The following is a 72,089-nucleotide window of genomic DNA, read 5'->3' on the forward strand; positions in this document are numbered from 1 at the left end:
TCTTCTGGCATTGGTTTGGGCAACCTTAGTTTTTTTTTTTTTTTTTGCCAAGGTGGCAATGGGGTTTTAGAATTTGCAGGCCTTATACACAAAAGGCAGGTGAGGTAGGCAAAGAGCCCTTGCCAATGTCCAGCTCAGGGTGTCCAGCATGTCATGTCATCTGAAACAGCGTGACACCAGCATCTTTGATATCATCCAAACCCGAATGAATTCTGGATCCCCTTTGAATGATCTCTGTGTTGTGGCCAATTATTAAAACTGATCATTCATGCTCTGTATTCAGGCATCATTCTTGAGGTGAAGGTAGGATGCTACAATGACTCAGGAGTCCTTGTACCTCAGTTCAAGGACATATCAAGCTGCTCCTCTCCTGCATTCAAATGAAGGAGTTATGGAAATGACCCCCCCTGGCCAACCAAAACTACAGCTCAAGTCAGTAACCACCTCTCCGGGGCAGGGAAGCTCTCAATGTTAGTCACTCCCACTGATAAACACAGACACTTTCCTTCAGCCCAAGCAAAATGGCCTCACAGAAACTTCAAAAACAGTCAAGGACAGGCAACCTGTAATTGAACCTTTTTAACTCAGTCTTGCTCTTTCTTTACATTTTATTGTTCCCTTGTTGTGACTCATGTGCTGATTCAGGTGTATGAGTTTCTTAGTTTATTGGAAACCACTAGTATCCTGAATATTAAACCATCAGCACATTGTATTTATTTGTGGAAAGCATTTCTTTGTTAATCATGATTTTTTGTGAGGTTGTCATCGGGTCAAAAGGTTGTGAAAATGTTCTAAAATGCACCACATGGATGTAGAACCTCATGGCTTCTGGGGGCTGGGAACTGAGACTCTCTGCATAATTCACTTATTTCTCCCAGTTAGTAGAGTAAGCCTTAGTCACACCCACTTTGATATCATACAGCTAGTCACAGCCCCTGTTTCCCACTTTGGACATCTGAAAAGGGGGCAACTTCAGTGCCATCAAAAGGAAGGAAATGTGTCATAAAGGTTCAAAACATTCACGTCGTAACCATTCCTCCCCTTCTAGTTGCAGAAACACGGGCACATGCATGCCAAAGACAATATATCACTCATCTTAGCACTGTATTTTCCCATCTACTTAACAGTTCACTTTTCATATGTTATTGATTTAGGAGGGAATAGCTTGATTAAGGTAATGATTTGCTGCATGTATTTTCATTTGCTTTCTTCTGGTTTTATCTTTATAGTGAGAAGAAAGCAAGTAATGGAATGTGACATTTTATAGTGTAGACCAAAACTGGAATAATACATCACATGTATTTAGTCCAATCTCTGCTCCCGTTCAGAAATACATGGTGTACTAACAACTTTGATGCTGTATATATGAATTATCTAAAATAACTCTGCATCCCGTCACCAACTGAAGTGCAATATCCATGCACAATAAGTAACCTACTGTATTCATTAAATGGTCCAGCAAAAGGATTTACTCAGCACATGGACTACAGTGATTACGTTCAGAAGTCAGCAGGAAGGAACTTGTTATGCACATTTCTGACATTTGAAACCAGAAAATGGCATAACAACCTTGTAGTGAGTGGAGTGTGGTGATTACACTCCAATATTTGGAAAAAGACAAACTATTTAAGTGCCAGAGTGGTGCGCAACTGGAACTTAACAATTGTTAAGCATTCCCCCTGAGAAAGTTGTTAAGGTCAGGTCTAGCATCAGGCAGGAAAATCCAGCAGTACTGTCCAGCAAATAACAGAGGCAAAAGAAAAGATTTGTTTCTGCCTGCTGTCTGTACTGGTAATGTGTTCCCAACTTCCTCAAGCAAATGTAGTTGCTAGAATAACAGCATTTATTAGTATCCATTTTCTGAAGAATGTGAACTCAGAAACTCAAATGGATGCCATTTTTAATTACTTCAGTCCTCAGTGGTTTGTCCTAAAAACATAGATTTTATGAGGAACAGACCAAAATGTGATGCAGTAATCTGGACATTCTGCAAAAATCAGGACATCTGAGAGGTATGAAAGGTAAGTGTAAACTTAAAGGACTGTGTTACACTGCCTTTCTGACAACATCCACTAGGTGTATTATGGCTTTAAAAGCCCGTAAAACACTTAATGATTTTTTTGCCTATAACTAGTAGTACATGGAGCAGATAAGGCTCCATGTACTACAAAGAATTATGATTGTGTTAGTGATCATAACCTTAAATTATGTGTTTTCATCATGGATGCTAAGATTCACCTGTCAAGCTTCATTCTCAAGGTGAATTTGTTGACATCCATGTCTCAAACACATAATAAACTAGTTATGGTTGGTGACCTGATCATAGTCCTCTATATTATTATCTAGACCCATGCTACAGTACACAGTCATCACAGAACAGTTTTTAAAACTGTTGGTTGATCAAGAGGTACAGTTCATGTCTGTCCACTGTCTGTGTGGCAGGTTTGGTATGGCAGTGTCAAGTGTTACAACTTTCAGATATATAAAACAAATAGTTTTTGCACCTGCATTTTTCCTGTATAAAAGTACTACAAAAAATAAAAAAATATATATAATTAAGTTCATGTGATCATAAACAACATGTTATGCGTTCTTGAAATGGATGCCAAGACTCACCTCTTGGGCTTCACTTTACTGTGCTCCACTGCTGAGGTGAATTTCTTACTGTCCATTTCTTGAAGACATAAATTAGCTGTGATCAGAGATCATAAACCTGTATGTTCTACAGTTCACAAAATGAAAAGGTATATGTAATTCATCAAACTAAACTGCCCAGATGTTGGTAATATACATACATTAATTTGTGCTCTGATTCCATTTTTATGCAGTTCAGATTCACAAAGAGTTGAAACCTATACTAGGAGTCACAGTGCACAAGACAAACAGTATTATTCTGGATAGGATTCCAGTCCATTATATAATGTGTAGAAAAAAGTCATTCACATACCACACATACATCTGCAGATATAAAAGATGACCAATTCACCTATGTTTGTATGTTCCACTGCATTATATTGACATGCCACAGTGTTGATGACTACTACAAAACGTTGACATGTGGAGATAGTCAACAGGTGTGATCAATCGTCAATCCCTGAGTGGAGGAATATTTCCTTTCCTTGGGGATTGTGTGATGTCAGAGTTAGTATAAGTATAATTAGCAGGGTATATGAAGGAGCACCCCCCACATGAAGATGTAGGTTTTTTTGGGGTTGCACTTGATGAGGATTTTACTCATACATGCAGTGTTGACTGTTGACGTTCCCATTATCGACTTTTTGTGGTCTATGTATTTGCCATCAGCATTGGGTGTGTCAACATAATTTAGTAATTCCATTTGTATACAAATTATTCTATTTTTCTTACCAAAATGTAATGTCAAAAAAAAACTTTAATCTGTGAGTGCTTTCATCTTTAACAACATACAAAGACTTCATCAGACTAATTAAATATGGAACAATGTCTCCATTTTATACTGTAGTAAAAACAGTCACATGACAGTGATAAAAAGTAGTTAAAGTAATCAAAACAGGCCTATACCTTAACAAGTCTGATACATCCCATTTACAACAGGAAATCAATTGAAATTACAAAATTACTTCACTGGTTGGTTTTGCAGCCAATTGGCTTGAGCAGCTGCCAGTATCCTTGTTTAATGAATTCACAGCCATTTCCCAGAAATATTTTAAGAATCTTGAAATTAACTTAACAAAGACGTAGGTTTCTCATGTATAAAACCTATGGCTGATTTTAATGAATGTGAGTTACAACCTTTGCACAAAAAAGTGGCTATTACTGTGGACAAGCTGAAATTAACATTATTTGGCAGTAGTTGGTTGCAGACTAAATACAGAACTGGTAAGTATTAATGAGAAAGTAAAAAAAATAAGATAGTTTCCTCAAAAACTGGGAATATAGGAAGTTTGAGTAAGATATGAATGAGTACTATGACTATAGATTCTTTTAAGGCTGAATATTCACAGATGGGATCGGCTGAAGTCATTAGTACTAGCAAACAAGAGTGGACAACAGACATGCCTTTAGTGTACAGTGCTGACATTGAGACTGTCAAAAAAGCTATCACTATTTGTTAGAGAACTGTAGCTGCTAAAAATGAAGTTTATGAGACATAAATGCAAAGGAAAAAAATTAAATTAAAATCGAGAAAAACAAACAACACATGGGAATTCAAGGTTAGGTACTTTTAAATTTTATGCACGTCATTTTCTCGGGTATGTTAATGGTGCTCCTAACTTTTATTGTGCCAGTTCCAGCAAAATGTATAACTCAACAGAGACTTCTGTAGTGGCTCAGAAATTGTGGTATATGAGGCTTCTTGCATTTTATGTTTCTCTTGCTTTGGGAAGATTATTAAAGTAAAGAAATCATATGTATGAGCACATGTATGCTATTAGCAATAGGAATGAAAGAAATGCTCTTTTCAGATGTACCAAACAGTATAGTAATTGCAACAGATTTTTTTTTTTGCTACATCACACACAAGAAGATATGGGTGTGGTGCTGAGAAGAAGCTCTGGAATATATTGAATATAAGTGTCAGATTATTTTTGAGGCCTACAGATTTCCTGGCCTCAATTGAAGTGTGAATTTTAAAAGCTGTTTAAAAAGAAGACCCTATAAGATACATTTTCAAAAAGAAAATGATGACCCTATAAGATAGCTTTTCAAAAGAAAATGATCTATAAGATAATGGCATTTGTTTGCCTTTACTAAACATGAGCTTTAAGGATGTCCTTCCTTTTCACTGATGCAGCATTCTTTACACATAGGGTATCCTGCAGAGGACAGCTGAACATCTAGTCTGCATTCCAAAGCCTTAGTTCCTTCAAAGCGCTGTTTGTCAGACATATGTCCTACATCTAAGTTGTAGGGTACACAAGTGATGTACAAGCACCTAATCCTTAAAATGTCTTTGCTACCAGTCTGAATGTTACTTTTGTCTCATTGTTACAGCTACAGAAACTTCAACAGGTATCTGCCCTGTTGGGGTCACTTTCCTTTGGTTATATTTCTTTTTACTTTTTATTCAAGAAGGAAAATGTGAGTGAGGGAAGCAGATTTCCCATAAGGACAGACACAGAAATCATTTTATTTTTTTTTTTTATCTAAGTGCTGCCCATGACCATATTAAGTGTGAGATTTGTCAAGAGTTTGCATCATAGACCTTACACAGCCATCTGTCTTCCCTTTCTATTTATTTGGAAAAACAGCAATTGAAATTTCTGGATTAGGCAACCTTGGTTTTGTGTTCCTTTGGGAAAAAAAAAACACAGAAGGCCAGACATGTGGCTCCTGTAGCTAAGGATCCACAGAAAACATGGCAGGACTTTAATCACGGTCTTTTTAAAGTCTGCATGGCTTTGATGCCCCCTCAGGGTTGTCTGCTCCTTTCTCTGTTCCCTGGTCCTCTACTTTTTCTATGTGTCCTCGAGACTCTTGAGTCCTCTGAGGAGGATGTGGACTTAGATTCTGTGGAGGAGTCCTTGACCTTCTACTCTGAAATCCATTCCCCTCTTGCTCTTGTGTCTGAAGAAATGGATTCCCTTTCTCCTGCTTCCCCACAGAAGAATCATCCTTTGGGGACACTACTGTCTACATGATGGAACATTTTAAATGTAATTGTTTCCAGATTTCTGATATCCAGAAGAGGTACTATGATTCTTTTGTAGATTGAGTCACCCCAGCCTTCCAGTCTTAGATGCTCTCTTGGACACCTTTTCTTCTGCTTTACAGGCTCCTGACTCCGAGCATCCTGCTCCAAAGAAACCTGACAGGTTCTATAAAATTCCTGACACTAAGATGGTTTTACATAAAAAGCCTTGTTCTGACCCTGCACTGATTTCCCTGGCTGCTGATAAGCCTCCTGAATTACTGTGCTCTTCCAAGTTTTTATTTTCTGACCAGGACAGTCATGCTATGGATAGGTTTGGTAAAAATGTGTATTCTTCTGCCACCTTAGCTTTCAGGGCCATAAACTGCCAGACTCATATGACAAGATGTGTCATGGCTGCTCTTTCTTCTTGTCTATGGGTTGTTCTGTCAGATTTGCCATTTCCCTTTTGGGTTCTGCTACTTAAATAGCTCCTCACTCTATAAAATGTAGGTACGATGATGCTGCTGCTGATGCTTCCTCTAGGACAGTTGCCTCAGGGTCAGTTATGAGGAGGTATTCCTAGGTACAGCTACAGTCCCTTCCTCAAGATATTAAGACTAAATTGCTGGACTCTCCTTTAAAGAACCAGAATATTTTTGGCTCTCCTGCAGCTGAGCTTTTCAAAACATTGCAGGATAAGGGGAAGGTCATGCGGGATCTGAAGCAGATTTTCATTTCTCCTATTCAAAAGTTTCAGAGAAATTACCCCTCCAAATCTTCCTTTCTGTGGTGGCAGTAGAGACAGCTTTCTAGGACTAAGAGGTCTTCCAAAAGTTTTTTTCCTAATAAGCCTTGTTACGGCTCTAAGGATCAAAAGCTTTCTTTTCCTGATAAATGTGCCTCCATTTGATATTCAACCTCTTCTGTCCCTTGGCCAGTTTCCTCTTTTCCTCAGATTAACTCTGTCTTTTCCATTATGGCAGTGCATACCCACTGGCCATTTCAGGTTTGGAGGTCCCTTACTCCTTTTTCAGCCATTCTCTTAATTCCCCATTACCAGCTACTTTCCTTTCCTTCAATTCTTCAAAACCTTTTGGTTCAGGGAAATGTTAAGCCAGTTCTGCCCTATCAGCAGGGCAAAGGATTTTATTTCAGGATATTCCTGGTTCCCAGAAGGAGTTTCTTGGAGGCCCATTCTGGATATTTCTTTTCTTAACACATTTTTGAAAGTTCCCTCTTTCAAAATGTTGTCTCTCCAGTCTCTCTTTCCACTGTTACTTCATCAGGAATTTGGATACAGCCAATTTGATCATACTTTAAGAGCGCTATAATTTTGAGCGAAAGCTATTGTCTCCCTGACATTTATTTCATGATCTAAGATGGGTGGGGAGGAAAATATTTGATGTTTCAGTATAAATGATGGATAGTAGGGTAATTAATGGAGACATGATACCTCTGCTCTAGACTGTTTTGGTGTAATTTCTATAGGGCCTGGGGTGCCACACTCCTGTGACCAATATGTAAGCTAGCAATAACTTGTGTGTGAAACATAATCTAAGAGAGCAAAACATGATAGGAATTAACTTCCTAACTCATCTGAGAAATTTGTGTGCAATAGTAGTCTTTACATATTATATCCCATCTATTAGTCTGTTTAGTTGCAGGCTAATTTTACGTAGGTTCCTTCTCAGAAAATATAAAAAATGAATTCTCCATACACTTCCAGGGGGAAGCTGGACATTCCAGCATCTCAAGAAGCAGTCCCTTAATAATAACAGAAAATGGGTGCCCTGTGATATCCTTCTGTGATACTCTTCTAAACATTAAAAAAGTGAAAAAATGGAAGATGCCAGAGGTGAGATACTTTAGCTCATAAGAGGCATGGTTCCAAAACTTAAAAGTTCTAAATGACCTTGAATGTATTCTAACTGTTTGACTAAGGACTGTAGCCTCTTATTACCTTCTGAGCAATATCAGAGTCCTACCAGCTCCAGCACAGCCACATTCATACCTCTTAACTGTCCAGATTTTTTCTCATATTTTTGATGTGTTCCTCATAAAATGTGTGGTTTTCTGGAAATTAATTAAGGACTGAAGTCACTAAATAATGACATTCAAGATTCAGTCTTCACAGCCTTCAGAAAATGCATGACAATACAAAACATATTATTCTAGCAACTTTCTAAGTTTATAAGAGCAATATTTAAAATCTGTTCTTGTTTGTGGACCTTTGCTCTCCCCATAATTTTTACCTTTGTTCAGATTTCTTGTGCTAAGATGTTGAGAGGTATGGCCATATTCTTAAGATATCAGAGCCCTGCCTACTCCACCACAGCCACATTCTTACAATATCAGAGCCCTGCTTGCTCCATCACAGCCGCATTCTTACAATATCAGACTCCTGCCTGCTCCACCACAGCCACATTCTTACAACATCAGACTCCTGTCTGCTCCATCATAGCCACATTCTTACAATATCAGTGCCATGTCTGCTCCACAACAGCCAAATTCTTACAATATCAGAGCCCAGTGCCATGTCTGCTCCACTACAGCCACATTCTTACAATATCAGAGCCCTGCCTGCTCCATTACAGCAATTTTCTTACAATATCAGACTCCTGTCTGCTCCACCACAGCCACATTCCTGTAATATCAGTCCCCTGCCTGCTCTACCACAACTGCATTCTTACAATATCAGAACCCCGCCTACTCCACGAAAACCACATTCTTACAATATCAGTACCCTGCCTGCTCCACTACAGCCACATTCTTACAATGTCTGAGCTCTGCCTACACCATTAAAGCCCCATTCTCCACCCCAGCCATATTGTTAAAATATCAGAGCCCTGCCTACTCCACCAGTCACATTGTTACAGAACCCTACCTGTTCCACCACAGCCACATTCTTAGAGTGACAGAGCCCTGCCTGCTCCACCACAGCCACATTCTTAGAATGACAGAACCCTGCCTGTTTCACTATAGCCACATTCTTAATATACCAGAGCCCTGTCCGCCCCATAGGTCCATAGGTTCATAGGTTCATACTAGGCTATCTGCCCTGGGGCATTTATAAGCCTAGCCAGAATGTGTTTGGCTTTTGCCACCCATTTTAAATTTATTTTGCTATGCCCTTTTTCGATGTTAGTATACTGTGCCTCTGTCTAACAGTGACACAGAAGCCATCCCAGCCATGTCCTTACAATATCAGAGCCCTACCTTCTCCACCACAACCACATTCTTACAATATCAGAGCCCTGTCTGCTGCACCACAGACACATTCTTACAATATCAGACTCCTGCCTGCTCCATCACAGCCACATTCTTACAATATAAGAACCCTGCCTGCTCCACCACAGCCACATTCTTGCACTATCAGAGCCCTTGCCTGTTCTAACCCAGCCACATTGTTACAATATCAGAGCCCTGCCTGCTGCAAAATAGCCACAGTCTTATAATCTAAAATTTGCTGAGCCATAAGTTTCCAACTTAATGTAAATTTTATTCCTCTCCATCTGTTGCTTCTGTTCTAGATTAGGCAAAAAAAGATGCTGCACCCTTATACTCTTCAGACCAACCTTTCCACAAAAAAGACTTCCATAACTTCAGACAATACTCAATAAATACCTTAAAGAAAACTCTCCCCTAGAACTAAAAAAAAAACTGTCTTTTTCACTCTATTTTTTGACCAATTTTAACACATCAACATCACTCTAAGTGCTTTATTTGTAATTTTAGCCTGTTTTCCACAACATGGCTATGAATGGGGCTTGATGTATCAACATGATCTTGTTCTCCCTCAGCCCTTTCTGTTTCCCATAATGCTTTGTAGGACTCATGCCACACATAAGGAAGTAACTGTGAATTCCCATGCCATTGACATATAATAGTATTTGTGTGAGTCACTGTTATCTTTTTTACCTTCTGTAAAATAATTGCTTCTTCTCTGTCTCTAGTCACCCTCATTTATGTTTGGCTCAGACCTTGTTTTACACTATACTTAGAAGTTATCCAGCTACAGCCAGAAAAGTAACTAAATTGCAGGCCTTTGTTCAGGGTTTTCTTTTGTAGTCCAAGAGGAATTGATTTTGCAAGGTTCTGTCAGTGCAGTGACAGTTTTAACACCTCTGCAGTAGTGTGGGGGAGGGGACTGTCAATTCCTCTTGAACTACAAAAGAATACCCAGAACAAAGGCCTGCAATTTAGCTAAGTGATGAATGATATTCAATCATCAGGAACTGAACATTCATTAACAATCCCCTACTTCATCAAGAGCAGAAATATGACAGTGAAACTTGGGCCTCAAGCTAACCATATCCCACTTAACTATAATGTAAAGGAGAATACCTAATATCCCTCTAATCAGGCAGGCCACACATTGATGTCTGACACAAGGCAGCACTATGCTGCCAACAGATAGTGCTATGCCCTCAGTTTCCTCCAACATATATCTGTGCAGTGGTTCCATATTCACTATATTCAATCTTTCATATAATATTCAGATTTATACAAACATCAACCATCTGCAAACAAATGTGTCCACCACAGTTATACATATCTGGTTCCAAAACAGTCACACTTGACCTACCACTCAAGCACAATAACGTGGGAGCTCAGGCAAATGGAAATGGTGCTAAAAGAATGAAGAGTAAGAAGAATGCAATACGTAGTATCAGTTTTCCCACTCACCAGTACACTAAGGTTAAGGTTTTCCACCCAGCACAAATCCTGAAATTATAAATCAGAAAAATAACACCACATGCCTTCATCCACAGTCCTAAGACTGCTCAGCATAACTGACACACCTAACAAATACCCCTGTGATTAGTTAGTTATAGAAATCTCTACATCATACTACAACGTTGAACCTCCAAAACAATGTCATAGGAGTTATTACAATGCTAGAATTTGATGACAGTATAAACATGCAATCAATCTCATGTTCATTGCTCAAGTCTCCAAACACTGGGAACATCTTAGCAACTAATACCATACTTTTATGGCCCACACTGTTGTTGCTGAGTTAGTGTTAACCTACAAACTAGTCACAGGAGCGAGACAACCCAGCCCCTATGGAAATGACAAAAAAACAGCCTAGGGCAAGAGGTATCACACCTCCATTAATTACCCAACTATCCAACATTTATACTGGAATGTCACATGTTTTCCTCCCCACTTATCTCAGATCATGAAATAAAAGTCAGAGAGCAGTTACTTTAACTCATGATTATAATGCTTCTAAAGTGTGATCAAATTGGCTGTATGTACCCAGTTACTTCCCTCATTGAATGCATGTGATACATGACAGTTTCAAAGTAGGAAGTCTTTCACCACTTATCTGTACAGATAAGCAATAACAGCCTAGTTTTCTGCACTCACAACTCACCACTAAATTCACCACTATGGGTCAAACATTAGAGTAATGAGACATAAGAACATTTGCCCAATTTAGTGTGTGCTCTCATTCTGTGGTTAACCCTGTGTTATTTTTGTTCCCCGCAGCCTACACTCGGGTGCAGTCATGGCTATGTGGCTACAAACATGGGATGTTGACATAAGGCTGGTATAGGGAAACAGCTATAAACAAAGAGGAAGAGGAGACTGAAAATTAACTGTCAAGGAAAGGACATTGGGAGTAGGATGCAAAGCCATTAATGACAAGCTCTCACTCCTACAGGGTGATCTATATTTTGTCATTTTGGTCCTCCTGTTGCTTCTGCAATACAAGCACTTGTCTCTTGGACATTTGTTTTCCCTTGATGTTGGTGTTTATTCCTGGCTGTTGGCAGCATTGGAACATTTTGATTACAATTTTTGGTAGGCACTCAGTTTTTTCACTTGTGTTACTGAGTGGCATCCCAAACTGGGAGAAGTTATATTATTTGGTATGCAAAATTCATACTAATTAGATGTTCAGACTTTTGGCTGGATGTGCCTTCTTTTCAAGAGCCTTTGCCCAAATTTTCACTTCATATATATGGATAGAACTGATCATATTAAGTGAGTGTCCTTTAACAAGATGCTGATTCCACATGGTGTAAATCAGTAATTAGTTGCTTCATCATGTAAGGTGTTCATGTTCTCTCCAAATAAATTGTTTTTATCCCAAACATTTCTTGTTAAGGTAGAAAGTATAATGTCTTCCACACATTTAGATAAGCTACTACACAGACAGGGACTAAAGGTGGAGGTGTCGCTATTTACATAAAAAATAAATATACCTCAAGGCTGGTCAAACAGGACAATGCACTTGAGCTGCTCCATGTTCAAATCACAAAAGGCTGGGAATCCTATGACACCAAATGTAGAAGCACCAAGATTCCTGGATTTTGTAAACACAAACTCCCTGAACCAGATAGTCAATACACCAACCAGGGGTGCAACCATACTGGATTTGGTCCTCACTAATATGGGTGCTGCTCACCCCATACTGTAATGTCTTCCCTGGTGAGGTAAGACCACAAAAATGGTTTATTTTTCAATAAAACCTGGAGCCCCAGCTAAACCTGCAATTAAGTGATAACCTGGTAAAATTTCAAAGCCCCCATAAACCCTGGGGACACTGCTGCCTATGTAGAACATTGTAAAAACAACAAATGCAACACCAAAAAAAGTTTTTATTACAACAAACAAAGCTTTTGGGTAAACCACCCTTCTTCAGTGCTAATAATTCACAACAAAAATATTGACTTTAAATAGGAGCAGATAAAATCACATGATCACAGTCAGCCTACCCCAACCCCCCCCCCCAATTTATAAAATACTTAAAACCATATTACAGCAATAATAAAATTCTAAGGTTTTGCATTTGTCTTTTAATTAATACAGGTTTAATACTAACTGAATTGTTCAGACTAGGTTTTAAATCTGCCTGCAGCCTAACTATCCATTCATATTCTTTGTTCTCCAATACATTATTTATGTGTTTGCTTAACGCATTGGTCTGGATATTTCTCCATAGAGCAAACACATTATGGATAATGGTCCTGAGCACTATTTTAGAGTTAGGACCATGGCTGTAGTAATGAAAGAGGCCAGAGGTGGTGACATAAATAATATATTGGAGAACAAAGAATATGAATGGAAAGGCTTACTGTGATCAATTGATTTTATCTGCTCCTATTTTAAGTCAGTATTTTTATTGTGAATTATTAGAACTGAAGAAGGGTGGTTTACCCGAAAGCTGTGCTTGTTGTGATAAAACCATTTTTTGGCATTGGATTTGTTGTTTTTATGTTAGTCTTTTGTGTCTCCAGTCACCACAGTATCGACTTTGTATTCTACCGCCTCTACAGAACATTCACAGAAACCCTGTACAAGCATGTTAATAGCTGCATAGAGGCAGCTGTACCCCCTATGAAGAAGTACAGAACTAACTCAAAAAACAAGCCACCCTGGTGAAATCACAAAATGAATAGGCTGTATAAGACAAGGAAGAAAATCATGGCAAAAATCAGGAGGTGCAGCACCCAGAAGGATAAAAGCACTCTCATCAAACTAAGCAAACATCTCAGAGGACAAATAAAGTCTACCAAAGCCAAATTTGAGGTGAATTCGACCTCCTAGGCCAAGGACAACCACAAGACATTCTTTAGCTATATCCGAAACCTCAACAGCAATACACAATTGTGTGCAGAGCTCATTGTAACTGGAGCCACCTATACTGAGCTAGAAGATATAGCAAACCTAATAGCTGATAAATTCAGCTCCAATTTTACCCCTCTCTCCCTCTCAACCTTCCTTCAGGAAATCCTCTCAAATATAACTCCCCCTGCTATCACTAGGGAACAGGTCCTTAATGCTCTCTGTCTCAGGCCAAGAACACTGCATCATTGGGCCCAGACAATATCACAGGATGCCTTCTAAATAGCATGAAACATGACCTATCAAGGCCTCTGGAATTGCTATTTAACTATAGTCTCCAAACAGGCTTCATGCCTCTTGAATGGAGAACAGCAACAGTCATCCCTCTGCACAAAAGTGGGCCATCTACAGACCTTGGAAACTACAGACCCATAAGTCTCACTAGTCTTATATTTAAAGCCATGGAAAGAATTATCATGAAAATGATCAATAGTGATATAGTAAACCTCCAGACACTGGACCCAACCCTGTTTGGTTTTGTCAAGGGCAGATCATGCTTACTCAACCACCAGAGGTTCCTCAATAAAAGAATACAGGGCTTAAGTAAAATGTTCTATGAAGACCACCTCAAGGCTGTATCCCTGTATTCTGCCTCCTGCAGACTTTGAGGGGAGATCAATGCCTGACATACAGGGCATTGTCAGACCCTTTTCTAATGGACAGCCTGCATATCTGCAAAAAAAAAAAAAAAAACAGCACCAGAAATATCTGTTCTAAAGACTTAAACCTTGCCTTTGATATAAATAGGACCTGCTGGAGAGACAGGTATGTATCCCAGAGATTACCCTGTCTCTAGAATAGGCTCCCTATCCATGTAAAGTATAGTTCCTCCCTAACCTAATTTAAGTGCAACCTGGATAATTGCATGGGGAACAGAAAATTCATCCCTGGTTGGCACCTATGTCTCTAATGGACACAGATAACCTGTAAATGTTTCATCTCCCAGGCCCCTGCTTACATTTATCAAGGGTATCAGAACTTGTCAGAGATTTGGGATGCATGGCTAGCCTTTAAAAAGCCTTTATGGTCGTTAACCTAGTAAACACCTATGAACCTTGCAAAAATCATTAAAACACATATATAACACTGTGTAAACTGGTTGTCATCCTGTATTCTATATTTTTCAAAAAAAATTTGGTAAATTATTTTATACACTAATGCTTTCCATAAACTGCCATATTGAACTTTTTGCTAGTTAGTCTTTTTGCAGAAAAAAGTCCTACACGATTGTTTGTACATGACGATAATCACGCATTGATTGATTCTCCATACAGTTGCTGATTTGTCCCTTAGTTATGTAACAGCACGTCTTTAAGTGCACTCACACAACTGCCTTCTCTCTTTTTTTTTATTTATTCATTTTTTTTGTTTGTTTCCCATCTGCCTGGCTTTTCTGAAAATTTGCCTACTTACAAGGGCTGATGACAACAGCCGGATGTTATGCCTGACTAAAATATTGTCCTACACAGCCGTATAAATAATGCACACTAACTAAGAGAGACAGAGAGGGAGATAAAAAAGAATAAGATATGACTTTACTGTAGTCTGAACATTGGAAGAGGAGCACTCATGCCGTAGCTTCTGTTATAATACTGCAGACTACATCTTGCAGAAAAATAGCAGGAGTTTTACACACCAGTGAGTGTGTGTGTGTGTGGTGTGTGTGTGTGTGTGTGTGTGTGTGTGTGTGTGTGTGTGTGTGTGTGTGTGTGTGTGTGTGTGTGTGTGTGTGAGACAGAGAGAGGGAGGTGTGTTTCTCTGAATTAGAGACAACAGCACACAGAATCAGTGAATGTTACTATTATGATGGTTCTGTTTTTGGATGGAAAGTTCCTACAGACTGGGAATGGGAACGCTTTTTTTTTCTTCTAATGCTGACATCTCTAAAAATGCCATCATGGTGATTAGATGTAGTGGCAAATGATATTTGTTGCTTGATACTGTATACATGTAAGGTCTACTTGATGATATACCAATTTTATAGTTAATGTCCCAGGCAAAGAGATGCCCACAGATGCCCTAGGTTAATTTAATGAGATAGGTAATGGAACAGCCCACTGGAAAGGGGTGGAAAAAATGGCAAGTCCTAGATCGCCCATCTCTTGAATCCTATTCTTTTTCGTAAAAAGAATGAAAAAAAGCCCCTGAATTTATACAAGTGGCTTGAAAGATGAGAAGCCTTGATTACTTTTTTTGTGAATGCACTAATCAATAATGAAAAAAAAGACTAAATGATGAATGTTTACCCTCTTACCATCGTTGACTTTTCAGAGTTAGAGGCAAGTATAAAAAAGAGGAGGAGATTTCAGACTTTGCACCAGTCAGTCAACAAAGAACCAGAAAGAAAATATGAGGCTGGAGATTGTATTATAAAACACTACAAACAAACAGTGGTACAATCACTACCTTGAGGGTTAACAAATAATCAGTGTTACATAAATTTTTTCCCAAACATTTTGTATTAATGATTTATATATAGATATATATATATATATATATATATATATATATATATATATATGTAGTTTTACTATGAAAATGCCGATGTGCATTTGCACGGCTATGAAGTATTCGAACATATGATGTTCGAGGTTATGTGAGTGAACGTTATCATTGCGAATGGACTGTGCAGTCACAATAATAACGTTCACTCATGTAAGGGGATCGTGGTACAGTGCGGTTAGGGAAATACATCCCTTTCCTCACTGTAGTGCAATCTCAGAGTTGGAATATTAAGTTGGGGGGGTGTGGGGGTGCAGGGGGGCTTACCCCTCTGCATAGATGTGAGTGTAGGCTAGTTAGGTAGGGAGTTAAGGGAAGGGTGGGAGTGCTGTTTATTGCAACATTTTCGACAATTAACAGTTGTTTTCGACATTAGGTGCATACGGAAATGTTCATTTCCGATGTTTAAATTCGAAGTTCCGTACACTTTTTTTTTTATTTTCGAATTTTTGATAGTAAACCATATATATATATATATATATATATATATATATATATATATATATATATATATATATATATATATATATATATAAATATTATATTTATATATATTTATATGGAATCCTATTATAAGACCAAATGACCAAATGCATGAGACACCAACACAGAACACATTGACCCAAAAAGGTCAATTCACAAAATTAAAAACATGCTGTACCATACGCCTACAAATTCTATATACCAACTCCAAGATGACACCACAGTGGGGAAATGGCAAAAAAAGTTTTCCCTGATCTACTACAATCTCTGGGAACTGACATGAAAGCTGTTCAATAAATGTGCGGACCTAACTTTTTGGGTTAATGTTTTCTATTTCAGTGTTTTACACACACACACACACACACACATATATATATATATATATATATATATATATATATATATATATATATATATATATATATATCTTACACACACACACACACACACGCACACACGTTTAGGAAAGGGATTTTTTTCTCAGAAGCAGTAATATTACAAAAATATTTTAGGTCTGCATATAAGAAATGCAATTTAAAACTTTTATTTAGTGATTAAAACAGTAATCAAGAATTTAGAATAATATCTGATTTTACGACTGCTGATAATCGTAAAGACTTACTGTTTGTAAACTTCTGAGCCCCCCCCCAGTCTTTCTGTATTGGAGGGAAGCCTTCTAGCTTATCAGTGGGAGTGGTAAGTACTAGGTACCTATCTACTACATAAGGAGTGGTTTCTGGCCTAGAAATTGTAGCTATTGGCTATTTGGGCAGTTTTTCCATCTCTCTCAACTTTCTGATTTAAAAGCCCGCATTTGCACTTGTTTCCCCCCTTTCCTGTAACTAGTCTAGTCCAGATATAGATTTGCTGTATCTGGGACTGTTTGTAAGCTTCTGAGCCCCCCAAGCCATTCTGTGATGGAGGGAAGCCTTTTAGCTTTTCAGTGGGATTGGTAAGCACTAGGTAGCCTACCTACCACAAGAGGAGTGGTTTCTGGCCCAGAAATTGTAGTTTATTGGCAGTTTAGACAGTTTTCCATCTCTCTCAACTTTCTGGTTTAAAAGCCCACATTTGCGCTTGTTTCCCACCTTTCCTGTAACTAGTCTAGTCCAGATACAGACTTGCTGTATCCAGGACTGTTTGTAAGCTTCTGAGTGGTGCCAGAGTCTGCTGTTCAATTTTTCTCTTAGATCTACTTGTTCTCTCTTCTCCTGCACTTATGCTAGCTTATTAGTCTAGCACTTTACCAGACCTCTTGTAGCAATTATTGTAGCACACAAAAGTGCTACCAGCACTAAACATTCTACAAGGAAACAGATCCAGTAATTATTATCAATGCCCACCCCTCCAGGCATGTCTAAAGATCAGTTCCCTGTGCTTTCTCCTATTAACCTGGTGAACTTGGACATCCTGAGGCAATGTAGCAACTGCCTCATGTATATTGACAACCTTCTCCTGTTACCTTCCAACACTCAGCCTTGCGAGAGATGCACTTATATATCCAAACTGGAAGCAAGCACTCTCCAGCCAAGACCGGTTTTGCTGGTCAAGAGGACAAGGTCAACACTTGCAGTACACCACATGGAACACATAGCCCTTCAGAACACACACCAGCATTGCCTTCACATAAAAACACAAATCACACACCCACCTATGCAGAGGCTCTCAGTAAAAATCTACCCAAGCAGCAGAGACCTCCAAGGCAGACATGCACTCGACCACCACAATACAACACTAATCACAAGACACATAACTCTCCTAAACAGTGTGCCACTCAAACAAACCCCCTAAGGCAAAACAGATTTTCCAACACACTGGTCATAGGTGACTCAATAGTGAGGCACACTGATGCCCCACTCACTAAGTTGAATAAGGAGAAAGTAACAATCAGCTGCCTGTCAGGTGCCAGGATCTACCACGTAATGCACTCACTCAAGTCCCTCAACAACAGGTACAAATATGACTCTGTCATTGTACATGTGGGTGTGAATGACCTGAGACATATCTTCCTGGACTACATGAAAAGAGACATGGAGGAGCTCTCAGATTATGTAGCTCAGGCGGATATGACCCTAGCCATGAGCAGCATCCTACCATCACCCAGAATGATACCACAGTAAAAGCAGAAAATGATTGATTTCAACAATTGGCTAAGTTTCTGGTATCATTCTAAGGGAATCTAGTATCTGTTGCCTGGGATGAGATGACTGACAGACCTCAATGCTTTGCCAGAGATGGCCTGCATGTGTCACCCCTGGGCTTCCGGATACTGGCCAAGGCTCTTGCCACCCCTGTAGTGCCTTTTTTAGGTGGTGTTCCAAAGACCAAATTACCACCATAACAGCTACAAACAAATGCAATCTGAGGGTCATGCTGCTCAGTGCTAGAAGTCTAAATCTCAAAATGCACTCGCTTGAAGCACTCCTTAAAATGGAGAACATCGACATTTGTGCTGTAACAGAGACCTGGTTCAAGGCAGAAGAAAGCACCCCTGCACTACCAGGCTATAACTCATTCCACACCTTTCCACCCCAGAACTAGGACCAAAGCTCCAAAGGCGGTGGTGTTTCCATATTCATAAAGGATGCTCACATCTCCAGACTGGTAGCCCAGCATAACGCATCAGAGATACTTCAGGTGCAGCTAACATTGGGTAGGACAGCAATTCAGGTTGTAGCCTGCTATACATCCCCAACTATGTTCCAAGACTCGCACTCCACGTTCCTAAGCACTCTGGAGAATATTAGGGTCCAACCTAACACTTTCTTACCAGGCAACTTCAACTACCCCTCCATTAACTGGGTAAACTACCCATGTACCAATACACTTGCCCAACATTTCCTGGAGTTCATTAATTACAGTGCCCTGGATCAGCTCATTCTTGCCCCCACTAGTGGTAGTAACATCCTTGACCTGGTCATTACTAACATAGGCGACCATTGCTCTACACCAATAGTCAGTTCCTCCCTGGTTAGATCCAACCACAAACTAATCACCGTGGAAATCCGCATCCCTCTCACCCCCCACCCCACCCCACCCCACCCCCGCAAAGGTAACCACCATGAAAAACTTCTCCAAAGCTAACTTTGGGATCCTAAAAACAGAAGTGGCTAACTTCACGGCAGCCATGCAAATGGAGAATAGTTGCGTGACCGCAGAATCATACACCAATGCACTGTACGAACACGTACACAAATGCATGGATCTCACCATACCCACTCGAACCAAGACACTCTTCTCCAAAAAAAGGAAGCCAATCTGGTGGTCCCCTGCCATAAACAAACTCTACAACAGAAGTAGGAAACTGACCCGGAATAAGGTGAAGTCCCAAGTCTGGAAAAACTCCCTTATCAGCTTCAACAAAAAGTTGAGATCCCTCATCAAATCCTCTAAAGCTAGCTATGAAAACAGAATTGCAACAGGTAGTAAAGACAAACAGAGGACCTTCCATAGTTATGTACAGAATCTCCACGGCAATACCCAGATTTGCTCTGAGCTATTGCACAATGGTACCTCCTATACCAAGCCAGCAGATATTGCCAATATACTGGCCAACAGATTTAGTGCCAACTGTACCCCCCCTCCCCAAAGGACCAATCACAATACCAGTAGATTGCCAGGCACCCAGTATTACTGCTGCACATGTTAAAACAGGACTGTCCATGGCCAGAAACACAGCTTCTATGGGACCTGACAATATCCCTGGTTGTGTTCCACATGAACTACAGAGTGAACTGGCACTTCACCTTTCTGCCCTTTTGAATCACAGCCTCACCTCAGGCTTTGTCCCTACCAAATGGTGCACTGCTACAGTCATCCACCTCCACAAAGGAGGAGCAACTACAGACCCTGGGAACTATCGCCCCATTAGACTGACAAGTCTGATATGCAAAGCTATGGAACGCATCATCATGGACCTAATAAACAAGGATATAGGGACTCTCCAAACTCTGGATCCCACACAGTTTAGTTTTGCAAAGGGTGGATCAGGCCTGCTCAGCTTGGTCAACTTCTTTGAGTCAGTCACCAGAGTTGTGGATGAAGGCAAGGTGGTTCATACAGCCTACCTTGATCTGGCCAAGGCTTTTGATACCATTCCCCACTCAGGAATCATAGAAAAACTCACTAAGCTTGGCATCAACCCCTATATCACTAGGTGGGTTACAAACTGACTCACAGATAGAACACACAGTGTGAACGTAGCTGACTCCAAGTCAGACTGCCAATTAGTCATGAGAGTGGAGTCCCACAGGGTTCAGTCCTGGGTCCTCTCCTCATTGGTATCTACTTCTCTGAAGTCCAGGCCAAGTGGAGTCCCACAGGGTTTGGTCCTGGGTCCTCTCCTCATTGGTATCTACTTCTCTGAAGTCCAGGCCAAGTGGAGTCCCACAGGGTTTGGTCCTGGGTCCTCTCCTCATTGGTATCTACTTCTCTGAAGTCCAGGCCAAGTGGAGTCCCACAGGGTTTGGTCCTGGGTCCTCTCCTCATTGGTATCTACTTCTCTGGCTGACAAAGTTCACAGATGATTGCAAGTTAGGATCTATTAATAACTCCCCAAGCTGACATCCTACAGAATGGCTTCACTGAGACCAACGGCTGGTGTCAGAACCATGGCCAAGCTCAATGCCAAAAAATGTGTCGTCATCCCCTTTGGGTAAAACCCAGTTCCCATGAATTACCACATTGATGGTAGTCCACTAAACACCGAAGGTGTTATAAGAGATCTGAGAACACAGGTTGACAGCAACCTCTGTTCTGATCACCACATTGCCACTGTAGTCAGAGAGTCCTTCTATGTGGCACATCTCATTACTAAGGGTTTTGCATCCAGGAAGAAAGAGGTCATTGTCTCCCTCTACTCTTCCTTCATTAGGCCAGTCATTGAGTACAATGCCCTATTTGACATGTACCTCACTAGACACCTGAAACAACTAGAGAGGCCACATAAGTACCTCACAAAGAGGATCTTAGGCCTTAAACACTTGTCCTATATGGACAGACTCAAAAAACTCCAACTATTCTGTCTCATATCACCCACATAGAGGTGATCTCTGCTTGACTTTTAAAGCCATGTCTGACCCAGCTCTGTTAGAAATGCTACATCTAAAGAAATCCCAATCCCTCCACACCACACGCTTCAGAGACCTCATTACCACAATTAACAGAACATGCTTGACGGACAGGTTCATAACCCAGAGACTGCCCATGCTATGGAACCGACTACCCATACATGTCAAGCAGAGCACCTTGCTGACCCTCTTCAAGAGAAATCTTGATGAATGGATGGGAAACAGAAAATTCACCCCGGGGATAATTCTAGTGGCTCTACTTGACAGAGGCACTGGGAACTAAGGATGGGTGGCACTATGCCAGGATAATTCTATGGCTAGGCTTGTAAAGGCCCCAGGGCAATTAGCCTAGTACACACCTATGAATCTATGAACCTATAAAGAGAAATTAGAACTTCAGCAAAGGGGAAAAGGTGTCTGAAATATACATAGCCATTTTACAGAAGGCACTACCTTACAAGAATTATGTAATCACATCATTGTGATTAGGACAGCTATAAAAGGTGGTCTGGTTTACATTTTAGATCGTGGTTATTATTCTTTTACTACAGATGAACTGGTAAAAGATACCGATACTTATAAAGAAACTACCGTCAGAAACAAGGATGAACAATGAAGTTTGACCCTGTAAAGATCATTGTGATTTTTCAGAGTTATACATGAGTAAAAGACTTTTCAGTGTAGAAAAGAATAGTTTGATACAAGAATATGTTTTAATTTCTTGGATCAGTAAGCAATTTCATCGTATTTAGGCGGACAGGATACTGGACACGCAGTTATGTTTGACATATTTAAATGCATAAGTATTTGTCTTATCTCCCCCATATCACTAGGTGGGTTACAAACTGGCTCACAGATCGAACCCACAGTGTGAAAGTAGCTGACTCATGTTGTTCATACACAATACAAGCTGCTTTTAATTTTGTTAGTTTTTACTTATACCTTGTTGGCGTTGCTAATTATTTACCAGATCGAAAAGATTTTTTTTGTCTATCAAATTATACCTTGACAGTATAGTATTACTGGTTGCAGTGGGCACTGAATTACTATGCACAAGTCTCCCACTTGCATTAAATACAGATGTATGCCTTATATATTAAGTAGGCATTCAGATTATTGCTATGTTTCATCAAAAGTTATGATGCATTAATATCATGTATTCTGTGGCAGATTATTTTTTGCTTTCAGTGGAAATGTTATAAACAATTGAGGAGTACAGTAATGGTGTTCTCAATGGCCAATAATTATTCTGATTTGATTGTGGATTATTCAGAAGATTAATGTTTTCTAGCAGAATACATTTTGCTAAGTTATTATGTTATGAAATGTGCACTTATGATTGCCTTATTATCAGTTTGGTGTGAATAGTTAATGGGCTTTTAACAGTTTATAGAAAAGAAAAACATTTTATGGCATTAACTGTCAAATGTTATATAAATGAGGACAGACTGCGGAATATTTTTCAGTACATGCATTTATAACAGGTCTGATATGCTGTGTTCTGAAATCATTAACAGGCCTATACTGTGTTATAATTTATTGTATATTTTTCTGAAATTGTCTTATCTATCACATTAAGAAAATATCCCAAACTAGGTCAAAATACTACACATAATATGCAATGCCAGATAATTGGATAAAATTAACAGTGAAATGCTAATAGAAAGAAAAAGACACATTACAACAAAGGTGGCATATAGAATTTATTTTAGATAAACCCGTAGAAGAAGTAAACTTATTAAGTAAAGTTGATGCGATTCTGCTGTATTTCAGTCAGAATAGAAAGAGCACGAAACTCGTTGTATTGATTATAACCATTTGACTTTAAATATCAGTGTTCTGCATATTTACCTAAATTATGAAACAGAAAAATAAAATAACTGGAAAATATTGATGATGGCTGTCAAATCAGCTATAATTCTGGGTCACTCACTGCGTTCAGCTACAGGAGAAATGTGTATATTGATGAACAGATAGGTGTTTCAGTACAACATTATTAGAAAATAAAAGGATATAAATAATAAAAATGTTACGAATGTTCTCTGTAAATGTCAACTGTATGATGATCTTAAGGCTGCCATTTCATTTTGCTGTTACAGAAGCTTAAAAGGAATATATTAAGGGTAATGTCCAGAACCTTTTGTTATACAAAGAATCACTGTGGCAGTGTGAATTAGATCCATACAAAAATGGAATTAAATAAGAGATTTTTACATTAAACCCAAATTATATCTGAGAAAGAGTAATATGCATAGGAAGCATGTCCTACTTTATATGCAATATGATTTACATAAACTAGTGAATTGTATTTTGGTTTCTTTTGGAATCTTATTTTTATCTATTACTTTGGAGTGTTTTCCAGAGATATTTAAATATCTGACGAGTGTCCAGTTTAGCTCAAAGCCTTCCTTTTGTTTTATATTTAATACATTTTTTTCACTCTAACTTTACTCTTGCTATACTTTTGGTTTTGTATTACTACAGCATGCATAGTTTATTTGCACATAAAAGGTATATAAATGTGATAGAGTTTGCAGCCCATGTACTTCTTTATTTATCTCTAACTCTTGCCATCTCTTTCTCCTGAACTACTTCAAATACAACTGCCGAACTTCTGTACAATACCTGCTTTTTATTGCTAAAAGTCTCACTACATTTTTTCTCATGTACCCCTCAGAATTCCTATCAGCCTCCTATTTTCTCTGTTAATAGCTATCCACATTTACTTCCTTCCTTCAGTTCCTCACCTTTGAAAATCTCTTACTTCTGCTACTATCTTTATATAATCATTTCTTCTCCCATGTCTTACTCTCATCTTAACTTATGTCTTACTGTCATCATTACATAACTTGTCTTACTCTCATCTTTACTTATGTCTTACTCTCATCTTTACATAACTTATGTCTTACTCTCATCATTACATAACTTGTGCCTTACTCTAATCTTTATTTAACTTGTACCCTTATACATGCAAAGCAAACTAACATATTTTATTGTTTTTACAAAACTACATCTACTCTGTCAGTTATGCTCATCTCAAAACTAAAATTTTAGACTAAACTTTTATAATATGCTGCAAATGTTATCTATCCTTATGACAAACTGTATTATGTCTAGAAATACTTGTATACTTATGTTAACTGTAAAAACTAATAATGTATGAATCTATACTAGTAACCTATATAACATTTAGCTGTGACTGTTAAATCCTTTATGTTTGTATTATTTTTGGAGCTTTTCTCCCTAGGCCTCCACTGAAAATGGGTTCCTGACTCAGTCAGACTTTCTGGTCACTAAATGTCAATAAATAAATAATAAATAAAGTGCAATCCCAGTACACTATGCTTAAGTATAAATCTGCATCCTCATCATGGCGCAGTGGTGCAGCGGTATCATCACCTCACAGCAAGAGGTTCTTCAGTTCAATTCTCGGCTGGAGTGCCTTCTGTGCAGAGTTTAAATGTCCTCCCTGCATTAATGTGGGTTTCCTCTGGGTGCTCCGGTTTCCTCCCACGTTAGAAAGACTTGCATCTGGAATGTTTCTCCCTGGGCCTCTGCTGAAAATTGGCTTTGTTCCAAGTTGGACTTTTCTGGTTAACAAATGTTAAATAAATAAATTAGTCCTGTAGTACTCCTGCTATAATAATCTCACTCACAATTGAAGTGTCATATTACTTCCTCACAAAAATTATACTGACAGAAAACTACATATTGGGTTACTGTATTTAGTAATCATGATATTATGGATAAAATGAAATGTGGGGTATTCTTGGAAGATCAGTACTATAGGCAGAATTTTAAAAGGATAGATGCAAGTCTTTTATCTGTCTGGCCATGTAGATCCTTTGCCTAGAACAGCGATTCAGACTATATCTGATTTCATTCTTAAGGCAGACTTTGTAACATTGCCCTGTTTTCACAGTATTACATTTAGCTTATGATACTGTGTGTTAAAATATCTTGATGTAGCCCATAACTAACCATAGTGAAGACTGCCAGAGTTATTCTAATGGAACAACAAGCTGGATTTCCCAGATAAAGTTTAGGATATCTTCAGGTAGAGAGAAGCTGCTTAAAATATTGGCATTTCTTGCATTTAGCCAGTAGTGCTCAAAGCAAAAACACTGGAAACTTCTTACACTTTGCATCTTGCAATGAAATGCATATTACACTGAATGAATAGCGTTTGCAAATTCCAAAACTTGAAATGCAGATGTAATCTGTGTCTGGATGAAAAATGTATTTACAAGCATGTGGCCATTGCAAATTCCTTCTTTCAAACATATTATTTGAGCAGTCTTAGTATATGTTTTGAGATAAGAAAAAGAAACAGATCACTGGGAGCAGTCATACACCAAAGAATATCTAGGCCTTCTAAAATAATACTGACGCAAGAAAAAATCCAGTGCATGATTGTTTATGTGCACCGCAGAGAAATGATTTTTCTTTCTGTTCACAGCATAGCTAAATATTTACCCTTATGACACACTCTTGAATATTAGACTTCTACTAAGGGCTGGCTACTCTGAGGATGTGAATTGATGGTTCTTCCTCACCTGCAGGTAAACATATATGTTTACCCCATTCTGACACAACTCAGCCATCATAAAGAAGGTAGAATTGGCCAGGTGATACTGTTAGGCTCCAGAATAAGTGTCAAATTGATGCCTAAGAAGAGGAAAGACATGGAAAAGGTCTGTGATAAAAGCTGCAGATGGAGTCAATAAGTATACATTTGGCAGGAAGTTGTTTAGTTTCAACTATGCCTCCTATCATTTACTGCATGGCTGAGAGGTCAGTGAGCTGCCCTACACAGTTTCAAGTGATTATGGCTAAGTTGTATAAAATTAATAGTAAAGTCATGGACTGTACCCAGAAACTGTCTACTGAAATCGCAGACATGTAGCAAGTGCTAGCAGGTTACTCTGACCATTTGCTGGAAGTCAGTACTATACTGAGGGACTTTTCCACAGATGATCATTCCACTAGAGCCAATTAAATCTGAGAGAGCATACTGGCTGGCCTATCATTTGCAGTCAAAGAAAAGGTTCTTACTTCACAACGGTAACCAGAGTAAGCAGTGAAAATCAATCACTCCAGAATATTATGTGACCATCACTTCTTTGCTTATATGCAGAATCACAGCTCAGTTCTGTCTGGCGGCAAGATCATGGAGGCAGCAGGGCCAGAGAGCTAGATGGCTCTGCCCAGACCAACTTAAATTTTTTTCCTGATCGCCCTATAACATTCTTTATACTGAAAGAAGTTAAAAGTGAAAAGAATAGCCCTGGAATCTTAATTATTTTTCCTCCTATCTCTACTTCATCAGTGTCTGTGTGAATATATTTACACATATTGCAATTCAGACACTTAAACATTCCGCATTTTTGTTTCTTATCTTTGGGTTTATTCAATTTGCCTTGAAAATATTTTTTGTAATTTTTAGCTCTTTTCTGTGTAAACTTTGGCTGATCCCCTAGCTTCTGAAGCAATTCACTATTAGCCCTAAATATACCCCAGATGTGGGGTTATTAATTGAAATGACTGACATTGTGCTGAACTATAATTATATTGCATTTTATGATAAAATTTATGTTCAAGTTAATGGGGTAGCGATGGGGGCAGTGCTAGCCCCTGGCTATGCCAATGTCTTTATGCATGGATGGGAAATGATATATGTATTATAAAGTAAATATAAAAACAACATTATAATAATGTTGAGATTTATTGATGATGTTTTTATTGTGTGGAGAGGAACAAATGAAATATTTGAAGAGTTCCTCACTTACATAAATAATATTTGCGCATATTTGAAATTTATCCACCATGTTAATAGAAAGGAGATTAGTTTCTTAGATTTAATCATGTACAAAGAAAGTAAATTAGCAACCAGGATATATAAAAAGGAAGGATAAAACAATATGCATTTACATTTTTCTAGTATGCACCCCAAAAAGACAAAAATTAATATAATCAAAGGACAGTTGTCTAGAATAAGTAGGTTAACGAAAAAAGAAGTAGATTTTGTGGAAGAAGCAAATGTGTTTTGTGATAAAATCATAAAAAGGGGTTACCCAGAAATAGAGGTAAATAAAATATTAGAAGAAGAAATTGAAGGAAGAACTAAAGGATCTATCTTAAATGAGAGACTTCCATTTATATATGGAACATCTATGGCTATACAAAACAGTGTAGACTCTCAAGCTATTAAGAAAGTAATTAATAGGAACTGGGGTCTATTTAGAGCTAATAGTGAATTGCTTCAGAAGCTAGGGGATCAGCCAAAGTTTACACAGAAAAGAGCTAAAAATTACAAAAATTATTTTCAAGGCAAATTGAATAAACCCAAAGATAAGAAACAAAAATGTGGAATGTTTAAGTTTCTGAATTGTAATATGTGTAAATATATTCACACAGACATTGATGAAGTAAAGATAGGAGGAAAAATAATTAAGATTCCAGAGTTATTCAGTTGTAAGTCTAAAAATATAGTGTACTTGAGTTTTTGTGTAGAATGTAAATCCTTCTGTGTGGGAAGAACTACTCATGAGTTATATAGAAGGATATATGAGCATAAGTATGCTGCTCAAACTGGGGATGAAAAGAATGCATAGAGTACACACTACAAGATGAATAAATGTAAAGTTGAGTTTAAATTTATAGTTTCGGAAGCACTTTCTAATAACCTTAATATAGTAAATATTAAGGAAGTGCTAGGCTGGCCAGAATATTGTTGGCAAGTCAGGTTTAATGCCTGCTTTCCACCAGGTCTCAATAACAGAGAGGAATTTGTAATGTATTTGAAAAGGAAAAGGCTTAAACATTAAGTAATTGATGTAAGTGTTTATATATGAAAAGTTTATATGTTTTTAATAAAAAAAAACTTTTAAAATTATAAAATAATCATGTGACACGTTTGATCATGTGATTTTTTAGTATATAAAGTGTTGGGTGTGCCCAGAAAAAATCAGTCTGAAGAAGTCTCAGAGTTAATAGGAGTGAGACAAAAGCACTAACTGGGATTATCTGTTTGTTTTACTGTTTTAGCTTCTAACATGTAACCGTCTGCTGTTATAAGCATGAAATATCTTACTCATAGATAATCTAAACTCTAGTTTCTCACATTAAACTGCCTGCTTTAATAAGTTAAAAAAAATTATAAAGCTACATACAAACCTGCTATTTACTGTTATATCCTAGCTGTATAAGATTACAATATACTACATGTGTTGAGTGTGTACAGAATGTATTATACTGCAAGATGAGTTTATTATCTGACAACTATTTAACTATGAGCCTGCTAACAGGCCATATTTACCTATGATTGAAACCTGTTTTTATATGTGTATTCCACCATTTGTATTAATTTGATCATATATGTTTATGTACCTTTGATGAAACTAGAGCTTTTCTCCCCGGGCCTCCAATGAAAATGGACATGTGTCCAGTCGGACTTTCCTGGTCAACAAATGTAAAATAAAATTTAAAAAAAATGCTTTTAATTCTGAATTTTAAATATCATCCTATTGTGTTTGTCCATAACAAGTTTTTTTGTTACCATAATACTTAATGCACTAAATTATATCATAGTAGCTTCTATACCTATTGTTCCAATAGATACCAACATATAAATACCTTTCATTTAATACAAATGGGTTAAATAATCCTTTAAAGAGGGATAGTTTAAATAAGTATTTAACTCTGCGTAAAGCAGCATTGTTTTTCAGTAGGAAGCTCATTTACTGACTAAAGATTTAAATTCATTTCTGTTAAAAGTTTATTCAGTTTTAATTGGCTCTCAGTTTGGTTCAAAAAGAGGAGGTGTTCTTATTCCCTGGAAAAAAAAGGTCTGCCTAGAATAATGGATTTCTATTCTAACAAGAATGATATGCTGGGATTGGTGGTAATAGAAATTGATAAAAAAATCTATATCTTATAAATACCTGTTGGAATACTGGGATTGGTCTAAAACAGTTAAGAAATATTTAGATATTATAACAGTATACTCTAAAAGAGAAATGTTGATTGTTGGTGGTTTTAACTGTATCCTATCTGACAAAGACACTGCAAATGTTAAATCAGGCTATCTTCAGTAGCAAAACATTTAAATCATTATATTAATACAATGTATATGAGAGATATATGAGATTTAGAACTAGATGGCGCTTTAAAATATACTCACTATTTTTTTAGATTTGGGACTCAAACAAATATTGATAAAGTACTGGTGTCCAATGCATTATACTCAAAATTAGAGGAGGCACTAATAGTTTCATGTTCCTTATCTGACCACAATGCTATTACATTTAAATTATCTTTAAATACAAACAATTTAATTTCTTGCCAAATATTCCCAGCATATATAACCAAAATAAAAGGCTATAATGAATGATTATTAAAAGAGAGAAATCAATTTATGGAATGTAAGACTCAGTACTGGTATCCAATGCATTATACTCAAATATAGAGGAGGCACTAATAGTTTCATGTTCCTTATCTGACCACAATGCTATTACATTTAAATTAACTTTAAATACAAACAATTTAATGTCTTGCCAAATTCTCCCAGCATATATAATTAAAATAAAAGGCTTTAATTAATGGTTATTAAAAAAGAGAATGGTTATTAAAAGAGATAAATCAATTTATGGAATTTAACAGTAATTGTGAGGTAACTGATGTCATACTATGGGAAATGTTAAAAGTTTTCTTCTATGGTAAAGTAAAGAACTGGTATATTTGTAAATGAAATGAATAGGATAAAGAGTTAAATGCTGTCCAAGCTGACATTGACAAATTAAAATTAAAACCTTAAACCAAATGATAAAGCTGCAAGCACACAGTTGAAAAATCTAAATTAGAAATACCTAAAAATCTTATATTACAAGATTTCCATTAATCTGTAATAAATTAAATTAAATTCATATTCAATAAACCCCAAGAGCCTTCATAGAATAGCTATTAGATCGATAAACATGAATAAAATAAACCATATCAAGGAGATTGTTTACAAAGCAGGGAAAAAGACTATTAAAGCTACAGATCTGAAAGATATATTAAAATGTTTTAACAAACATTATGAAGAAATTAATAAAACAAAGTCAGACCTGAGTAACATGAACTCATTGGATATGTTTTAAAAGAAAACATGCACAATAAACTATCAAAAGAATATAAAAGCAGATTGAATAGTCTTTTTCCATTAAGGAATTAAAAAAGACTATATTAGAAATCTTAAAACTAATAAAACACCAGGTATGACTGGGATAATTCCTGAGCTATATAAACTTTTACTGAATAATATTTTTAAAATTTTATTAAATGTTTTTGAAGAAGTTAAGACTACATCTAATATTCCCCCATCTCGGAGATATGTTCTTATTACACCCATTTTAAATTCAGATAAGGACCCTGCTCTGTGTTCTTCTTATTGACCTATATCACCTTAAAATGTAGACTACAAGATTTTCATGTCTTATATTAGCAAAAAAATAAATAAAATAAATAACTAAATCAAATGCTCATTGGTTTAGTAAATGAAGATCAGACTGGGTTGTTAGTTAATAGGAAAGTTCAAGATAATATAATAAGACTCTTTTCTTTGATTGATTTGGCTAACAAAAATAAAAATGATTTATCCATAATAAGCTTAGATATAGATAAAGCTTTTGACTTGGTGAAGTGGTCATACTTGCTCAGAATACTAAATGAATATAACTTTTCCACTGATGTCATAAAGTTAATTAAAAAGCTTTATGATAACTACATTTCTTTTGTCAAAATAGGGTCCTTTACATCTAGCTCATTTGATATCTTAAAATTGTGCCAAACAGGTATGTGCTTTATACCATTTCTTATTTGCACTTATTATAGAGCCATTTGCTAACTATATAAGATCTAGCATACAAAGTTAAGGTTTTAAAATAAATGAAAAATTTTCTTCTAAAATTCAACTTTTTGCTGATGACATTCTGCTCACTAATGTTAATATTGAGCTCTTGTTGGATCATATAGTTATTTCTGTGGACTATTTTGAAAAGATTTCAGGTCTGAAGTTAAATCACAATAAAACAAAAAAACTTGTTTATAAACAAAGGGATAACCACTAAGTTAAACTCTTACAAAAAATTGGCTGGGACAATTTAAAGTTAAAATACTTAAAAATTACTATTGAGACTAATAATACAAAATCAATTTTAGTTAACTACCAAAACCTAATTGATACAATAGCTAAATTAACAGACAGTTGGAATAAATTATTGTTCACATTTGAGGATAGACTTACATTGATCCAAATGATAATCTTACCAAATATCTTACTCTTTAGTCCATCATTATTTTTTCCCCTTCTAAAACAGTTACAAAACTCTATTTTACTAAAGTTATTATGGTATCCCCAAAAAGCAAGAATCTCCTTAGACTGGCACATCAAAAGTAGGGAGTAGGGAGGTATTGGTTTCCCCAGTATTGGCTTATATTCTAAATTTGTAATTATTAAAGTAATACTACAGTGGCTTGACAAATCTTATGCTTCCTGTTGTAAACCAACCAATAGCTTATACCAACTCTATAATAGAAACGTATACAAATTTTGACATTAATACCTTGTTTTGGGGTTTTAAAAGATTATATATTAAATGAAAAACATATGTTTACTCTATACCCTTTCGTAAATCAAGTTCTATTAATATTCAAAAGATTTATGGATTCAAATTATTTAAAGATTTACTAATAATATTATTTGCTATAGCTTTCACAAATGTATCCTTAATATCTTTTAATACAAGGATAATGTTTGATGTAAAGAATAGTAATTTAATTTATTGGCATCAATTTTTGAAGGGGAAGAAAATACACTCAGCTGATTATCAATGCAGTCTGCAAAATAGTAGTTGGTTAGATATACAAACATGTAAGGAATATATTCAAGAAAAAATTAAAATAACATTAAACAAAACTATTCCAAAAATCCTAGACTTCTTTTCTAATATAAATAATAATTAATCTAAAGGTAAGTCATACTTGTCAATCATAAATAAAGGTTATTAGAACTGAATTTGTTCCCCCGGAATTGTCATACTGGAATTACTTGACAAAAATAAAGAAGAATTGTCTGAGAGAAGTAAGAAACTGTCCTTAAAATTTGCAGGAAAAGCAGTGTCCTCTTTATACTGGAAGATTTATACAAGGTATTTTTTACACAGAGTTTTTTCAACACCCCAAAAAATTGCTGTTATATATAAATCAGAAAAAATAAAATGCTGGAGATGCAATGAATCCCTTGATGCAGATTGGGTTCATATGATCATAGAATGCAACATAGTGTTTTATTAGAGTTTTTAATGTTTTATACTCAATTTCTGAGTGACTTGGTTGGCTGCAATCACCTTCATTAGTAGTTGAAGGTAAGTGCAAACTTGCAGTACTGTGTTTTATTCTTCTGTTAAGTGCAAACTTGCAGTTTTAAAAGTACTGTATCTCTATTCGACCTTACCAGCCAATCAGTAAAACAGTTCACTGTACCTGTCCAGGCATGTCCAAGGGGCAGTTTCAGGTGTACTCTACAGTCCAACTGGTGAATTTGGGCATTTTGAGGCAATATTACAACTGCCTCATGTACACAGACAACCCTCTCTTCCTACCACCAAACACTAATACATGCAAGAGATGTAGTTATACAGCTAAACTGGAGGCTAAGCTCTGTCAACCCAAGACCAGATCAGACAGTTAAGAGGAGAAGGGAAATACTTGCATCACACCACCTGTCTCACATAGACCCACTAAACCAGCACCGGCAAAAAGCACACATAAATACACAAAAACATATGTGGAAGCTCTAAATAAAAATCTGCCAAAGCAACAGAGACCTGAAAAGCAGACATCCAAGCAACCTCCACCCCCCCAACACAAACCATGAAACACGTACTTCACAAAACCAGTGTGCCACGCAGTCACAGCCCTTAAGGCAAAATAACATACCCAACACACTAGTAATATGTGACTCTATAGCCAGGCACACTGACGTCCCACTCACTAGGCTGAACAAGGAGAAGGTTACTGTTAGCTGCCTGTTGGGTGCCAGGATCCACCACATAACACAAGCACTCAGGTCACTCCAGAACAAGTACAAATACGTCTCTGTCATTGTCCATGTTGGTGTGAATGACCTGAGCTGTACCGCCCTGGACTACATGAAAAGAGACATGGAAGAGCTCTCTGATCAAATAGCCCAGGCCAGTATGACCCTGATCCTGAGTAGCATCCTGCCCTCACCAAGAATGATACCACGGTATAAAGAAAAAATTATCAATTTCAACAACTGGCTAAGTTTCTAGTGTCATTCAAAGGGGATCCAGTGTCTGTCCACCTGGGATGACATGCTCGACAAGCCATGCTGCTTCGCTAGAGACTGCTTGCACTTGTCACCCTTAGGCTTTCGAATACTGGCCAAGGCTCTTGCCACCCCCATAGTGCCTTTTTTAGGCAAGGCTCAAAGGACAAACCCACCACCGTAAATAGCACAAGTAACAAAAACTGAGGGTAATGCTACTCAATGCCAGAAGTCTAAACCTCAAAATGTACGCACTCAAGGCACTTCTCAGTATGGAGAAAACTGATATATGTACAGTAACAGAAACTTGGTTTAAGGCTCCAGAGAGCACACCAGCAGTACCAGGCTACAACTCATACCATACATTTTGGCCACAGAACCCAGACCGAAATACAAAAGCTGGGGGCATATCCATATTCATCAAGGATACCCACACCTCCAGGTTAGTGGCACAGCATGGTGTTTCAGAGATCATCCACGTGCAACTAACAATGGACAAAACTGCAATTCAAATTGTAGCTTGCTACAGATCACCCACCATGTCCCAGGACCCCCATTCCACATTTCTGAAACACTCGGAAACATAAAGGTCCTACCAAACACCCTAATATTGGGTGATTTTAATTACCCAAACATTAACTGGGAGAACTACACAAGTACTAACTCCCTTGCCCAACATTTCCTAGAATTTATAAACTCAAATGCCCTGGATCAACTGGTCAACACTCCCAGAGGTGACAACATATTGGACCTGGTCATCACCAACATGGGAGACCAGTGTTCCACACCGGAGTTCAACCCCTTGCTGGTTAGATCTGACCATAAACAAGTCACTCTGGATATCCACATTCCAGCCCACCCCTGGTCAAGGAAATGACCTTGAAAAACATTTCAAAATCCAACTTCATGTTACTTAAGACCGAGGTGGAAAGTTTCAAACCCCCATGCTAAAGGATAACACTGTCCAAACTGCAAAATCCTTTGCTAATGCATTCTACGGCCACCTACAAGAATGCATGGATCGTGCTATCCCAAACAAAACCAAGACTCACCCCTCCAAGAAAGAAACCAGTCTGGTGGATCCCTGTCATAAACAAGCTATACAATAAAAGGAGGAAACTAGTACAGAAAAGAGCAAAATCCCAAGAAGGGACGACATCCCTGATCAGTATCAGCAAGAAACTATGATCCTTCATAAATTTATCTAAGGCTAGCTTTGAGAAAAAAATTGCCAAGGACTCCAAAGATAACCACAAGGCATTCTTTAGCTATGTCAAGAATCCAGGTGGAGATACTCACATCTGCTAGGAGTTAGTGCAGAATGGCACAAAATACACTGAACCGACTCATATTGCCAACATCCTGGCAGACAGGTTCAGTGCAAACTTTACCCCCCTCTCACCCCCAAAAGGGCCCATAACCATACCAGAAGAATGTAGAGCCCCTGAAATCACAGACACTCAGGTTAAAACAGCCCTCTCCAAAGCCAAAAACACAGCATCAATAGGACCGGACAGTGTCCCAGGCTGCGTCCTACATGAGCTCAAAGATGAACTAACCCCTCACTTAAACACACAGTTCAAACTCAGCCGCTTCACAGGCTATATACCCATAGAGTGGTGCACAGCAACAGTTATACCGCTCCACAAAGGTGGAGCCACAACAGACCCCGGGAACTATCACCCTATAAGCCTGACTAGCTTGGTCTGCAAGGCTATGGAGCTCATCATCATGGAACTCATTAACAGAGACATTGGGAACCTCCAAACAGTGGACCCTACCCAGTTCGACTTTGTTAAAGGGCAGATCATGCCTCCTAAACCTGGTGGACTTCTTTGAGACAGTTACCGAGGCTATAGATGAGGGGAAGGTGGTACACACAGCCACCTAGACCTCACAAAAGCCTTTGACACCATTCCCCATTCTGGTATTATAGACAAGCTCACCAGCCTGAACATAAACCCCTATGTCACAAGATGGGTTGCCAACTGGCTCACGGACAGAACCCACATGGTGAGAATTGCGGGAGAGGTCCGACTCTAAACCGGTTACAAGTGGTGTTCCCCAGGGCTCAGTCCTAGGACCCCTCCTGTTTGGCATATACTTCTCAGAGGTACAGGCAAGCACAGGAGGACTATGGCTGACCAAGTTCGCAGATGACTTTAAACTAGGGGCTATAACTGACTCTCCAGCTGACACAGACATCCTCCAAAAGGGTCTCACTGAGATGGATGGTGTCAAAATCATGGCCTCAAGCTAAATGCCAAAAAGTGCATAGTCATTCCCTTTGGAAAAAAGTACCCACAAACTATCACATAGGTGGTAGTCCCCTAAATATGGAAGACGTAAAAGGAGATCTGGAGACCCAAGTGGATAGTAATCTCTCCTTTGATAATCACATTGCCAAAGAGGTTAGAAAATCCTTCTATGTGGCCCACCTAATCACAAAAGGGTTCGTATCCAGATTAAAAGAGGTCATTGTGCCCCTCTACTCATCACTCATCAGACCCATCATAGAGTACAATGCCCCATTTGGGATGTACATTACAAGACACCTGCAACAGCTGGAAAGACCACATAAGTACCTCACCAAGAGGATCACTGTCCTCAAACAGATGCCTCTATGCAGCTCGACTGAAGAAACTCCAGCTCTACTCGGTTGCATACCGCCTACTCAGAGGTGATCTCTGCCTGACATACAAAGCCATGTCCAACCCAGAATTGATGGATATGCTCCACCTAAAGAAAACCATATCCCCTCGAGCATCACGCTCTAGGGATCTAAACCTCACCACAACAATAAATAGGATGTGCTGGAGGGATAGATTCCTGTCCCAGAGACTTCCCATGCTTTGGAACAAGATTCCAATCTACATTAGGCAGAGCTCCTCACTAACACTCTTCAAGGGAAACCTTGATGAGTGGATGGGAAACAGAAAGTTTACCCCGGGGATCACTTCAGTGGGTCTGCTGGACAGAGGCACAGGGGAACTAATCTAAGGGGGTGCTGAAAGCCAACACATTCTGGCTAGGCTTATAAATGCCTTTGGGCAGATAGCCTAGTACCTACCTATGAACCTGTCTTTCTGGACTGATTGTGGAAACTTTTGCCAAGCATTCTGATCAGATAATTGTACTGTTACAGATTCCTTGATTTTGTTCAATGCCCCAATCTCAGGCATTATTCCAGTATCACAAATATGTCTTCTTTGGTCTGTCCTAGCTATTGCTAGGAAAGTTATAAATAAAAACTGGAAATGCAAAACTACTCACTCTTTTACTAGTGAATTTATCTGTCTAGCCAGATCTGTTTGTAAAATGAATTATCTACCATAAAAATGAGAACTAGAAATGTAACTCATCAATACATAGCCTGGCAAGACATTTAATGATCTATTAGAAAAGTACTAATGGTTTTGTGTATATAATTCTTGTTATGGACTTTTGTATATAGTTTTGTTTTATTTTGTTTCAAATTGATGAATTATTGTTGGAATATGTAAAATTGAATAAAAACTTAAAAAAAAAAATAAGACAAACCTCCACACTTTCCAGTATCCTTGTCATAGATGACTTCAATGTGAGATATAACAATGCACTACTCATCGGGTTGTACAAGGAGAAAGTCATGGTCCATTGCCTATTAGGTGCCAGGATTCACCACATCATAGATGCACCGAAGTCCTTGCACCACAAGTTCACATATGACATAGTCTTAATGCACACAGGTGTACATGACTTGAGACATACCCCCCCTGAAGTGCATGAAAAGAGGCACAATGGAGCTCTTGGAATATCCATAGAAGGCAAGTATGAATCTAGCCTTGAGCAATATTCTACCATCACAAAAAATTATGCCATAATATGAACAAAAGATTAATGACTTGGCATATTTTCTGGTGACATTTTAAGGGTGTACCATATATATATATATATATATATATATATATATATATATATATATATATATCAGCCTGGTAGGAAATAATAGATATTTCTAACTGCTTTGCTAGGGATGGATTGCACATATTCCCTCAAGGTTTTTCTCAAGGTTTTTATATATGAGATAAATTCAAGCCACTCCCCCACCTTGTAGCACTTTTTAGGCATTGTCAGTCTTCTAAAGTTTTCAACATAACAAAACAAAATATGGATAACATAAAACTAGTGCTGGTCTATGTTAAGAAACTTAACAAAAAATCCACTCTCTCCAAATACTCCTTACCCTGAAAAACATCAGTATTTGCATTAAACCTACAGAAGATCAATGAGAGCATTCCATCAGTGCAGAGTTTCAATGCCTAACACATATTCAGGCCCATTGCATTAACTGAAGGCACTAAAGGTAGCACTATCCCCATATTCTTAAAAAAAGTCACTTTCAGACTCATTAGACAAGATAATGACCTTGAACTCCTACATGTCCAACTTACTATTAACAAAACCGCTTATCATATCATAGCTAAAAACAGGATCCTCTCTATGCCCCCTCAGCCCATACTTTCTACATAAACAGTATTGAATTTTGTATTCATTAAGCTAAATACCATTATCCTAGGAGACTTCAGTTACCCTTACATTAATTGGGAGACTTACACATCTTCAAACCTGTAAGCACAGAAACATCTGAATTTCAATACAAACTCTTTAGACCAGTTAATCTGCACCCCAACCAGAGTATGATAATATTCTGGACTTGTTCCTTATCAATATGGGACAGATTTCCTCCTCTCTAATTGTTACTTCCTCCCTGGTTAAAGTGAGCACAAAGCAGTCACATTCACCTTAATAACAGTGCAGGTAATGGAGGGTGCAGTGGTTAGCATTGTTGCCTCACAGACGAATGTTCTCTGGTTTGATTCTTGGCTGGGTACTTTCTGTGTGGAGTCTGCACATCCTCCATGCATTTATATGGGTTTCCTCCTAGTGTTCCGCATTCCTCCCATGTTACAAAAACATGCATCTGGAGCGTTTCTCTCCTGGCCTCTGCTGAAAATTAGCTTGTTCCAAGTCAGGCTTTCCCAGTTAACAAATGTTAGATAAATACATCGGTATTCAGAGAATATGCCAAGGCTAATCTACTAAAACATGAATGATGACCTGACTAAATTCAAAAGCCCCCTTTCATTTTCACAACACCAGTGTTTATGCAGAATCCTTTACAAACAAATTCTCCCATGCAAATAGCTATACCTGTCACCCTCAGAAGTATACATAACTCCATATTTAAAAATAAACACCTGTGGTGGAACCCTCATATAAGCAGTCTCTATACTAAAAAAAAAACTAATTGCGTGCAAACATAAATTTAACTCTCAATGCCAATAATGTTTTTGCTAAACTTAACAAGAATCACCGGACTCTGATCAAATCAACCAATCCTAGATATGAGGAATAAAAGCCACCAAGGCAAAGGATACCCACAAAGTCTTCTTTAACTATGTTAGAAATATCAGAAATGGTGTCCAGCACAGTGCAGAGTTAATAGTAAAACGTGACAAACAAGACACAGAGGATATACCCAATCTACTAGTGGACAAATTTACTTCAAACTTCACCCCCCTTTGCCTTTATATTTTCCCATAACATACCTGAATCTATACCTCCCTTTGATCACCCAAGAATAAGTCCTCAAGGTGCTATCCAGGGACAAGCATACTATGTCTACTGAACTGAATAGCATATTTGGCTGGATACTGGTCTGCTTGAAAGATGACTTGTCAAACCCCCTACAGAAGTTATTCAGTGTCAACCTCCAAACAGGCTTCACACTTGATGAATGAAGGGCAGCAGCAGTCATCCCTTTACACAAAGTTGGGGTGTCACTGAACCGGGAAATTATAGACTGATAAGCCTGGCCAGCCTCATCTATATGGCTTTGCAATTGTAAAGGATCATTGTTGAATTAATAAATAAGGACATAGGTAACCTAGAAATTCTTGACCAAAGCCAGTTTGGATTTGTCAAGGGTCAACTTCTTCAAAGAAACCAAATTAGAAACAGGCACAGGAAACGACACGGCAACTATAACTAGTGCAAACAAAAATAAATAAATAAGACACTGAGCCTTACAGGCTGAAAGGCAAACATTTTATTAACCAAAGATACAGGTAAGTGCTTTTGCGATTAACTTATCGCTTCATCAAACAAACTAGTGAAAAGACAACCTACATTTATATCCAATAACAATCAAGTATTAAAACCAGTTAAGCACCTTCTAAAACACATTAGTACATAGTATATCAAAAATACATAAACTATCGAGAAAATACCCTAAAGAATACAATCTAAATAAAAAAACAAATGAGACATGCTGAAAAATCTATAGTAAGCATAATTTAAAATCAGTAAACCATACATAAAAAGCTGGTTAAAAAATTCCTATTAAATGCATATAACAACATCCACCCTTAATGCTTCAGAGGGTGTGACTTCAAAAAGGGCTTTAATGTAAAACCCTCATTTAAGCCTGGTGGTTTCTCAGCATTAAGGAGCAAAACCCATTTCTGCTCAGCTCCTTCTATCCGATTAACTAAGTCTCCACCTCTCATGCTAATGTCTAAAACCTATAAAACCATAAACTTAAAGGTGTGTTCAGAGCCACACTGCATAGCATGTTGTGCTAAGGCATTTGTATCTTTCTTATTCTTGATATCTCTATAATGTTCTAAAGTCATGTCCTTTAGGCATCTGTTCATATTTCCTATGTAGAAGGGATGGCAAATTTGGCAAAAAGCAAAGTAGACTATGTTCATAAATCTGCAGTTTGCATAAAAGTCAAATTCTATTCTAAACCTAAGGGTGGGATGGGTATGCACCTGTGCAGTATGAATGTATCTACATGCTGTACACCTTTTGTATGCAAAAGTGCCCATTCTACTAGATTCAACCCCGGGCATGTACTGCTGAGCTTTATAACATAAATGCTTCTTGAGAGATTTGTTGTTTCTAAATGAGAAGCATGGTGTGTCACCTATAGTGCCTTTTAATTCTTTGAAGAGGTTACTTAAGCAATGGATGATGGCAAATCAGCACACATCACTTATCTAGACTTCCCAAAAGGATTTGACATCATCCCACACTTGGGTATCATAGATAAACTCTCCCAGCTAATGTAAATCCTTATGTACTTCACTGGATAACAAATTTACTCCTAAAGAGAACCCAGGTAATTAAGGTGGGTGACTCTACCTCCTCTAAAAGACCAAACACTAGTGGTCTATCTCAGATTTCAGTCCTTGGACCACTCCTCTTTGGAATTTACTTCTCAGAAGTCAAAGCAAATGATTAGGGTTTATAGCTGACCAAGTCTGCAGACAACCGTAAATGTGGTGCCATAATAAACTCCCAGGAGGACACCAGAATCCTCCAAGATGGGCTTTCCCAAACAAATAGCTGATGTGAAAACCATGGACTAAAACTAAGTGTGAAAAAATGTATAATTGTTTTCTATGGCAAGTATGAACTCCCTTGTAACTATCACATTGACAGTGCACCCTTGAAAGTTAATTCCTTGGTTAGGGATCTGGGAACCTATGCTGATAATGAATTGTCCTTTGATCACCATGTACCCACTATTGTAAAGAAAAGCTTATATCTAAAGGTATGGTATCAGGGATGTATTCATTCAAATGTATACAGTTTTCATCAGGCTGATCTTTGAAAATAATACCTCACTTGGTATACACATGTCCAAGCGCTTGCTACAACTGGAGTGACCACAATAGTTTCTCACTAAAAATAATCAAGGGCCTAAATCACAGAAATTATGAAGACTGTCTCAAAGCCTGTCCATCTTCTCTGTATCATACAGGATAAGAGGTGACCTCTGTCTGATATATAGAGCCTCAACCGAATATATCAGTGGGATAGGTATGCATCACAGAGAATACCTCTTCTGTGGAACAATTTTCCACTCCACATAAAGCAAAGTAGTTCTCTTACTCTATTCAAATATAATTTGGATGACTGGATGTCGAACCACAAACTCATCCCTAGTTTAGCACCCATGTCCATCACAGATAGAGGCATGAAGTAAGGGTCCCATCATATCCTTGTTCTGCCAACCTCATGGTTATTCATAAGCAAAATATAAAGGCTAAAACTGCCATAGGTATGTATCAATAGGCTTCTTAAAAGCTTCATGGATTAATAGCCTATTAATTTCCTAATAACCTATGACTCCTTCTCTGCATCTCCTTTCCAAACCCTTCATCATTCCGTATGGCGTCCTCCTTGTCCCAGTTCTCCTGCAACATATTCATACAAAACACATATAAATTCTCTCACAATGACCTATAGATCTTCCCCAACCTACTCTTCTCAGCTCTTAAAAGTTGCAACACCTGAATCCTCTACTAACTGTCAGCTATTCCCCTTTGCTCAATGTTGGCCTGCAAATCAAGCCATCATACCTCATCCATATCCCTTCTATGCCTCATATTCCTACTAGAACATGTCAAAACACCCCTTCCCCGCCCATATATCTCTCACCCTCAGTTGCCCTCTATTTCTCAGTGCACCACCTATCCATAGTTCCCTTTATCATAGTGTCACTGACACTCCATCCCCTTGCTCCTTCACCATTTACAAATATTCAGTGTCTTTGCTCTCCCACATACAGGCTTGAATTCCAATGTTTGCTGCTGCTACATATCTCACGAAGTCTGGAATCCTTACATCTCTCTTTTCTAGCTCTTACCCTTTCCTTCCTCACTCTCTACATATCATCTTCCACATACACCTAACACATGCTCTCTGAACATAACTAAGTACCTTTTCCATAAGGCCAGACCATTAAGTCCAAGAACAACACAAATGGGAGAATCATCATCCATGCCACTTAATTTTACCTGAATGCTATTCTGCACAACCACTCTGTTTATTCAAGCAATGCCTGACCATATTTTGAAGGTTCTGACTGTTCTTGTTTCACATCTACTCCAATCCAAGGTAGAATTTCAGCCAAAACTATTAATCCCCACTCTTCCCATTTGGAAAATGGCACAGTGGTACAGCAGTTAATGTTGTTGCCTCACAGCAAGAGGTTCTCTGGTTTGATTCTCAGCTGGGGTGCCTTCTTTGCAGAGTCTGTATGTCCTGCTTGCATTCGTATGTGTTTCTTTGTGTGCTCAGGTTTCCTTCCACGTTACAAAGACATGTATCTGGAGCATTTTTCCCTGGGCCTCCACTGAAAATTGACTCATTCCAACTTGGACTCCCCAATAAACAAATGTTAAATAAATAAAATAAAATAAAATAAATAAATAAATAAAGCTTCACAATTCCTTCTCCTTCCTTCCCAATGGAGCCACTGTATTTTTCTTATGCTGACATTCAATCCCTGACTAACTTTCAAAAAATATCATAACCTCCAGGTCTGTGACTAATAATATGAAATCATCAGAGAAAAGATTAATATTTATCACTGGTACCTTGCTGAGATCTGGAGGTTCAGACTTCCTTAAACCTTTATGTTACTGCCTCAGTAACTAACGAGTAAAGCAAAGGGAAATGGACACCCCAGCCTTATTGTCTTTCTGGTTTGGGCATTCTCATATCCTCCATAACGTGATTCAATCCACAGATCCATGTCCTTTAGCACCCTAAGCATAGCCTCCCACTCTCTACCTTATAAAACACTTTTTTGTATTAAACAGTACTGTTCCCATTCAAGTCAGCCTTTTTACATTGTCTCTCTCTCTCTCTCTCTCTATATATATATATATATATATATATATATATAAATTCACCAAGCGGTGTCTGTTGTGCCCATTGACCACTTCTTCACAAATCCCTAGGATCCTCACCTGTCAGAACCAAGGTTCTTCTTTCAACATGGTCATAGGTTCATTGGTTCATAACTATAGGGAATATAAGGATAGGCTTTTTACGATCCCCATGGATTAATACCCTATTCATTTCCTATTAAACTATGACTCAGACTCCAAATAATCTTTCTACATCTCCTTTATAAAGGCCCTACCAGGGCCTTTATACATGTAGCCTCACAGCCAACACAATTGCCTTCTGTTGTAGCATGTGCATTTTAATTGGAGAGGGATGCTTGTTAGGAGGGGTATGTTAGTTAGGAGGTTGCTGAAAAGTTATGTGGAGGATATGTTAATTAGGGAATGTTTACTTGTTGGCCTCTGTCTATAAGACACTTGTAAGCTAGCCCATGGATGAATTTAATATTTCCCATCCAATGGTCAATGTTACGTTTAAATAGGGTTAGGGGAGGACTTTGTTTCACATGGATGGGGAGCCTATTCCAGGACATGCCGTATCCTTTGATACACATATATGTCTAAGCAACATGTTCTGTTTATGTCATGAAGTTCAAATCCCTGTATGTAGTGTTTCTGGTGCTGCTCATTTTGTGGATGTGCAAAAGCTCCATCAAGGCTGCATCTAAGGATGCCTTACATGCCCAGCACAGAAAAACTCTCAACAACTTGTAGGAGGCAGAGTTTAGAGACAGAGCTCTCTAAGGTGATCTGTACAGGACAATGTGTTAATACCCTGGATTTACTTGGTGAGGAACCTCTGCGGGCATTCCAGCTGTTGCATATGCCTAGTCAGATACATGCCAGAGGTGACATTGTACTCAATGATGTCCCTGATTAGGGCTGAGTAGGTTGGTACTATAACTTTCTTGGATTTGGATACCCCTAACTTATAAACTGAGTGATATAAAACAATTTTCTTACCACCTTGACTACATGTTGGTCAAAGCCCAGATTACTGTTTGCATATGTTCCCAGCTCTCTAACTACTGGGCCAACACTTAGGAATGTTTTATCAATGGAGTAATTTGCCTTGTTGGATGTTTTCCCAAAGGGCTCTATAATGCACTTCTTGGCAGTGAGTTTTTATCGATGGCTTCAGCACCAGTCATTTGGCTGTGTTAGGCTCTCTTGCATGATGTTAGTGCTATGGGGGGAATTTATGATAGCTCCCAATTTGCAGTTGCCTTTGAACTTGATGAAGCAGAGGCATTTGACATTAGCTTTGACCTCTGAGAGGTAGATGCCAAACAGGAGTGGCCCCAGCATGGAGCCCTGAGGTACTTCACTGGTGCCCTGTCTCTTGGTGGAGGTGATCTCACCAATCCAGATTTCTTGGGTCCTATCTATGAGCCAGCTTGCAATCCATCAAGTTATGTAAATATTTATTTATTTATGCCTAGTTCAGTAAGTTGTCCACAACATCTGAGTGGGGTATTGTATCAAATACCTTAGCCAGGTCTAGGTAGGCAGTATGCACCATTTACCCTTCATCCACTGCCATGGTTATCTTCTCAAATAATTCTACTAGGTTAAGTAGATATAGCCTTCCTTTGACAAAACCAAACTGGCATGGATTCAGTGTCTGTAGGTTGCCAACATCTTTGTTGATTATCTCTATGATAATTCCTTCTATGGATTTGCATATTCCACTAGTCAGACTAATGGGTTTGTAGTTTCTGGGGTTGGTTTATGGTCTCTCACTGTGAATGGGGTATAACCAATGATGTCCTCCAGTTGCTTGGTAAGTGGCTTGTTTTGAGGATGAAGTTGAAAATTGACTCAAGTGGTCCTGATAAGTCATGTTTCAATCTATTTAGGAGGTAAACTGGGATATTGGTGGGCTCCACTGAGACTGTGTTTTTGCCTCAGTGAGCACTGCTATGACCTTCTCCCTCCTGATAGTGGGGAGAGGTTTATGCTGCTAGGAATTTCATGAAGTGTGGTGGGGGGGTGGAGGGGTGAAGTTTGAGATGAATTTTTTCAGCCAGCAGATTCGCTATGTTACTCTGCTCACTGAAGGTGGTACCAATTATTACCAGTTCTGCACACTCTTGTGTGTTACCTTTGAGGTTTTGGACATAGCTGAAGAATGCCTTGTGGTTGTCTTTAGCTTGGGAAGCTGTTTTGACCTCGTAAACTCTGAAAGACATGCGTGAATAGGCATGCCTTTGCTGAAAGTTGGGCATCGGGATGGCAACTCGGCACCATAAAAATCTACTGCCAATCATTGGCGGACCAGAGTTCTGCTGTGGTGACCCCTAACCGGTAAAAGCCGAAAAGACAAACAACAACAATTGGCCTTGTTGGATTTAATTAGTCCTCTTAGTTTCCCATTTAGTTTAATTAGTGAGCTTTTGTCATTGTGAGAGTTGTTCTTTCTGACTTTGGTCCTGACATTTTTCCTTTTATTATATACCCTGCTAAGATTATGGTTCCACCATTGTGGGGGGGGGTGCTTATTTCTAGTAGGTATAGCAGCATCTATGGAACCGTTTACATGTCTGTACAGTATTTCTTTGAGGAATTCTACATAGGCTGTTATGAACTCTGGGTTAGGCAGTGCATTGAATTTTGACAAACTGTAACTTAATAAGATATAGTTTGCTTTAGAATAATTATTAACTGTACCTTTTGCTTGGTTTTCCAAGATGATTTTTTTCAAATAAGGTAGCTTTGTGAACTGATTTAACCACTAAGGACATGATATGGGAGAGGGAGTGCAGTGCACTCCCATATTGGTGAGAACTAGGTCTAGTATGCTTGAACATCTGTTTGAAGTGCACTGCACACTAACTGAGCAAGGGCATTTGAGTTAATACAGTCCAGGAAATGTTATCCCTACAAACTGGAGGCAGTGTATGTTTCCCAGTCTATAGAGGGGTAGTTAAAGTCTCTCATAAATAAAGTGTTTAGTTGGATAGAGAGTGCCTTTAGTAGGTCTAGATAAGAGTTGTGGGATTCTTGTGACATAGATGGTGACCTATAGCTTGCTAACGGCAAGGGACTCTATCTAAGATAATGGGCATGTGGATGAACTCCAGGGAACCATCTTTTTAACCAAACTTGAGGAATACTTGTTAATGTAGAATGATACACCTGCATTTTTAGTCCCTGTCTGTACAGCTGATGGTCTAAATGTGTGAAAGGCACTGCAGGCTTGCACTGCTGGAGTATTTTCTGCAGCTTTAAACCATGTCTCACTAACAGCACACATGTCTATATTCTCCAGGGTTTGGAGTGCTTGTAGGATGTGGAGTTTCTTGTTAAGGCTTTTAGCATTAAGCAGTAACATCTTTATGTTCTTTTGGGTTTTATTTGCTATATGAGTAGGTTTGTCACTTTGGCATTGCCTAAAAAGTCTCTAGGGGGGTGCCTAATGTTTTAGCCAAAATCTGGAAGCCCATTGGTGAGAGGTGCAGGACATCTCTGTCAAAGCAGTGTGGTATGTTGCCCATATCTCTCAGGCTGACAGATATTGAATCCTCTCTGGACTGACACCAGAAACTAAGCCAGTTGTTAAAGTCAGTTATTTTTTCTTCATACTATGGCATCATCCTTGGTGAAGGTGGAATGCTGCTCAGTGCAAAGCACATACCAGTATGAGACACATATTCAGAGAGGTCTATAATTTCTGTCTTTATATAGTCCAGAGAGGTATGTCTCAGGTCATTTCTGCCCACATGGACTATGGTAGAATCATACTGGTACCTGTGGTGCAATGACTTGAGCGGGTATATAACTTGGAGGATTCTGGCTCCAGATAAGCAAATGACCATAATCTTCTCTTTGTCCAGTGTGGTGAGTGGGGCATCTGTATGTCATACAGTGGAGTACTCTATGACAAGATTCCTGGGTAAATTGTTTGCTTGCCTTATGGGCTTTGTTTTAGGAGGTCCATTGAGTGTAGGCTTATGTGTGGTATTTGGTGTTGCTTTTGATGTATGCTTTAGAGATGATGAGGATAGCCATTGCCATTTTCAGGCTTAGGAGATCTTTGAGGTTTTGGGAGAATGCTTTTTATTGCCTCAGCATAAGATGATCTGTGCATGTGGACAGTGTGCAGTGAATGTAGTATGTGTGTTCATGACAACCTTGTTTGTATGCAGAATGCCTCCAAGGCAATTGTGTATTTGCATTTCTCATATACTGTGTTGGTATCTTTAAGGATGAAAAGTTGTTATGAACATGGGACAATTGCTACATTGTCTCTGGAAGACCATATCTACCAAACTGGAAACATTTGGAAATTGCATATCCATATTGTCTGGACCTGTATAGGGGTGAGCTATTAGGGTTTGAGGACTGGGTTTTACAGAGGTCTCCTAGGGTGGTGTCCAGGGTTAGGGAATAGTGTGTTAAATAGTTCTATGGTATGGTGCTAGTGCTATTTAATGTGCAAGTTAGCTGCTCTAAGCTTAAACTGCATAATGTGCCACTAAAATGCAGGTTACAGTTCTAGTAGTAGTTTTGCAGGTAAACTTGACTGTCCAGGTGCTTGTGTCTGTACAGGACACTGCCAACTGCTACTGTGCATTAGCAGCTCCTTGCAAACATGCTTAATTTATAGAAGCAGAAATGAAGGTGAAGCCTAACTCCTGAGCCTTCTGGCCAATAAACAAATATACTTTGAGCCCCTCTGGAGTGCTCCCCAGCTCAGATAGACAAGGCAAACATCTTCTGCCACAAGATGGATGACCTATATCCTCTTAATGTAAAAGCACAACAAAAAAGGAACCTCAAGAACAATGCAACCACCGCCATCTTGTTCTCTAGCTAAATCACCCCTCTATTATGTGGCTACGAGAAAAAACAGAATACCAAAACTGTAAAGAAAAAAGATGATTTGTGCTTTATTTCAGTTTAAGACCTCATCTTTGCCTGGATAGCACTGGATTCATTGGAAACACCTCTTGAAGTACAGGTAAGATGCCAAGGTTTGCTAAGTTCTTCAGAAATGAGCTTACAGCTTTCTTTTGGGTTTTCCCACTCAGCTAGACCTGGCCACCACCTACTGCCAGTAGATGGAATATCCCAGTCCTGTTAATGTAAAAGCACAAAAAAGATTTCTTGAGGATGTATGCTGCCACAAAACAATTTCAACAAACAGCTAGGCAAGGTGATTTGAATTCAGACCAATAGTAAAACAGTCTGAGTAAATGCAGTAATTTTAGCCTTAAATACAAAATATGCACAAATAAAACAATAAATTAGTAGTTAGCTTCTGAAAGTGAAATGTTTAAATGCAAGTACTTAGCTTTTTCCTGGATAGCACATGATACAAGGAAATCACTTGAAAGACACAGACGAGGACACCAAGCATTGTTGAGCTCTGTGGGAATCAGCCAAGAGCCTCACAAACATTCTAAATGTATACAGAATCTGAAAACACATTACACTGTGTAGGATCCCTTTAGCAGGGCCAACGTTGCAGGAATAGAGTAAATAAGTACCAATAAAAATGCAAAATTGCAAATTTCACAGTAACACTGCCAGTAAAGATTCTCTAAATTTCAGTTATCAGCAATCAGCAAACAGTACAATATCAGGGTACCTGAAAATAGTTTAAAATGCAAATATCAGCAGCTAAATTAAGTGCAAATTAGTAAACTAAATCTATGTGCCACAAATGGAACAGGATTGATTCAGAACCTTCTCAGAGTGTGTCAAGGATGACAGATAGATGGGAGCCCTGTGAAAATGACTATTTGTAGCAAGGGAGGTTAACACATGAGCAATACTTGTTTCTTGAATGGGCTGTCAGTATTATCAATTTGTGTAAAACAATGGATGTGAGCAGCACTAAATTAGCATACACAACTGACAAAAATAATCCAGAGGAGAGGGTGAGACTTTGGTAGAAAGATTACCATAAGGGGTAAAAGCCACAGACACTGGCTTTTAAAACCACAACAGCAAAAGGGTGGAATAGTTGGAGAAAAATCCAAGCTGCTGTAAGAAGCCAGACAAATTGAATACTACAGCTTGTTGTCTATAGTATATCAGGTCAGGGCATGAGCCAAAATGGCCAGGAAAATGTTTTGGCCCAGTGATATATAGAGTTAATTAAAAAGACCAAGACAGAAATCCAATCACTAAAACAGATCTGTACAAACTGGTTAAAACCAAGAGCTTTTACAACAGAGGCAAACTCCCACCAAGACTGACTGCAAGTGCTTTGGCCTTTTGACAATAGTATCTCCGCTACTAAAGCACAAAAAACAGTTTACTTACAGAAAATTCAAACTGTTGTAAGACGCCGGGCAAATTGGATACTACAGCTTGTTGTCCACAATATATTTATTTATTTATTTATTTATTTTACATTTATTGACCGGGTTAGTCCAACTGAGCCAGAGGCCCATTTTCAGTGGAGACCCGAGGAGAAAAGCTCCAGAAATTTTACTGATACAAAGAAAATTTTGAACATAGTTAACAGTAAATCAAACACAGTAAAATGTTGACATAGTTAACAGTTAATCAAACACAGTACAAAGGAGTCCTAGTTCAGTTTAGAGGTAATTATATGTACAGAAAAATGAGAAATAAAATAAAAATAAAAAGCATAATAAGGTAATTGTAATATAAGCAAAAAAAATTTTGTTTTTTAACATACCCCATGCCTGTATGTCATGTACTCTTCTAGCTAATAGGAGTTTACTGTTTTGGGGGGGGTGAACAAGGTGTAGAAGATTAGGTGGAGTCCTGACAGGGACAAGACTTTATGTTAAGTAAATGTAGTCCAAGCTCTTTTTTTAAGTGCTTAGGGTGGGGGATAGTTCTTATATGTGAGGGGAGTTTATTCCAGGCTTAGGCTACCCTGCATTTGTAAAGTAGTTTTCCACAGCATTTGTTGGGTTTATATATGTCAAGGAGTTGCTGATTAGTTGTTCGGAGAGTGTGGTTTTGGGTGTAATAGGATACCAGAGAGGAGAGAGAAAGGCAAGAAGTAGGTTTATATATTTGAAATTGAGACATTTGGAGTTGTTGGGGGAATTCTAACCATGTAAGTGAGTTGAGTGCTAGGCTGTGTTGTGCTAACCATGTAAGTGAGTTGAGTGCTAGGCTGTGTTGTGTGGTATATTAGTGTTGGAAATATTTTGCATTCTCAACACCGTAGTTCTAGAGATGGTAATATAGAGTCTTATGGTGAAGCTCCGAGAAATGAAGAGAACTATATTGAGGGGATGATATAGCAAATATCGAGACCTTAGATCAGGATTTTCCAGTATCACATCGCTCGGAGAGGATACTGCAGAAATATATGAACATGGGGGGGGGGGGTACAATGGATACTACCCAGGGCCACAGAGGAAGAACAAATACAAGGGAATTAACTGGTATCAATAGAAGGTGGACAAAGGATAGTTAACACGTTAGATGGGTTCACTATATATAATTATATAGACCAGACTATTACCAATACATATTTTCAGCCTTTTTCTAAAGGAATTAAATTTGTACCCCAAACTAAAGCTTGTTTGGTAGACAACATCACAGAATTGAAGTTATACACAAGAAAATTACATTTTGACATGATATTTTCAGGCAATATTCACAATAATGGTGTAAGTGGGGATATACCCCACAAAAATAGTGTGTACATTCCCCCTCTACATCCTTTAATTGACACCTTTGAAAAGGTAGTATTGGAAGAAATATATGAGATCCATGACAGTAATAAAAATAAAAAAATAAGATGGAATTTAAGTAAGGACGAGTATAACCTTTTGATGGAACTTAGGAAGGATGGGGCTATTAGGATTATGACCCCTGACAAAGGGGGAGGTGTTGTACTATATAGAGCCATTGATTATTCAGATGAAATACAAAACTTATTATTTAATGAAGATACGTATGTTATGGTTTCAAAGAACCAGATTAACATCTCTTATTCCCGAATTAATGTATACCTAGAGGAATATTTATCAAATAGAAGAATTTAATTAGCTTTATACAACTTATTATATGTTAAGGACCCTAAAATTCCAATTTTTTTTGGAATTCCTAAAATATACAAAAATATCGAAAAGCCACCATTCAGACCAATAGTGGCAGCAGGTGGCTCCAAGACATACCCTTTAGCAGTTTTAGTAGGCTCATGGGTAAAACATGTAGTACATGAAAGAGAGCATCTAGTAAAAGATTCTTGGGAATTTCTAGGGTTATTGAAAAAGGAGAAATGGCAAGAAAACTTGATATTTCTTACCATTGATATAAATGATTTGTTTACAGTGATACCCAAAAGTGAGAGTCTGCAATTCTTTGAAGAGGCACTATTTCCCTATTCAAACTTAGGACATAATAAAGTTAATTTGGTATGTGAAATAATGAGTCTAATACTGGAAAGCAATTTCATCTTTTTTGAGGGTGAGTAATATCAACAAATTCATGGTGTAGCAATGAGGGCAGCTTGTGCCCCCGTCTATGCTAATATTGTGTTATTAGGATGGGAGGCAACTTTTGTATTTAACAGCCCTTTCTGGAACAAAATACAACTTTTTTCCAGATTTTTAGATTATATTTTTGTATTATGGAAAGATGAAATAGGAGACTTTGTGACATATCTGGGTGGAACCCCTGACTTTTTAGAATTTACTTACAATTCCAACCCACAAAGTATTAATAATTTGGATATACAAATTATAAAAGATCAAGATGGATTTAGATCTCGAATATATAGAAAAGACACATTTTGCAATGCATATTTACACTTAAAGAGCAATCACCCCATTGCACAAAAAAGAAGTAAAGTCAAAGGGCAGGCAGTGAGGGTAGCAAGAATGACATCACACCATGGGGATTTATTTGATGAGTTAAATAAAATACAAATAATGTTTGAGGAAAGAGGGTATCCCAAGGAATTTGTGAAGGAAATAATATTGGAGGTATATAAAAAGTGGGGCACAGCATATCCACCCCTATTAAGGGTGGGTTTACAAAAAAATAATGTTGTACATAATTCAGAAACAGGCAAATACAAAAAAGCTTGTATGTTGGATTTTAACAACTTAACAAATGAAGTCAAAAGGTCTTTATACAAGAATTGGAGTATTTTTTAAAACTAACAAGGAGATATATCAAAAGATAGGGGGATGCCCGAAGTTTATGAATAAAACTGGATTAAATATAAAAAGCTTGCTAGAATACAAGTTGGAACCCAAAATTGAAGTAGTTATAGGAACAAGACCTTGTGGAAGCTGCGAACAATGTTCTTTTATTTACAAAGAGAATTTTATTATTTTGGATAATAAGATGAGGAGTAAGATGGAGTTTGTCAAAGGGAATTGTTTGAGTAAGGGGGTTGTATATTTGTCAGTTTGTGATTCATGCTCTGCATTCTATGTGGGAAAGATAGAGCGAGCTTTAGGAATAGAATGTATGAGCATGGCAATGACATCAAAAACAAAAAAGCAACAAGTGCATTATACAAACATTCTCAGGTTTGTCCCCACTTTATCAAGTTTTTATTTGGTATCTTAGAACAGGTCAAACCCAATCCCAGGGGAGGGGACTAGAAAAACTTGTTATAAAAGAGAGAAACTCAATGGCAATTTAAAATAGCAGCCACGTTTCCCCCTGGTTTAGACGAAACTACATCAGTAGCTCCTATGCTACAGGAATGAGCTAATAATATATAAAGAAAACATTTTTATGCACAAGTTTTGATTCATAAGTAGACTAGTATCCAGGATTTAAACATTTTTAATAAAATAAAATGTCAACATTTTTATTTTTATATGAAAATGTATGTATATACTTTTTTAAATGTTTAACAAATGCTTTGGAATGTAATTAGTGATTAGCAGAGTTTATTTGACTATGGTGATTGGTTAATTGGGCTGGCAACTCGGCACCATAAAAAAAAAATCTACTGCCAATCATTAGTGGACCAGAGTTCCACTGTGGCGACCCCTAACCGGGAAAGACCGAAAAGACAAACATAACAAAGATGGTTTTACAGGAAGTGTATTCTGATGAAGGCTATATTTTGTAGCTGAAAGCACTAAATCTAGTTTATCATTAAAGATAAGGCTTTTGGATTTTATACGGCCTGGTTTCTTTTTCTTTCATGCTGTTTAAGTTATATTGCGGGTGACTGGACATTTCATCATTAAATAGTAACATAGTTTCTACAAAATTTGCTCTTTTGCATATTTAAATAATTCCACAGTAAGGACATCCAGCTGGCATTGTTTTTCTCATTTTAATAAGTGGATCAGTGAGCTAGGTCCCATATCCCAACCTGTTTGACTCATCTTTAGGATGTCCAAACTGTACTCTGCTCTTTTCTAGAAATTTTCTCTGTCCCTGTCCCATACATTATTTATTACTCTTCATCATTGTCAGTACCTATAGAAACTAGCAAATCCCTTTAAAATATAACCCCTGTTCATCACCACCAACCCTCAAACATGTTACTTGCTCCATTTCCTGTTGATTTATAAGCTAGCAACCAAGAAAGTTTACATTGCTCTCCATCTTAGCTCCCTACTACAGTGCCCTACATACTATTTTTGTCTCTTTCTATCATATTATACAATACCGCATATCTGCTTCTGTGATATAAGCTTTTATTCTTGGTGTGAGCATATGAATCTGTGTTTTACTTTAATCCAGTACTATCATATATTTGTAATTATTTTATTCTACACATTCTTTGATCTTTTATCCTTGTATGAAGTAGAGTAATGCTGTCTTTCTGTTTATAATCTTCGATCATTCCATTCACTACTTCAGCACCTACAACTAAAACATATCAAAAAGCTATGACCAAGAAAAAAAAATCACCAGAGGCTGCACCCATGGATTGCCCCAGGAGGGGCCACCAAACCATTTGTCCCCCTCCATGATTTATTTATCAAAAAATCCTTTCTTCTTTCTTCTCTGGCTTTCACAGCTCCAAAATATGGGGTTCAGTCCTGACCACCTTTGACATTCTGTATATGGAATTTGCGTGTTCTGTGCAGATATCTTCTGGTTTCCTTCCCATTCTCACAATCCTATTTTGCTTCTTTCTAGAAATGTCATGCACATCTCAAGCCCTACTACTTTCAATTTAGTAAACATAAAGGGGTAATAACTGACATCATAAATGAAAGTAGTATTTGTAATAAGTTATTTTTTCTAAAAGGTTGTTGTAGCTTTAATAATGTACACACTATATTGTTTACTGAATCCCAGACAAAAGCAGATAACATAATGTCTATAGGCAAGCAGCAATGCTATCAAGCCTTTCAGAAGCAATGACCAGAAGTCAGAGTGAGGTGGTTGTCTTTTATTCCAAGTCTTGAGGTAATTTAGGTTACGTGTGGGATAAATATTTTTCTTCTTATACTTATGATTGTGATCCAAACTAGTTTGACTGTGATGGTCTTATACGGTGGTACTATCGTATTACGATTTGGACTTGTGTATTACATTTGCCCATCTATACGTAATGGGAAAATGAAGCTATGAGGCAACATCGTCTACCATCTTGGTCATAAAAATTATATTATTATTGTTTGTGATTTCAATTTAAACTAAGGCTAAACTTTATATTTAAATTACATGGTAAATAATAGGTTCTGTGGAATGGTTTGTATCTAGGTTAGATAAAATTGCATGACTTGTAACAATACTTTAGTGGACTAGTTTATGGTTAATAAGCTAAGCAGAGCTATACAACAGCTAATTCTTCCTCCTTTATCTTGTTACCATCATATAGGAACAGTAGCAGGTACTGCACATCTTAAAACCCCAAGTATTACAATTTCATAAAGATCTGTTAAGAATGAGAGTCAAAATTCTCTTCTAATTGGTCTGTCTCATAACTTACAACAGTTTTTGGACTAGTATGATTGTAATACAACTGTAGAGTTTTTTTTTTTTTAATATTCTTTTTCATTTCAAGCAAAATACTATCCCAATGTCAATAAGAAGGGTTAAAGTTCACTGAATGCATTGGGCTACCTCCAGATTGAAATAAATATATCCTTTCAGTGACAGTGGATACATCTATAATTTGCAGATTTCATTTAGGTTAACTTAATTAATGTTGCTTAATTAAATTAATTTAACAGGCTGCATAAAGTTATCTACCATATATACAGGCATGGGCAAACATTTCGTCTGGATAATCCCAAGATGTTCTATAAGCTGACCAGTCAATTGATTAAAAGTGCAGCACATACACATATTTTTAACCGTACTGGGCAATTCAGTTATTACACCGCACTGTTTGATGGGAGATATATTTTTCTCAGCAAGTTAGTTGTAAAAACATGTCTTTGAATTTAAAATATAAAAATTCTCTCTGTACGTTTTTTGGACTTTAAGATATACTGCAACATTTTCTCTTTACCTACTCACATGAATTAAAGTCAACCAAAAATGGTTAAACAACTCCTAAGAACAAAGTAAAAGTGAAAAAACAGCAAACCAAAGACCAGGAAGGAACCAGACCACAAAACTTATAAGCTTCCGTAAGTTTAATAAAACACCACGAACTTCATCAGAATAAATACAAAAACTTGAAACCACCCTTTAAATATTTGTCATGTGCAAAAAATCATCCAATGACAAAATACTTCAAATAAATTATTTAAATAGCCACTGTGATATCATGAAAATTTAAAAATACACTACAAAATTTTTTAACATTGCATATGTATAAAAACATGAAAATGTATATATATCATATATATATATATATATATATATATATATATATATATATATATATATATATATATATATATATATATGGTTTACTATCACAATGCCGACGTGCACTTGCGGCTATGAAGTATTCGAACAACAGATGTTCAAATACTTCATATTTCGGCAGGTGATGTGAGCGAACGTTACCATTGCGAATGGACTGTGCATTCGCAATTCTAACGTTTGCTCATGTGAGGGGATCGCGGTACAGTGCGGTTAGGGAAATACATCCCTTTCCTCACTGTAGTGCGATCTCAGAGTTGGAATATTAAGTTGGGGGGTGTGGGGGGTGCAGGGGGGCACAGCCCCCCTGCATAACTGTGTGTTTAGGCTAGTTAGGTAGGTAGTTATGGGACGGGTGGGAGTGCTGTGTATTGCCGAAAATGTCGCGAGCAACATTTTCGACAATACACAGCTGTTTTCGACATTAGGACAAATTGGAAATGTTCATTTCCGATGTTTAAATTCGAACATTGAGACACATTTTATTTTGCGTTTCGATTTTATGATAGTAAACCTATATATATATATATATATATATATATATATATATATAATAGTCAATAATAACAAACTACTAAAGCTCATTTTGTGAACAACTTGGTTCACTACATCAAAGTCTTTGTAACTGAAGAAAACACTTGATGTTAATAGTTGCATTTAGTCCTGGACGGTAGCCTGCTCTTAAAGCTATCTGCCATTTAATTTCCCTACATTCTAATAAGGCTTTAAAATTACCCACCAAAGGACCACAAACTACTTTATCTAAGGCAAAGAATGTAAATTTCTTAAAAGTGTTACATAATAAAACATGTCATGCCAGTGCATTATTCCTGTCTTTGTTTCTCACTGCCAACACATGTTCATAAATCTTTCTACTTAGTGACATGATGGTCTTGCCAACATAAAAACTGGTACAAGAATTACATACTGTGAGATAAACAATACCCACAGAATCACATGTATACCTGTCCTTTGCCCAAATAACTTTCTTGAAATGTTTCAACTCAACAGAACCTGAATTGGCTATGTATCTACACGGCCTGCAATCACCAAAAGCAGAAGTCCCAACAAGGTCTTTGACCCCATTGTGTTATGTATTAGAAGCACTTTCAAGTATACTTCTTATGTTACATACCTTTTTATAAGTGAACAAAGGTTCATTACCCAGGACTTTCACCAATTCAGAATGTCCAAGTAACACCTTCCAATTTTCCTTAATAACATGCCTAACAATGTCCATTCCATCTGAAATGGGCAATGGGAAGGTCAGCTCAAACACCTTGTTGTTTTGATTCACCCTACTTGCTACACTGAAAATGTCTCTCAAAATGGGACTAGCTAAACTGTCTCTGAGAGTTATAACTTCAGCAATAATGTTACGTAACCAAAACAAATCATATCCAGTGGCTATAAACATTCCATTAAGTTTGTTAACCTCACCATCAAAAACAGAATCTTCACTGGTCAAACGACTCAACCTTATACGTTGTCCCTTGACAACTCCTCTTTTCATATGTTGGGGGTGAAGACTGTCCCTGCGCTGGTACTGATTGACAAAAGTAGATTTCCTATGGATACTACTATTGTAACTAAAGCTGTTATCAAGTAGTTCCAAATGAATATCAAGGAAGTATATTACTTTCCCAAACCATCCCAGGGTAAAGTTAAAAAAAACTGTTTGAAAATTCAGGTCTTGCAAGAATAACTGGAAACTGTCAAGGTTCCCTTGCCACAAAAAAAAAAAAAAAAAAAATCATCAGTGTAACACCTGTAAAATAAAATATTCTTAGCCAAAGGATATGTCACAAGGAATTTCATCTCACACATAGGCATAACTAGATTGGCAAAAGAAGGAGCCACTCTAGAACCCATGGTCACACCAGAGATTTGCTGAAAAATACTAGTTCCAAACTTTAAAAAATTACTTTCCAAAATCATATCCATCAAAACACACAAAGTGTTGATCTTATCATTATCAACGTCAGTATGACCAGTCAAATATTCCCTAAATAAATAAATTCCAGCTTCTTGATCTATACTTGTATAAAGGGAAGTGACATCAAGTGTTACAAAAAATATAGCTGACATATCAAAATTTTCCAAATTAAATTCATGTAACAACTCTAATAGATGCCATGAATCTTTTAAATAAAACCTTGAACTTTGAACAATAGGGTTCAAATTTTATCCAACCAAACAGAAATTGGTTCATTCTTAGATTATGCTGCTGACACTATGGGTTTAAAAGGGGGGGGGGGCGCTTCTGCATTTATGGACTTTAGGAATACCAAAGAGAACTGCTAACTTAGGATGTTCAACCTGTAGGAACATGTAGACTGAGTATCCAATATTACCTTGACAAAACAAATCAAATAATGAAGTGTCAATACGCTTGGAACACACTAATGCTTCATTTATATTGACCTGTTTGTAGTTTCTATGGTCACTCAAACGTTGCAGCATAGCATTTTCATAGTCCACAGTGTGCATAATAACTAGGGCCCCGCCCTTATCTGCCTTCATTACTCTCAGATCCTTGTTAGTAGCTAAGTCAATTAATACTTTCCTCTCTCCCTGAGTAAGATCATCAGTACTGTGGGACCATCTACTAATGTCCCTAAAATGCTGTTCACATAGTGTTCCAAAAACTTGTAAGGAAGAGCATAAGGCAGGATTATAAGTACTTCTACATTTACATTGTTGTGTGAGTGAAACAGAAGTAGACAAACCATCAAAAATGAACATCAAATTCAACTTTCTTAAGTATAACTTAAAATCCACAAACAAATTTACTACATTCACTTTGTTGGAAGGAATAAATGTAAAGCCGCATTGTAACATCTTGTAGGTGTCATCTGATAAGTTAACATCAGACAAATTTAAAATGTCTATACAAAAATGTAAGTTCTCTTTTTGTTGTTTTTGTTCCTGTTGTTCCCTTTCTTCCCTTGTTCCTTCTTGTGTGTGGCCTGAATTTCTTTTGACCACCTTGGGGTTCTCTGCGCCCCTGATTTGTCCACAAAAAAGGTCCATTCATTGTGGACATAGCAGCACCAACATTGGGAGAATTAGTAACAACATTTGTATTGCCAGCATCACACTGACCTGAAACAGAAGTAGAAGCAACTGCCTCTGTAAGACCATTAGCACTATCAAATGCACCAGTTGGTTTCACAGTTTGTACTGATGTTAAACGTTTAGGTAAAGGATAAGCAGTCTTATCTTTATAGGCAGCCAAGTCTCTCTTCAATTGTCTTTGTTTCCTATTAATAATGGTTGCCCTCTGCCTATCTACTTTGATGGAATAGAAATACCTTCATATAAAGTAGAAAAGCACTGGAAACATTGGACCCCCTAACTTTCATGTCCAGAGTTTCCATGTCAGTTTTTAAGTTAGTAATATTACATTTATGAGTGACCAGCATTTTCATCAGGGTGACACCAGTACCATTAAAAGGTTCAGTCAATTTCTGGTACAGAGTGTCCCCTTGTTGAACACAGTAAGGAAATTTAAATAATCTTAAGCCACGAGGTGATTCTGTGGGTATTGTTTATCTTGCAGTATGTAATGTACATTGTAAATAGTTAGCCACACAACTAACACTATTAGACTCTTCTGTAAGAGAATATATATTTGGGTTTCACTTAAAAGGTTAACGCCTGATTAAGTAAATTAAAAATTGTTTAGCATAAATCATTGAGTGGGACTGATTTAGAGTACGGCATAGACTTGTTCCCCTTCTGGGCTCTGGGGGATGATTTTGAGCCATCTATGGGAAATTGCCCCCTTGCTGGTAAAGCTTGACTTACAGATGTGATCAGTTGTGGTTCAGTCATTTGTTTTTGATCAACTGCAGTCTGAACATATGATATATACACATATATACACACGTATAAATAAATTTATTTGATTAGCCAGCTTGTCGAAATGTATTGTTTTGGTTTTGTTCTAACTTGATTTGTTTGAAAAATACACAGATATATATTTACCCACAAAGAATTTAACATTTTTTTCTGATGCCAGATTTCAATCTCTGTGGTACTCCTGTGACTTGAAGAAACCTACTTATTTCTATCCGTAGAATATTAACTGTTATTGCATTCATCGATGTTAAAAAAGTGTTATCAGATCCAATGCATAATTCTGAACATTGTGGTAGTTCCATTACTCATAAAGGATTGTAAGTCACCTGACTGTCAGTCATAAGGCCCCATTTAACCAGTTAACTGAATATGCAATTTCAGACTTGGAGACCACTTTCATTTCTTCATTTTACCAAATCAGGTACCCCTTGACATTGGTGGACTTAAAAACAGCTATGTTGCAGTTTTATAAGATAAATCTAAGAAAGGTGATTTGCTAACCGTCAAATATACTTCTAATCCTGACCATCCCAGGGGATCAATGTCTGTGGTTACCTGTGAGTTCTCTGCAGACAAATTATATTTTTATACTATTAGATACATTGTAGTGAAAACTGAGACATTCATCTATAAATATACTTAAGCATCTGCTTTTTACTGCTTTTATTACTTGTCTGCTAATCATGTTCATCCTAACCATTGTTTTCTTGTGAAATGGTACATAGAACCTTAGCCTGCAATGAAAAATAAGTTATTCACCGAGCACCATTCATTTGTCATAATTAATTTTGAAATATGACTATACTACTGAAATGGCTACATGTCCCACATTATAGTCGTCACTGTATTTAGTTATCCACATAAGTTCACCTCCTTTAACTTCTGATATAAAAATGTTGCAAAATAAAACCCCAAAAGCAGATCCCACTGCACACTATTTTTTAGTGTTTGACTCCTACGGAATTGTGATTACTAGCTTGTATACTGTGTTTTATGTTACCTAACTGTGTTGTTTTCCTAGAAGTTTTCAGTCACAATATGAACAAATTATCTTTAGTTATTAAGACTCTGTAGTTTCTCTCCTCTATGGATGTATTTCCTGATTTACATCATTGGAACATAAGACTGGTACTAAAATGTATCGTTACAATGCCCTTCCCTTGTTATTTCTCTGTGTAGAAGTATTCAAGTCCATATTAAATTATTATAGGTTTACTTAATAAGTGATACCTGATAAGCTGATTGATATTCAATTACAGAGCAGTAGATGGTCCTTGAGTGTTAAAACCTGCAAATGGTCCAGCTCTACCTGATGTATACAACCATGTTGGTTTCTTCCATTCACTTTATATAAGGTCTATTTGTCATATTACATCTGGTGACGTAATGTATTTGTATCTCTCATTGAGCAACTTATCCACTGATAGTAAAGCTGAATCCTTTGGGTGACTAATAAAGCCTCTGCATATAAAAGTCTTGATATACAATTATGCATTTTTGCTTCTTGTAACTCTGCCTGCTGAACTTCACAATTGTTTACAAACCTGTTATTTTCTTTACTCTTTCATTCCATAATTATGCATTTCATTTCATTTTTAGAAGCTTCCCAAACTCCAGATCTGGGCATTCTAGCATTTTGCCTTGCTTGTTTGTAATATAATTCTACCTTTGTCACTACAGAAATAACATTAATACTAAGTAATACATCTTCAGCGATAGATGTTGAACTGCCTTTTTCATGATACTGGCAGTTAGCTTACTTTATTTTTACATCTTATTAAGGATACTGTACCTTACCTAGTTTGATATTGAAAGGAAGATGTGTACTGTATGATGTGCTGTTTTAAATAAGCACATTTTAATTTGAAATACTACATTGTTTTATTCTGATTTTTAGATATTGTCTTTCCTGTTTTTTTAGTATAATATAAAGAGATGCTTTATTTTCTTACTAAATTCTTAACGAATATTATTATTTAAATCAATCTGTCCTGTTTCCCTGGTTCTCCCATTTATTCTTGAAAGATTTCTCTCTATTACTAGGGTGTTTAAGTCCCAACAGGTCAGGAAAAAAGCTTATTGAGGAATATTCTGAAACTGAAGTATTTGTGAAGAACACTGAACTCAACTAATACTTTTCTGTACTTGTAGAAAGAAATATAGCAGTTGTATAATTCCTATAGTTTATTCTGCACTAAAAAGTTTAATCTTTAGTTAAAAAATGGATTATGAGAATGAACAAAGTTCACTGAATACTCAACGATGTTCATCATTCCCAATGCTGCAGTAGCCCTTAGGCTACATGGGTTCTTATCCACCTAGAAAACATCAACCTTCCAGCTTCAAAAAGCTCAGACTCCACCCCACTCTTTCACTCTGACTACTGATTGGATAGTCCAAAGCAGGAAACCAGCAGTCAGCATGCAGCTTTCTTCAATACATCTCTTGAACTTTACAGGAGTAGCAAATGGCTAAGAGATTTGTTTATTTATTTATTTTTTTATTTTATTACTGTTTGTTAACCGGGTTAGTCCAGCTGGGCTTGTGGCCCTTTTTCAGTGGAGACCCGAGGAGAAAAGCTCTGGTACATAGTATAAAATGCAGAAATTTGCAACATTACAATATAAAGTACAATATAAAGTACAGAAATTTGTTTTTGACAGATATGCTCATGTTGGGAATCCCCTCCACTCAGAACTTATTACCCTTGTAAAAAATAGAATTTCATGTATTTTTTTTTTACTAAAAGCAGTATTTCCCCTTTAAGAAACATGGTATTTTTTAACAGTATCAGACATTTCCTCTCACTGACTTCTATATTTAGCTTACAGTGTTTATTAAGGTATTTGATGCTAATTTCTGAAAAAAATTTTGCACTGCTTGGGTAAACTTTGAATTCTGTGGCACAGATAACATTTACAGAGGAACGTGTGGGAAATTGTCAGTGCACTGTTTATGCTCAGTTTATGACAACTTACTGGCCATTTTGATTCTGTGAGTGAGTGATTTTGTGTGTGTGTGTGTGTGTGTGTGTGTGTGTGTGTGTGTGTGTGTGTGTGTGTGTGTGTGTGTGTGTGTGTGTGTGTGTGTGTGTGTGTGTGTTAGCATAGATATGATAAGATGCATATCTAAAATTTTGCTAATGTTTATGGCAGTGCCTGGGCGTTCCACTCTTTCTACTGAGCTAATTAACAAAGGCTTGTTCCAGACATGCCGTCTCTGCTCCTATTCAGAGTTGTGAGATAGGCACTTCCATGGCCCAACAGATGTTCAAAATAACAATATTTTTCTTAAAGTAAGAAGTAAGCTAGCTGTTTATCCCCTTCTCTTCCAGTGTCCTTTGCTAACATATATACATACAGTCTCACATGTATATTCCTTCTCTGTCTAGCAGGATCCACTGTTGATACAATTTATAACACTAGCATCTTTAGAAACACATTTTGATTTTCAAATGCCATACAGTTCTAATACATCTGTAACATAAGCATCTGTACAAATCAGTTTGATATTCAAATTGTTCTAATACATTTGTAACACAAGCATCTTGTATAAATCAGTTTGGTATTCAAAGGATATATCATTATTTACAGAAGTCCAGCTGGCTAAGCTGGCTTTAGCCCATATCATCTCAACAGGCATGACATACTCTGGGAATTTTTTCTTGAAGTAACCACAGCAAGAGACCATTCAATGTCCCTCCTTTGAGTTGGTCCTCTTCTTCTAGAACTCTTAAGAAAAACAAAAAAGTGAACATTGTTTTATGATGAAGTTATTATTGTTAAAAAAAGAGGAGTCCCTTACCTTGGATAGACAGACATTGCAGGCAATAAATCCTGTTACACAAAAAACAAAAAGATGAGTTCCTTACCTTGGTTAGACAGGCACTCCAGGCAGTAAATCCTGTTATGCAGAAATCTTTACAGCTGAGCATTCCCTGTCAAATTATTCCAGAGGAAACAGGGTCTGATGATTCTGATTTTGAGAGAGATAGGGCTTCTAGTGCTGTAGATTCTCAAGCCCAACACTCTGATTGTGAGGAAAACTTTAATTCTTATCCTTCTGTGGAGGAATTTTCTTTGAATGAAACCATTGCCAGATGAATGAGGTAAATAGATATTGCCTACAGAAGAAAGCTCTTTTTTGAACTAAACTGTTTCTGACCTTAATCAGGTATCAAAATGTACTTTGAAGAGTGTGTATGATTGTATGAATGATGAACCTATGTGTTAAAAATTAATATACTTCATTCTTCTCCCATCACACCTATGCTGCCAGGAAAGTTTGTTGAATGCTACTTGCACTTATCCTGATACCCAGTCATCAGCCCTTAAAAAGAAGATAAGCTGTCTAAGATAACTCAGACTAATACATTTATTTTCTTTCTCTGTCTCTCTGCTTAAGTTAGGCCTAGCTGCCATTTATCTATCTTACTGGCAACAGTGTGGTGTCAGTACTAGTCCTTCAACTGGTGATAAGGAGGGTAAAATGTTGGACTGTATAGATAAGCGAATGTCTTCTTATTCCACTTTATGTTTCAGAATTCTTTTACCAAATATACATGTAGAAATATATGCTATGTGATATGGACCATCAGAAGGAACTGGCTTCCACACTCCTACAGAAGAAAGCTTTTTTTTTTAACTAAACTGTTTCTGACCTTACTCTGGTATCAAAACGTACTTTGGAGTGTGTATGATTGTACAGATACTCAGGTTAGCATCAGTGCTACTGCTACAGTTTTCAGAGGATATGCTTTGATATGTAACGAAAAGTTTGCTGATGTCAGAACAGTCTGAAATCTTGTATTCCTCTTTAGATAAGGAGGTATTGTTTTATGCTTCTGCTAGCCAGCTTCTCAAACAATATGAAGAAAGAGGGAAATTAGTTCAGGGAGTTTCTAAGATATTTCATGTACCCCGATACAAATCTTACAGGTCTCCCTCTTATATGAAAAACACAGATAAACAAAACCAGTCATTCTCTGGCAAACAAAAGGCGAAAACGAGATTGTCTGAGGGTAACAACAATAAAAAAAAAAAAAAAACAGGGGTCTTTTCAGAAAAAGGCACAGACCAACTATGCTAGCATTCCTTTAGATCTTACCTCTCCATTGCCAGTAGCTCTACAAACCTATCACAAAAACTCTCCCATAACATTACCCATTGGCAAGAGATTGTCTTGGACTCCTGAGTGTCAAAAATGGTGCAGGAGAGTTACAGATGGCACTGGATAAAAAAAACTTCTTTCAGGGGAATACCTCCCCACCCTGCAAGACAAACAGAACTTTTTTCTTAGGATGTTCTGTCATTATACACCCAAGAAGTCCTAGAACCAGTGCCTTTAAAAGTCGAAGAGACAAAGGCTTGTATAACAAAATGTTTCTGGTACCAAAGAAAGAGGTCTCTTGGAGATTCTTTCAATTCTAAATCTTTTTTATTTATTTACCATTTATTTACTGGGAAAATCTGACTTGGAACAAAGCCAATTTTCAGCAGAGGCCAAGAGAGAAGTGCTCCAGATGCACGTCTTTCAAATTTGGGAGGAAACTGGAGCACCCGGAGGAAACCCACACGAACACAGGGAGGACATGCAGACTCCGCACAGAAGGCACTCCAGCCATAAATCTGTATGTGAAATTTCCAAAGTTCAAAATGTTAGCTTTACAAGCCTGTTGCCTCACATTCTTCACATAAGTAATTTAGTAACTTTAGATCTAAAAGATGCTTACTAACATATTTCCATAGCCATAATCTTTGGGAAATGTCTAAGGTTTTTTTTTTGGCCATATTATCACATCTCTGTTTTACACTTTGATTTATTTACAGCTCCTAGGGTATTCACAGACTATCTAGCCCCAGTCACAATTTATTGCAGACTGAAAGGCATTCACATATTTCCTTATTTAGATCACTTCCTGATGTTTGGAGAGTCTTGATCCAGATGTCAAGGGTCATTAACATGGGTTATATCTTTTATGACTAATCTAGGCTTCCAGAGAAATATTGACTCTGTCTGACATGATTGCGTTTCTGGAATGTCATATAGATCCTTCTGAATAGGTCTTTTTAACAAAAGACAAGGTGGATTTTTATCTGGAATTTTTCTTGAACTTCTCCAATCTGACTCAAACCACTGCAAGACAATTTCCCAGGATCTTAGGGTTCATAGCTTTTATGATTCTCGTGATATCTCTTTCCAGATTGCACATGAGAAAAATACAATGATCTCTAAAAAAACATATGGACACACCACTTGCATTCTCTGGAGTATCAAATTATAGTTTGGGTCTTTATAAAAATGAAATTGCATTGGTGGTGACAACAAATTCAACTGTACCCTCTCCCGTTCTCTCCTCAGACTCCAAACCAATCTGTAACTTCAGATGCAACAGATTTTGCTTGAGGAGCAGTTTCCAAATGGGTAAAGCTGCAAGGCCTGTGAAATCCTTTAGACAGACCAAAGCACATAGTTTTAAAAGAGATGTTGGCTGTGATCCATGCCTTGAACTCTCTCCATGGCCTTCAGGCCCCAGGACCTCTTCAAGTAATTATGTAGTATATAAATAAGCAGGGAGATGAAAGTTTATAGTCTCTACGTAGGCTGGCAATGATGGCTTGGGATGTAGCTCTTCAGCATTCCTTGACCTCACAAGCATCTTACACTCTTTTAGAACAAAACTTAGTGGCAGAAAACTGAGTGGGACCAGGACAGAACCTCACAAATAGAAATTCAAAGAGGGGGGACTTGCAGGAATTGATCCAGTTGTAGTGAGCACCTCAAATAAATCTGTTCCCATGCTTTTAAAACAGGCAACTAAATATTTTTCCAAGGATGCTTGCAAATACGTCTAGAAGATAACTACATTTTCATTCCCTTTGAAGGGAATGCTGCTTTGTGTTTCCACCCTTTCCACTGATATCCAAGGTAATTCTGAAGATTCAAAAGAATACCCCAAAATTAATTGTGGTGATCCCCTTTTGGCACAGTTAACATTGGTTCTCTCTTCTTCTGGAATTGTCTAAGGGCATTTACCAAAAGCTTTCTCACAGACCAGATCTACTCACACAAGACAGAGGGATTTGGATATACCCCATTATCAATCGGCTGCAACTGAATACATGGGTGATGAGAAAAGGAAACCTACTACTAGAAAATCCTGTGTTGGTAAGTGGAAGTTATTTTCTAATTGATACCCAACCAAAAAAACAACAAGGGCCCAGCAGAAATTTTGTATGACTGGTGCTCAAGTACTTGCATGAGCTATTTTCATCTGGTTTCTCTTATTCCTCTATAAAGGTTCATATTGCAGCCATTTCAGCATGTCTGCCCATGGATCCTCCTCTTTCTTCTCTGTTTGTTGCAAAACATTTAATGAAAGGAGTTTTACACCTGAGTCCTCCTAATAAACAGGTTGCTCCTCCTTGGGATCACAACTGTGTGCAGGTGAAATTGACTATGCCCTCTTTGAAACCTGCCCATCAAGACAGTTTAAGGCTCTTGACATGGACAACTGTATTCGTCATTGCTCTGACATCTGCAAAAAGAATATCTGAGTGCAAGCTCTCATGGCAATTTAACCCTATATCAATTTCCATAGGAATAGGGTATCTTTGAGAATAAACCTCTCATTCATGTCCAAGATGCTTCAGAGTATAATTTGAATTAATTCATCAATCCCCCAGTTTTCTACTCAGAACCTTACAAAACAAGAGCATATATTGTATACTGTGGGCATTCATAGGTAGCTCAGATACTATCTTGACAGAACTAAGACCTTTTTAAAAGCTGATCAGCTATTTATTTCTTATCAAAGGTCAAGGGACGCTATGTGTCTAGAGCTGGATCATGGTCAAATGGGGCTCTAGGCAGGATAATGTATTGCCCCCCCCTCCCCCCAGCAGCCATTCTGGCATCCCTTCACTTGGCGAATTCTCCCCAGTTACCATAAGCACTGTTAAAAACCTGTCAGTGTACATAGTGTTTTCTGCTTTACTTCTACAATGATTACAGATATTTGGATTTAATTTATAACTTTTATTTCAAATTTTATACCACAGACACTGATAGATATTTGCTAAACAAAACAGTACAGTCTCACAATGAAAATAGACTTAGCATTAACATTAACTTCTCTGCCCTTAAAACTCACTTTCATTGAAACAGCATTGAAAACCACATTCAAAGAAAATGCATTTAGGCAGTGGTGGATTATGTCTACCTTTGAGCTGTTTTCAAACCATAGACCCCTTTTACACATTTTAAGGACCATGCGTACATGCATATGCTCTTTGATTCACCTTCTTGATTGTATTAAATTACATTCCTTGTATATAATACAGTGCCACTTGTTAGAGTATGTTTAAAATGTGTAGTATTGAACATTTTTCCAGTATGAAATGATACAAAATGTATGAACCAATAATGTCAAAACTGCCCATTTCAGAACATTTCAACTGTAAAAGGCCCCTCAGACTTCTGTCATTACAATCCACCAGTATCAGTTAATATGCACAATCTCTGCAGAAGTAAAATCATCTGATTAATTCCACATTAAAGAGATCTGCAACTAATGAAGAGGTTACTATTAGCAAACAACTTTATATTTCACTGTTTCATTTATAAATTTAGTGCCTGTCGCCCTTGAAGAATAAATTTCCTGTCACATTTAAAATTAAAAAATTGGTAAGCTGCTAATATTATAATAGGAAATAGATGGCAAACCAACAACGAGCCTAATAACTTCTTTATAGGTGATAGCTTGGAATCTGTGCTTATATTCTGTTTCTGGTGAGAGGAGGAGCAGACTGCATTGATTCTTGACTGTTTCTGGTTGGACAGCGAGGGTCTGTGCTTAATGTTCCTGATTGGTCTGGTTGCTATTCAAGGTGTCTAACAGGAAAAGGCTATAACAAGCCTACAGACCCTTACATCATCTGGGAAAAGACTGTGGATCATCAAACAGGCCGTGGCCTGTGTCTTATCTTGGGATTGGTGCTAACATGTTGCTTCTGGTAAGAGAAGAAGCAAAGGAGCATTGTATCCCAGCAGAGTGAAGCTGTGGTGAGACCAGCATTAGTAGTAGCCAGTAGCCATTCATGCAACTCCCCTCTTTTCATCCTTCTTGACAAGCTAATTCTTTGTTTTCAGTAAGTACTGCTTGATTTGTTTCTAACTTCAGAATATCTGCCTAAATACTTCATCCTTAAATTTTCAGGGTCTGCGTATTAGTTTCCCCTCAAGTTTTTGGCAGTGCTCTGTACAGACTCGGACACCTTCAGTGACATTTTTCCTGTAAAAGCATGACTGAAATTTCTCCAGTACCTAGGTGCACACTGGACAACTAGTTTGCAGTGACAAGCACTGTCCCTATAGTTGCAAACCTGACACTGACTGATATTCTCACTCCAACTGTCTAATAAATAAAAAAGGGTCTGTTGCCATGGATATGAATTTTCCCACTGTTTCCGTTACCAGCTTGCTAGATAATTGGCAGCCTTAGGCAATGTAGAAATTGCCTCATGTTTATTGACAACCAGTTAATTCTCAAACAAACTGATATGGTATGTGAGAGATGCATTTACACAATGTCACTGGAGGCAAAGCTCTCACATAAAAGTACTCCTAATGTCAGTAAGGTTGTCAGTAGTACACACGCTGCACCCATCACACACAATTCAAAGCAGACATATCATCCCATATATGCTGAAGAATGTAACTTTCCTAAAGCACAAAGACCTCGTAGATGAAGTACACATAACAGATACCCTCAGCAGCCTCAAATGTGCTCTTTCAAAACAACACCCACATCAGCACATAGAGCTACATCTCATAGGCCCTCTACCTCTAAGCCCATAAGGCAAGCCACCACACAATCCAACATTCTAGTAATTGCAGACTCCATCATGAGACATACTGATGCCCCTCTCACCAGGCTGAGTAAGGAGAAAATTACAGTCAGTTGCTTATCAGGGGCTAGGATCTGCCACATTATGCATACACTCAGGTCATTGGACCACAAGTACCAATATGACTCAGTCATAGTCCATGTGGGAGTATAAATGACCTAAGACGAACCTCCCTAGACTATATGAAGAGAGACATCATGGAGCTCTCAGAATATGTGTCTCAGGCTGCTATGAGCCTAGCATTGAGCAGCACTTTACCTTCTCCAACGATGATGCCACAATACGAACAAAAGATTATTGACTTTAATAACTGGCCTAGTTTCTGGTGTCATTCTAAGGGGGTGCAATATTTGTCAGCATGGAAGGAGATAGTCAACAGACCACACTGCTTTGCCAGGGATGGTCTACACTTCTCCTCTCTATGCTTTTGAATATTAGCTAAAACATTGTCTTCCTCCCATAATGCCTTTTTCAGGCAATGCCAAACAGAAAGTACTTCTGACATAGCAAATCAAACCAAGAAAATCTAAAGGTATTACTGCTCAATGCTAGGAGTCTAAACAAAAACTCCACTCCCTAGAATCAGTCACTGAGATGGTTTAAAGCTATGGAGAGCACAGCAGCAGTGCAAGGTTATAATGTCTTCCACACATTTAGACCAGCTAGTTCACAGGCAGGGACTAAAGGTGGTGATGTCTCTATTTACATCAAAAATAAACATACTTCAAGTCTGGTCAAACAGGACAATGCACTTGAGCTTCCCCATGTTCAAATCACCATAGGCAAAATCCAATACCACTTCCTTGCAAGCTATAGGTCCCCCTCTATGATCCAGAAAACCAATACCATGTATTTACACTTATTAGAAACACTAACCATCCAACCCAATACCATATTCATGGGTGACTGTAATTACATCATTATTAACCGAGAATCCTATACGACACCAAATGTACAGGCAGAGATTCCTGGATTTTATACATAATTCAGAAAAATGCATCCACTCACAGCTAATGGACCATCTGTTAACTAAGAAGCTCCTTTACAACCCACAACATGGATTTTGGCCAGGCCACAGTACCATCACGGCCCTCTTACACTTCACTAATACTGTAATCAACTAAAAAATGACAGCCAAATGGTCTCTTTGATATTTCTAGATATGCCAAAGGTATTTGAAATGGTGTCACACAAATAGCTCCTACAAGAGCTGGCATCCTTTGACATATCTAATAATACCCTCACATGGTTCCATAATTACCTTTCAGATCGCCAGCAAACCATCAAGTGGCAAAATTATCTCTCTTCTCTGCTTCCTGTAACATTAGGTGTTCCACAAGGGTCAATACTTGGTCCACTACTCTTCTCAGTCCTCACCAATAACCACCGTACTGCAACTAACCTTGCTACCATCACACAATATGCAGACAACACCACTGTCACCTGCTCTGTACCCTCCTTACCACATCTACTATATGTTACTCAAAAATCTTTCATGGCCATCAAATGTTTCCTAAATAAATATCAGCTCATCCTAAACTCCAACAAAATCAAGCTTATGCTATTCTACAACAACAATCACAAAACAAACAACATCAACCAATTCTTTAAAATTAACTCATCCAACCACACAAAAATTGAACCAATCTCTGAAACCAATCTGTTAGGTGTCACTATTGATAATAATTTAAATTTTGACATATCACTTGCAGTTAAAAAGGCCCACATTAAATTAGGTTATCTTTACAGGATTAAGGCCTATTAAACCAACTCCTCCAGACAAGCAATCGCCAGGATCCACCTAATATCCACTCTATTCTATGCCTCCCCTATTCTAACAAATATAAGGAAAGCTGACTTAAGCAAACTTGAAACATGCTACCACAAGGTAGACAGATTTGCTGCTAACCTACCCAATAGAACCCATCACTGCCTTGCTCTAAAACAACTCAAATGGCTACAATTACCTAACCTCTTGTCCTTAAACCAACTAATCCTAACCCACTTTATAGTGTATACCATCCTGACAAATGTCCAGCCATACACAACCTAATACAAATCCACCTCAACAATAGGACCCTAAGATCCTCCAACAAACTACTGTTAAATGTTACAAAATCTACCAACAGTTTTGAAGAGTCTCTTTGCTCAAATCACATCTCTAAAGCATGGAACTCCATC

This window comes from Protopterus annectens, chromosome 6.part0, assembly GCF_019279795.1.
Source record: "Protopterus annectens isolate FY-2018-M chromosome 6.part0, PAN1.0, whole genome shotgun sequence".
Taxonomy (NCBI): domain Eukaryota; kingdom Metazoa; phylum Chordata; order Ceratodontiformes; family Protopteridae; genus Protopterus; species Protopterus annectens.